The 72,089-nt window shown below is 34.0% G+C and overlaps 5 protein-coding genes across 5 annotated transcripts; 2 read left to right on the top strand and 3 right to left on the bottom strand.

Moving 5' to 3' along the window:
• Positions 1-6,696: 6,696 nt before the first annotated feature.
• On the top strand, positions 6,697-15,329 carry LOC143042264 (tubulin beta chain-like). The gene is made up of 4 exons (XM_076214527.1): positions 6,697-6,855; positions 10,871-10,979; positions 12,593-12,948; positions 14,378-15,329. Exons 1-4 carry the CDS (start codon positions 6,799-6,801, stop codon positions 15,194-15,196), a joined length of 1,341 nt encoding a protein of 446 aa, XP_076070642.1. The 5' UTR covers positions 6,697-6,798; the 3' UTR covers positions 15,197-15,329.
• A 7,308-nt stretch (positions 15,330-22,637) lies between these two features.
• On the top strand, positions 22,638-28,191 carry LOC143042262 (tubulin beta-4B chain-like). Its single transcript, XM_076214525.1, has 4 exons — positions 22,638-22,796; positions 25,366-25,474; positions 26,210-26,565; positions 27,251-28,191. The coding sequence occupies exons 1-4, from the start codon at positions 22,740-22,742 to the stop codon at positions 28,073-28,075; spliced, it is 1,347 nt and encodes a 448-aa protein (XP_076070640.1). The 5' UTR covers positions 22,638-22,739; the 3' UTR covers positions 28,076-28,191.
• A 5,094-nt stretch (positions 28,192-33,285) lies between these two features.
• On the bottom strand, positions 33,286-37,208 carry LOC143042266 (tubulin beta chain-like). The gene is made up of 4 exons (XM_076214529.1): positions 37,049-37,208; positions 35,361-35,469; positions 34,646-35,001; positions 33,286-34,252 (listed from the first exon to the last, which is right to left on the bottom strand). The coding sequence occupies exons 1-4, from the start codon at positions 37,103-37,105 to the stop codon at positions 33,437-33,439; spliced, it is 1,338 nt and encodes a 445-aa protein (XP_076070644.1). The 5' UTR covers positions 37,106-37,208; the 3' UTR covers positions 33,286-33,436.
• A 7,759-nt stretch (positions 37,209-44,967) lies between these two features.
• Positions 44,968-48,936, bottom strand: LOC143042267 (tubulin beta chain-like). Its single transcript, XM_076214530.1, has 4 exons — positions 48,779-48,936; positions 47,187-47,295; positions 46,309-46,664; positions 44,968-45,924 (listed from the first exon to the last, which is right to left on the bottom strand). The coding sequence occupies exons 1-4, from the start codon at positions 48,833-48,835 to the stop codon at positions 45,109-45,111; spliced, it is 1,338 nt and encodes a 445-aa protein (XP_076070645.1). The 5' UTR covers positions 48,836-48,936; the 3' UTR covers positions 44,968-45,108.
• Positions 48,937-56,250: 7,314 nt separating this feature from the next.
• Positions 56,251-61,433, bottom strand: LOC143042263 (tubulin beta chain-like). The gene is made up of 4 exons (XM_076214526.1): positions 61,282-61,433; positions 58,486-58,594; positions 57,793-58,148; positions 56,251-57,284 (listed from the first exon to the last, which is right to left on the bottom strand). Exons 1-4 carry the CDS (start codon positions 61,336-61,338, stop codon positions 56,463-56,465), a joined length of 1,344 nt encoding a protein of 447 aa, XP_076070641.1. The 5' UTR covers positions 61,339-61,433; the 3' UTR covers positions 56,251-56,462.
• Between the last annotated feature and the right edge of the window lie 10,656 nt (positions 61,434-72,089).

The following is a 72,089-nucleotide window of genomic DNA, read 5'->3' as shown; positions in this document are numbered from 1 at the left end:
CATAGAGATGTGGTGGTCTTTTTTATATTCCTGGTTTTACTTTTGCAGTGAACCATTCAAACGAGTCCAGTTATAACAATATATTACATACGAGTCTGTACATTCATAACAGCCAATGCATGTTTACAGAAGAAAATGTTTTGAATTTTACCAATGAGCGGAAATCTAAGACGGTCATCTATTTTTAAACTGCTGTTTTGTTGGTTACTTTTCTTATTTTTGAAGTGGGGCCCGGTTTAGTTAAGAGGTTATCAATTTAAACATTAAACTTTAGACGAATGACTAAATTCATTTTGTCAAATATTGAAATGGGGAAATCGCATTTACAATAATAAAAAATATGTATAATCAGGAGAGAAAAAAATAGTGTGTTGTAAAACATTTTGTATTATTTATGTCTGTAGATCATAGAAATAAATCATACCTTTGCACCGATCTGATTTCCACACTGACCAGCCTGAAGATGTACAATTTCCCTCATATTTCAACAGAAGATTGCGAAAAGTGAGAAACCTAACAACGCGCGTTGTTTTATATGAAGATTCCGGTGTGTAGCAACAAAGCTTGCCCTATTGTCTTACAGTCGGTAGTTAGCGAAAACTGTTTTAAAACTATGTATTTAAAGGACATAACTTTAGTATGTTTCATATGTAAGTATATAAGCATGGACAGCAATTTATATCCATGAATATTAATGCTGGTAAGTTTATAAATACCAATATAATCATTAGCCCAGAGATGAATAGGTGGCATCCGGGGAGACGGTATTCTGCCATTCAGCACGCGAGGTAATGGCGACATATAAATATTTTATCGTTGAATAAAATGAGAAGTACAGATTATTTCTATTTATGGTTGAAATATAATGCAAGATTGTGCAGGTCCTCTGGCTTTATTTAATGGTTTTATATCTCATACTTATTTTGGAAAAATAGATATGCACGTTGAAGTGAAGTCCTCTACGACACAATTAACCAAAAGATGTCTAGATACCTACATTATGCAGTCTATGTAGTATATATCTAAGCAGAACCTCATAAGTTGTCGGATTGGGGAGTTTTTTTGTTCGTCCTACACGCTGTCTGTGAGTAAAATAACTGAAAGTATTAATCTTCATTGGTAAATATGAATATAGAAATAAGGAGATGAAGTATGATAAATGTTAATAAAATAATTATCCACCAGAGACCAAAAACAAGGATGTAAGCAGCTATACTATAGATATAGGTCACGTGTAGCTTTCAATAATGAGAAAAACTCATATGGTATACGGTATTACCTACAAAAGGCCCTAAAATAGCGGCACTGATTTTCGCCTTTATCTTATCGATTGCATGATGATTTCGCTTTTACTTACATACTTCTATAGGCAACTTTGATCACTGGCATGTCAGTAACTATACAAGTAGTCCTTTGTTTATTTATGTATCATTGTCATTTTGCTTAATTTCTTTTGTTACCTATTCTGACATCGTACTCTGACTTCTTATAGACTGAGTTTACTGTGTGTATTGCTGTGCGTTTCTGTATTCTTTTAATTGGTTGAGTTCCTGTTGTTTATAGTCTTTAGTTTGTTTGTTATGTCTTGTGTACTAATATTTGCCTTTTTGTCATATAGGAGATAACTGTATTGTATTTTAAGCTCCGACGGCATCAATTGGGGATGTGATGGTCGCAAATTAAGTTTACCGGCGACGCGTTAGCGGAAACAGTAAACGGGTATTTGCGACCATCAAATCCACAATTGATGCCGTCGGAGCTTAAAATACAATATTGTTATCTCCATTCTAATGAAACTGACAGAAAACAACGTTAAAACATGTAATTAAAAGCTGCAATATGTCATCTGCGCTTGCGCGTACGTCCCAAAACATCAATTGTCAATTGATGCCATGTAAAAAAAAGTGACGTTATCCAATCAAAATGAACGTTACAAACGTTGTTGCATTAGAATTGTCAATTGATTCCATGTAAGAAAGTGAGGTTATCCAATCAAAATGAACGTTACAAACGTTGTTGCATTAGAATTTCTGTTTTAACCATGCCGTTGTCAGTTTATTTTCGGTCTATGAGTTTGAATGTCCCTCTTTTATTTTTCGCCACTCTTTTATTTTTCGCCACTCTTTTATTTTTCGCCCCTCTTTTATTCTACATTGGCTAGAGGTATAAGGGGATGAGATCTCACAAAACATGTTTAACCCGGCCGCATTTTTGCGTCCCTATCCCAAGTCAAGAGCGTCTGGCTTTTGTTAGTTATGAATGTCCTTTTTTTTGTAGTTCATTTATATGTTTTAGAGTTTAGTGTGACGTCAATTCCATTCTCAATTCTATTACAATGTGTCAAGATAATATTATAAATTATTTTTTTACATTATATAATTTCCACGTGAATCATATCCATTTCATTTCAGGAGCTACTAGAAAAAACAAACAAAAAAAACAAGTATCTTGAAAAGAACAAAATTAGTTTAAGAGAAGTTTGTTTTATTGAAAATTCGATTTCTTTTTACTTGTAAATATTTCATTGCCGGTTGGAAATATTTTTATATCAAAGTTGAAAATGTGTGTTAACGAAGAACCCATGTGTTCCACCTTCCAAAATACATACACACACATCAGAAAAAGAATACTTAAATGTACATGAGACAATATCTGAAAAAGTCTAATTTCCATGTCCCTCACTTCACCAGCTATTATTTTTTTATTCAACCATCTTTTTTGAAAATTTTAAGTTTTAGTATAAACTAAATTATATAATGCACCATGGCCTGCCAATTAAACACTCATTCTTATATTTCTTCCAATAAAATATTGTAATTTAAATGTTCAACCCCCCCTAAAATCATGTTGTCCCCTGTGTTTTTTTGAAAACTAAATCATTCAAATAATATCCAAATTAATTAAACAGGCGTCCGATTCTCACATATATGATATATTATTTAATAAACTTGCCCCTAATTTGTCTTTTTATATTATAACTATAGCATGTAATAAAATTTTGCAAATTTTAAGAGAAAAAAAATTTGTCCCCAGGGGTGATTTCCCTCCTGTTACCACTGGGTTTTTTTTACCTGTGGAAACGTTTACAAGACCAAGAGTTATTTTCCCATTATGTATTGTGAAGAGCATCATTCCCTGAATGTATTAGTACAAAGAAATAGTTGGAAAGGCGGCCAGGTTTGAAAATTTAAGCCCACCCAAGGTAAGAATTTATAGAAAAATACTTATTGGTGTTCTATCCTGTTATAGCCTTTTTTTACACTTTCTGAGAATATTTTTAAGTGTGCACCACAACATTAAGTGTGTTTTTATATCATCTTTTTAAAAGTTATATGTCACAGGAAATACACTTACATTTAATGTGATAAAAAGGACAAAAACTATCGCGTAATTCCTTTCTGTTACGTTCTGTCATGTTACCTGATCAAAAGTAACAGCATAACCATCATCAGTAACAGGAAGGATGTTCAAGACAATTTCACTGAAGAATCGAACAGTTAATCTACTATATGCCAACCATTTCATTTAATATAAGTTATCACCACCATATCAAATAAATTTCAAAATAATATACAGTATATTGAATAAAAAAATAGGTTTTTGCTTTTGATAACAGCAGAGAACATTGTGCAATTCTAGTATAGTAGATAGTAACAGAAAGGAATTTATTTTAGAATTTTTCATTACCTAGGCAGATTTTTCATCTTGCAAATACAGTTTCAAAGGATAAATGACATTGTTTGCTGTTATCTTCCAATTGTGACCAATCTAAAAATGATTTATTTTTCTTAAACTTTAAAATAAAGCAGAAAAATCCTTTCTGTTACCAACTCTGTCATGTTACCGTTGTCCTGTTACTCAAGATTCTTTCATGTTACCGACATATCTGACTATATTTAAGTATATTTCTAAACCTTTTGTATTGCAAATGCTAAAATCAATAATTGGAATTTGATAAACTATTGCAGGATATACTAGTAAACCACAAATAGTGTCTTAAACTTATTCCTTATTCCCATTAGAAACTTTTTAAAATTGATTCACTTTGGTAACAGGAAAGAACTGGATTTTTTTTGTACCATTTTTTAAATTGCCACTGTTTCCTTATTAAACAATTAGTTGAATTACAGACAACAGTTCCTAGATCTGCAATGTGTGTTCTTAGATTTGTGCTATTAAAATACCGGGTCTAAAGAATTTTTTTTGGTTTTTTCTTATTGCCAAAAACTAGACTTTTTCAGATATTGTCTCACGTATGCATAACTGGGCAAAGGGGAATAATCCAATGTTTTCCTACGATTTTCTATATGCTAGTCGATGTATAAATACATACATGTATTCTCTGTTTATATGAATTTTCAAGTGTTGTTAATGCACTTTATGGTCCTTTGGTTCCACAATAAACAAAAATATCCGGTAGTCTCAAATACATGGAACGATGAAAAAAATAGGGTATTTATTAAAAAAAAATCTTTAAAAGCAGACGTTTTCGTTAGAGAATTTTCTTCTAAGCATTGAAATCATAAATAGAGAGGCAGAGGATTTTCCTACAAGCATTGAAATCATAATTAGAGAGGCAGGGGATTTTCTTACAAGCATTGAAATCATAAATATAGAGAGGCAGATCTAGGTAGGCATAATGGGCCTGAAAATTTCTTTAGGGAGCTACATGTCGGGAAATGCAATTAATAAATGAAAATGTGGAATGAACCCTTTTTCGGTACGTCGGCATCGTCTCTTTGTTTTTGCGGGAAGTCATGATTTTCACTAATTATCGGGACACGGAAATTTGCCAGTAGGCGTATTGATTAATCATTGGAATACGGGAAAGGGTGTTAAATTTATAACACCATGAATTCGGGATTCAGCGTTTATTTTATTGGGGATTTCGGGATGACTCTCTTTTACCCCACCCTAAAAAAAACACACACAGAGAAAAACACAAAGGGAAAAAAGCTCTAAATGCCCCAGCTCTCAACTCTGAAGTTACTGTATTATAACGAAGTCAGTGTTTTTTTGACATATACTCTTGGAGACACATTTCATGCCCCCGCAGATGCAAAGTGTTATTAAACCCTACACAACATCGGAGGGTATAATGTTTTTGACCCGTCCACTCCGTCTGTTCGTCAGTCAGTCCTCATATCGACAGGAAATTAAGATTCATTTTTTTCTAGGAGTAACGCCCCTTTGAACTTATTTGGCTTAATAAACTGCTGCAAAAGTTTGTCATCGCAACTTCTCTGAAACCAAACAACAAAATTTTCATGGGAATGTTTTAAGATTTTAAGGACATACTATGTATATGTGGTCGATCACTTATTTGCCCTAATATACTGCTGCAATAGTTTGTCATAGCAACTTCTCTGAAATCACACAACAGAATTTCATGAAACTTTTTTTAAGATTTTAAGGACATACTATGTATATCATGTGGTCGACCCCTCTGCTAATGGACCATTAATCCCCAAGGGTAGCATCAGCTCAGTATAGTCCGTTTTTCGGTACTAGTGACATGATTCATAACAATCCTTTATAAAATGACCGTTTATAAATCTTGTAATTAAATATAACTTCATTGCAAAAAAAAAAATAATGTGAAAACTGTACTTCGGTTCTTATGTGTACCGTGATGTCTGTCTTAATTACAAATATTTGGATTTGTAGCTGATCATGGAAGTAAATCCAGGAAAGTGTTTCGGAGGCAAGAAATCCATACATGTTGTTCAGTTTCACTGTTTTTGTATTTTTTAAAAAGAGTGTATAAGATAAGATATAGTTTAATTCCAATTAAGGGCCCACAAGGGGCATATAGAGAATACAAGTATATTAAGGAAAAAGAACATTGATTAGCATAGATACATAGAATTTACATCATGTACACAATCACGATACAGTAGACTGTAATATGTAGACTTGCGAGGGAGTTGCAGATGCAGATCCAGGATTACGATCACAAAATGGGTGTTCACGTCCCCAAACTAGACAAAATTTCGAGTTGTTGTTTCCTGAGGTTGTTTCGGTAACTGAAAGTCTGGATTCACGAGGGATTAACCATAAAAATAGCTCCATCATGGGCCTGAATACCGTCCGAACATCCTATCTCCGCTTAGGGGACACCTTAAAAAAAAAGTTCCAGCAAATCTACATAATATGAATTTGACAAGGTCAATTTATGTTAATTAATAAATTATTTAATAAAAGGAGCATTATACCGTGTAAATACACAGACCGCCTTATCCAGTGGCCTTATCAGACAGATATACAAATTTATGAGCCGTTGTGAATTGATAATTAGAATAATAAAACATCCGTGAAATTGCACCCCTTTAACATATTTATCATGTGAAGAAAGTACCCCATTATACATAGCAGCGGCACGTCTGTGTATACCTTCAGATACGATATAGGAAGAGGCCCTTTCCCCTAATGTTATATGAAATGCAGTCGAATCACGTTAATCTAATCCTCAGTCTAATCCCTAGCTATCTCAACACATCTCTCATTAATTCATTACTTATGCATTCATCTCATGTCTCTTATTAAAATACATAGGACAAAATGATCATTGATAATCAATAACCCCGATTGTGCAAACGAAATGATGCAGAACACACTAAAGAATATCTAAATAATAGATTTTACAATAGAAGTGTGTCATGTATCTGCGTATGAAGTAAACTTGTGACGCTGCACCGAATTACTGATATAAATACGTTGACACAATCAAATCCATAGCAACGCTGTTTCAACGAAGTCTGATACAAGTTTCACTAACGGTCTGAGAAAAATTTGAAAATGAGGGAAATCGTACATATGCAAGCTGGTCAGTGTGGAAACCAAATTGGAGCTAAGGTCAGTATACAGTTCTATATTATATCGGTTTAAAGTAAATTGAATAGGTTGGTTTAATTTATTTGTTTCCTTATCGGCTTATGATTCATTCATTCAATGGCCGATTGCGGCGGGATTGATTTCTGAATGAAAATATCAAACCAGAAGTAAATTTGGTTGTTTAAACAGTAAATTGTACGACAGTTTCTCTTTAATTATGATTCAAAAGGTCTTCGATTACAGAAAATACATACATGTTTCAAGTTGAAGCGGTACAAAATTTCTGAAAAAGGGCGGTCAAAATCATGACAATCAAAATTTGGGAAGGACAGCAATAATTTGAATTATTTATAAATTTATGCCATACCACATTCAAAACAAAATCAATATGATTGACATGAATCATTTGTATTGATTCTAAAAACAAACAAATATTTTTAGAAATGATGTATTGAATTTGATAAAAAAAAAAAACAATGGTCGAAACCACGTGGCTCGAATAAGTGCAACGGGGGACAACTCGAGCCTTTCTACATTCCAGACCTACTTTTCATAATTTATATAATTTTGGCGGGATTACATCACAGTCTTATTAAAATTCTCTTTTAGGGGGTTTTAAGGTCGATATCGTTATATTTAGCATATTTTATAATAACATGTAGTAAAATTTCACCGAAAAGAACGTGGAAGTAAGGCGTCAAAGAAAAAAATTATAATAGCCTTTCAAGACGTCATAATTATTTGGACTAGGCCACTCCCAACCTTTTCAGTAATCCGGTCATCCCCCAAGTAACGTTTGAAGGTGATATCAAGACAATTAAATAAGGGGAAATTGTGCAAGCAGTGCAGAGTAGCTAAATCCTTTGCAGATTATACACTTTTGTTGTTTTTGTTGCATTTATTTTTTTAGATAAACATTTTGTGCTGGTGCCAATCTATTCACACGAGGGTGGTTGCTTGCACGAAAAACACGTGAAATAAGACATAATTTGAACGTTGAATGTGAAATAATTTCTGTAATGAACGTTGCACGAAAAATAAATTCTTTAATTTGAACCTTTTGTGACTGAGTCACTGCCTTCTTGTATATATTAACTCTTTGTTTTACTTGATATTCCCGATTTAGTATACACATTTATGATATAATTGGTTTACGGCTTTTAAAAAAGTATTTCTTGACGATCCCTGCCTAGTGTTTGAATTTTATTTGAAAATACCGAGCACGCAAAACAAGACTTTGAAAATCACGATGCACGTAAAATTAAATAAGCAGAACATGTTGAACGAGGCACCCGTCTTGCACGACTGAACGTCAAATAAAAAAGTAAAAACATGTTGAACGTCAATTAAAAAACGGCGATCACGTTGCACGAAAATAACCCATTACCACCCTCATTCACTATTGACCTGTCAACTTTTTTAAAGGTAGATCTAGACTATTTATTTTCATTGGATAAATTAAGAATGAAAGTTGTGAATGTGAAGGATGACAACCTGATCAAAGACTGGAAGAGTTTCAGTAAAAACCACAATCGAATAAACACTGTCACTGGGAGAAAATACTGCACAAGGAGGTGGATTTTCCCTTGCCCCTTAGTATAAAATGGATGTCATAAAAAGGCTCAACATAAAAATTAACTATTAGGCCATAAAAAAAAGAGTAGGTTTTTTGCCCAAACCCTACCTACCCGGAAAAAAGCTGTCTACTCAAATTCTTTTTTTGTCTTGATTCGAAGAAGTTTTTTTTTAATTAGATAGGCATGAAGACTAATAAACACCCGATACTTCAATTTCTTTTTTTGAAGAAAGAAAAAAAAGAAAATGCCTACCTACCTACCCACTTCTTTAACCTTTGGGTAGGGTTTGGGCAAACCAAAATATTTTTAATTGTGGCTTTATTTTAAAAAAAAACACTTGCAAGACTAACAAATTAAAGGGAGGGTTCCAAGTTGGGACAGATACAAACATGAAGTACGTTTGTAAGTTGTATCATAATTTGATCAAACAATTTTGTTTTTACTGTCATGTGAACTGAAAATGTGGAAAAAGACAGCAACATTCTAGACAAAAAATATAAAATTTAATGATATGGTAGATTTTATCAGAAAAGGTAGTCCTAAAATGACATCTTGAAAGTCTTAATTTAATTTTTGCTGTGATGCCTTCCAGCCATTCTGAAATGTAATAATTATTTGGACTGATGAAAATGATAATAATATAAATGCATGTATTAAACAATTGTATAACCACAATTAAAAATAAAGCCTTTAGCACTTCTGTTTCATTTAAAATATTGTACAAAGTTGGTTAAAATCCAGCTAAAATGACACAACAATAAATATTTGAAAAAAATTGTATCCAAAATTCATGTACGTGTATATAACAAAAGCTTGTAGGTAAAGAATGCTTGTAAATTGTGAGTAACATTGTACATGTCTTATATATTAAAACAAACATATTTATTAATGTTGATAAATTAAATGGCCCAAGGTTCTCAAGTTCGTTATGACAACCATAACATACAGTTGTTAAATACATGACCTTGTCGGATAAAGTGAAATTTAAATGCTTTTCTTGCTTGAAAAGACTCCTTGATAAGAAATGATGAACTTGATTGAATAGCTGTACTGTATTATCAATGTGTATCGATGTTGCTATGCAATACATATCAATCTTAACACTTGACCAGTTTCTAATTAAATTTCCTTTTGTAAATTGAGAGAATTCTTTAAAGGATAAATGAAAGTCATACATACATTTTTGTACATGTATATATATGGATTGCTGAAATTTGAATAACTTAAACGAGACAAAAATCTTGAAGCAAACCTCTCAGTCAAGTTAATCAATGGAGACTTAACACCAACTTACAGTATATTGATTTATAGAACTACATGTATTTATAGTACTTTGTAATTTAATTATAAAAATAGAACATTGTCTGGAGTATATGTAGTTGAATGTGTATTCAGTTCACTGCATATTTTGTTTTTATTATGCATATTTAATCTTTTTTCCAAAATTGATGCAAGATTGAAGAGTGTACATGTGTCATTCAATACAATATTGAATTTAATTGAAATTTGATAATTGAGTTCTATTATTATTGATTACATTCAAGTACATGTATACATAGATTTTGTACATGTAGTAAATGTAAAATTTTTGGTAAAAAAAACCACCTTCAGAAGCGGGCCCTTCAATTTAATTTCAGCATTTGTTTGGTTGAAAATTTTTGAAAAGGCATGTCTCTCAATTTCCCTTTTAACTTGCCTTCAAAAGATGGAACAATTACACAGAGACTTAATGTTTATTTTATAGATCTTTGTTGAAAATAGATAATTATTTTTCTTATAATGCTTTTAGGATCCGCTTTTTAGCCAGAATAGTACATGTATTTTATTGCATGCTGCTTCTGCAGACAACGGCAGTGATATTGTTGGCTTTCTTCAAAACTACCTCTACCCTTTTTTATTGGGAAAATATGCTCAATTTTCATCCATTTGGGAAATTTAGAATAAACGATAAATTTGACTGAAACTTCAATTTACAGATCCCCTTTCAAGAGATCAACCCTGCTTTGAAATAAGACCCCTTTTTGTCAGTGATGATACACAAATAGACCCTCAAATCTGCACATATATACTCATTTTAGGCATGAACAATGTATAAATGAGTGTCTTTCAGTTTTTATTCATGCAATTACTACTGAAACTGCACTCTTTGGGAAAGAAGTTGTCTTTTTGGGAATAATTTTAAGCCATTTTTTTTTCAAAGTGTGATTCTTCTCCAGGGGAAAAAGCCTTTATTCTCCACTAATTTATGGCAAACAATATCACTGAACGGTTAATTGCATGATAGCAGTTGATCTTGTGGGGATACAAATTTTCTTGCCAAAAATACTACCTCAGTCCTTCTCCATGTTATTGTATCTACCTGCTTTCTGGAAAAGATCCATCAGTTGGGTTCTTCATGTACATGTATTTCTTTACCTTCAATGATTCCATTCTACAGTAATAAGCTTTATTACTTCTAGTTTTGGGAAGTTATCTCAGATGAACACGGTATTGACCCCACTGGAACCTACCATGGAGATTCAGATTTACAGTTAGAAAGAATAAACGTCTACTACAATGAAGCCACCGGTAAATTTTTGTCATGAAGCTTTGACATGCAAACGCATGTTAAAGTTGTCCTGTTGTTCATATATGTCTTGAATAAAATGTAACTCAGTCATAAAATTCATTGGCTACGCATGAAAAACTATAATACTCTACATCAGATATGTGTTGAGACAGCAACTCCACCATGCAATAAACAAAAAACCACTAGATAGTGACATACACATATATACATGTATATTTATATATGGTCTTCAACAATAATGAATAGATAGGTGTCTATAAAATATGTCAAGTGAAGACTTAAGAATTTGGGATAGAATTACAATATAAACTTTTGCAGAACTGTTATCAACTGCAAATTCTAAAAAAAAAAAAGAAAAGAAAGTTATAAGAAAAAAGAACTTTTACCCGATGGTTACAAAAATGTATCAAGACCTTCATATCAAACTGGTGTATATAAACAAAATGTATGTTACCCTTGAAGACTGATGAAATCTTTGGCACGAAAATGATGAGAGCCCTACACTTGTGTATAATTAAAATGAAATCTGACCTTTAATTTTAAATCGTTAAAAGTTCAGAACCTTCCACTGCTGTGAATTATTCCTAGCACCTGATTTCTTTTGTGTTAAAAAAGCTCTAGGAGCTGATCATGGTGTAACCTTGAATATAGATCAACAAGCACCTTGACCATTTAACTCTGAAAATAATTTTGAACCCATGAAACGTGTAATATACAGAACTGTAATTGCAGGCCCGTAGCCAGGAATTTCCAGGGGGGGGGGGGTTATTTGGACTCGCAAATTTGGGGTACAAATTTGTATCGATGAACATCACCGGTGAGAAGCTAGAATTTATTTGGTTTCCTAGAATATTTTTTGTTTACCAACCCTATTTTCAGCATTTTAGTGGGAACAATTTGTTTTTTTTAGTTTCGAAGAGCCTTGTGATTTCAGAGAGGATAAATTGTTATCAGTCACATGTCATCAATACCTATGGAAATTTATAATTACTGTTTCAGATGGAACTGCTAGTGATCCCACTTTATTCAATTTTCAATTTCTGGAATCAAAACAATTTTAAGATACCAGTACATGGATCATCATGACAATCAACTTATAACCCACATGCACATTGATTATTAATGTATAAAAAATATCAGTAAACATGCACAACTGCACTGTTCTTTCCTCTCAGGACGAGTCAAAGTTGTTACCATTTTGAAGTTTGGTAAACCAGCAGTACATGTAGTGAACATGTAAACAGTATACATATCCAGGCCAAATAAAAATATATGTGTGGTTCCAGTAACCCTACCGTCCCTACTTTTTCGGCTTAAAAATAGCCAACACTAAAGATTTTATTGTCTTTTTTCATTAAGCACTGTTAAAGTCAGAATGTTGCTCCCATAGACTCAATGTAAAAAAAACCATAAAATAAAAAAAAAATCCCTACCTACCTACCCTAATTTTTCAGATGTAACTGGAACCACACATACTTTTTTTATTTGGCCATATCCAGTACTCTTTTTTTTTCCAGAGTATTATGTAGTTAGTATGATGTAGTTCTAAATATGATTTAAATGAAGGCTAACAAATTATGAACAAGAACTAACTTAACATTACTATTTACAGGTGGAAAATATGTGCCACGTGCAGTGTTGGTCGATTTGGAGCCTGGAACCATGGACTCTGTCAGATCTGGACCATTCGGTCAAATCTTCAGACCAGACAACTTTGTTTTTGGACAGAGTGGTGCAGGAAACAACTGGGCCAAGGGACATTACACAGAAGGTGCTGAACTTGTAGACTCTGTTCTTGATGTTGTCAGGAAAGAGGCTGAAAGCTGTGATTGTCTCCAGGGATTCCAACTTACACACTCACTTGGAGGTGGAACTGGATCAGGCATGGGAACACTCCTTATCTCAAAAATCCGTGAAGAATACCCAGACAGAATCATGCTCACATTCTCAGTTGTACCATCACCAAAAGTAAGTATTCTTAACAAACATAAGAGTAAGACTTGTTTATTTTCAACTTTTCTGCACTTGACAAAAATCGTCGAAAAATAAATACATTATACTGAAACTCATAGTAAGTATAGACAAATAAACTGAAGAGTAAGACTTGTTCATTTCCAACTTTTAATTCTAATCAGTTTTAGGTCATGTCATTTGAAAAACTTCTATTTAGGTATTGATTTAAGATCTTAAAAAATCAACATCAAACCTTAACGAAAATAATAACTGGAGCAGAGAAAAGGAGTTGATATAAAATTAAAAAGATGTGGTAAATTGTCAATGAGACAACTCTCCACAAGAAACTAAATGACATAGAACTTATAAATTATAGATCACCATACAGCATTCAACAATAAACAAAACTTTTACATATAATAATGACAAATACAATTGAAACAAGAAGATTTATTGTTGTATTAATGTACAAAATAATGAACAAATAAACAATTATGACATACAGCAACAAACAACAAACTCTGAACCACTTCCAACTTGGGACATGAGGTATAATGTATTTATTTACATTGTATATTGTCAATTAAAAAAGTAAATAATAATCATTCAAAAAAATAATCAAATAGAATGAAATTCAAAACAGTGTGGCTGTGGCCATTGATTGACACATTAAATTCATCCATTGACTGGGACAATTTACATGAACGCTTGTCTGTAACGACCACTGTTCACGACGTACCTACGATAGACATTTAAACTGTGGGGTCACCAAAGGTTTCTTAACGCCTTTAATTATAAAATAATTCAAAAAAATAATCAGAAATAACCTTTATGTTTTGATTTATATAATTGATATAAATCAAAACATTGTGTTATTTCTGATTAGTTTTTCAAATTACTTAATTAAGGTGTTGAGAACCTCTGGTGACCCCATAGTTTAAGTGTCTTTAAAAAGTACATAGTGAGCAGTGGTCGTTACATACAAACGTTCACCTAAATTGTCCCAGTCAATGCATGAATTTAATGTGTCAATCAATGGCCACAGCCACACTGTTTTGAATTTCATTCTAATGGGATATGAAACACTCAACTGTATGTCTATACAAAAACTTTTTTTAGGCCAAATAAAAATATATGTGTGGTTCCAGTAACCCTACCGTCCCTACTTTTTCGGCTTAAAAATAGCCTACCCTAGAGATTTTATTGTCATTTTTCATTAAGCACTGTTAAAAGTCAGAATGTTGCTCCCATAGACTTAATGTAAAAAAAAAACACCATAAAATAAAAAAGAATCTCTACCTACCTACTTGGCCTTATGACCTTGAGTTTTGGAAGAATTCTTATCTGAATTCAATGTTGATGATTGTTGTTTTTTTTAATTAAAGAAAATCTTACCAGCAGGAAAATTGTAAATAATAAAATTAAACTGACTTTATTATTTCAGGTATCAGACACAGTCGTTGAACCATACAATGCCACACTCTCTGTACATCAGCTGGTAGAAAACACAGATGAAACATACTGCATTGACAATGAAGCTCTATACGATATTTGTTTCAGAACCCTCAAACTGACCACACCAACATATGGGGATCTTAACCATCTTGTCTCTGCAACAATGTCCGGCGTTACAACATGTCTCCGATTTCCAGGTCAGTTGAACGCTGATCTCCGTAAATTGGCCGTCAATATGGTACCATTCCCACGTCTTCATTTCTTCATCCCAGGCTTTGCTCCCCTGACATCACGTGGTAGCCAACAGTACAGAGCTTTAACTGTACCAGAACTTACCCAACAGATGTTCGATGCTAAGAACATGATGGCTGCCTGTGATCCACGTCACGGCAGATACCTCACAGTTGCTTGTATGTTCAGAGGACGTATGTCAATGAAGGAAGTAGATGAACAGATGTTGAATGTACAGAACAAGAACAGCAGCTACTTCGTTGAATGGATCCCAAACAACGTCAAGACAGCTGTCTGTGACATTCCACCACGTGGTCTCAAGATGTCCGCCACATTTATTGGTAACAGCACAGCCATCCAGGAACTTTTCAAGCGTGTATCGGAACAATTCACCGCTATGTTCCGTCGTAAGGCTTTCTTGCATTGGTACACTGGTGAAGGTATGGACGAGATGGAATTCACAGAAGCCGAATCCAACATGAACGATTTGGTATCAGAATATCAACAATACCAGGATGCAACAGCAGAAGAGGAAGGAGAGTTCGAGGAGGAGGAAGGAGAAGGAGAAGAAGCTTAAATAAACATTAGAAAACAAAATTTTAATTCTACTGAAAGTGCCATGTCTAATTGATAAGATCGGAAAGAGACACTGAAAAAAAGATGTGTTCTTCATGTAGTTTTAAATATTAATTAAAGTAATAATTGCATTATTTTATCAAAACTCCTTTGTTTTTTGGATACATAAATCGATTCATTTTTATTCAGATACAGCTTTTAACGAATTCTGTAATATGGATATTATTCAAGTCAGTTTTTTTATTTATTGAATTTTTTTATTGTTACTTAAATAAATAAAGGTAAAAAGATAATGATCATATGCCAGTATATGAAATTGAAGGCCAAATTTAAATTTAAGTTGAAAGTGTCTTTGATGCTTTTATCAACCTTTGGTAGGTGACTGAGGTTAAATCCCAAGATTGAAAATGTTAGGCTTTTTATCCCTGTGATGGGTTATTGCAAAACTGAGTTTTAGATTACACAAACATAATTGTTCTGTTTCAACAGCATTAGATACAAGAAAAGTGATATGGGTGTCAATGAGAGACAACTCCATCCCAAGTCACAATTTGTGAAAAGTTCACTATTATAGTTCATGTACATGCACAAAAAAGTACATTGCACCAAGTGAAGGCAAAAAATGTGGATTCTATTTGACTTCCATTTATTTTTTTTGAAGAAGCCAGACATAGCTATCCTACATTCTGTCATCAATTGCTCAGTGTTCAGTTTCGATCTGTGATTGTCAAACCTTACTCTTTGACAGAAGATGTGTTTATGATCAAAAGACTATTTTTCTGCATGTTTTTACTATGAAAAATAATATTTCACAATTTAAACATGATTTCCAGTCTCTAGTGAGATGTGTGTCTGCAGAACACGTAACAAATTGATGCTCTTCTTCACGCCTACCAATAGTTGAAATTTCAAAGTTCCTTCTCTGGGACCAATATAGGTTTTCATGGAACTCTTATTGTGCATACAAGTAAAGCAGTCAAGTGAAAAACTCTAATGCAATTCTTGCACAAAAATGATATCTAGATTTTTGTCGATGAAGCTTTGACATGCAAACTAAAACATGTTAAAGTTGTCCCATAATTTCAGTCATAAAATTCATTGGCATATGATTAAAAGTATAGCTGGGATATATGTCAATTAGGCAGCAACCCTACCACACAAACAAACAAGCCATTTAGAGGGCAACGTGTATGATCGAAGACCAGGTTTTGCAGCAAAATATCATCTCGTATGTATACAATTTTATACACTTAAATTTATTGTGCATACAAGTAAAGCAGCCAACTCAAAATTTCTGATGTGATTCTTGCACAAAAATTATATTGATTGGTTTGTGAGACAAAAAATACAATCTGATGGGAGCAGTGACACTACTATATAAATATAAAAAAAAAAGCTTTACAATTAAGAAGGAAGTAGACTAGAAGCTATTAACTTTGCACGAAGATGCCTCAATTTTCGTCTTGAGAAAAACTTGCCTAATATGTTAACTATATTTGGTATATGGAATCCACTGAAGGTCCACATGTATGTTTGACAGGGTTCACATGACCTAATCGTCAAGAACTTGTGGTCAAGTCTATCTGAAACCATAAGCAACAGATAAACTATTTACCATAAAAGATTGCGACTTGTTCGACCTGCAGGCAACATCTGACCTTGAGCGATTTGACCTCATTTTCGTGCTTGATTGATCAGTGTTGAATTTTTATACGACCGCAAAAATTGAAATTTTGTTGTCGTTTATTGGTATCACGTTGACGTCGTCATCGTCGTCCGAAGACATTTGGTTTTCGAACTCTAATTTAAGTAAAAGTAAATAGAAATCTATGAAATTTATTAAAAACAACGTTTGTGACCATAAAAGGAAGGTTGGGATTGATTTTGGGTGTTTTGGTCCCAACTGTTTAGGAATAAGGGCCCAAATAAGCATTTTTCTTGGTTTTTATACATCCGCAAAAATTGAAAATTTTTTGGTCGTATATTGATATCACATTGGCGTTGTCGTTGTCTGAATACTTTTAGTTTTCGCACTCTTAACTTTAGTAAAAGTGAATAGAAATCTATGAAATTTTAACACAAGGTTTATGACCACAAAAGGAAGGTTGGGATTGGTTTTGGGAGTTTTGGTCCCATCATTTTAGGAATTGGGGCCCAAATAAGCATTTTCTTGGTTTTTATACGACCGCAAAAATTTTAATTTTTTGGTCGTATATTGCTATCACGTTGGTGTCGTCGTCTGCGTCGTCGTCATCGTCGTCGTCGTCGTCCGAATACTTTTAGTTTTCGCACTCTAACTTTAGTAAAAGTGAATAGAAATCAATGAAATTTTAACACAAGGTTTATGACCACAAAAGGAAGGTTGGGATTGATTTTGGGAGTTTTAGTCCCAACATTTTAGGAATTAGGGGCCAAAAAGGGCCCAAATAAGCATTTTCTTGGTTTTCGCACTATAACTTTAGTTAAAGTGAATAGAAATCTATGAAATTTTGACACAAGGTTTATGACCACAAAAGGAAGGTTGGGATTGATTTTGGGAATTTTGGTTTCAACAGTTTAGGAATTAGGGGCCAAAAAAGGGCCCAAATAAGCATTATTCTTGGTTTTCGCACAATAACTTTATTATAAGTCAATAGAAATCAATGAAACTTTAACACAAGGTTTATGACCACAAAAGGAAGGTTGGGATTGCTTTTAGGAATTGAGGTCCCAACAGTTTAGGAATTAAGGGCCAAAAAGGGGTCCAAATAAGCATATTCTTGGTTTTCGCACCATAACTTTAGTATAAATAAATAGAAATCTATGAAATTTAAACACAAGGTTTATGATCATAAAAGGAAGGTTGGGTTTGATTTTGGGAGTTTTGGTCATAACAGTTTAGGAATAAGGGAAGGGGCCCAAAGGGTCCAAAATTGAACTTTGTTTGATTTCATCAAAAATTGAATAATTGGGGTTCTTTGATATGTAGATTCTTAATTTTTGGTCCCCTTTTCAAATTGGTCTACATTAAAGTCCAAAGGGCCCAAAATTAAACTTAGTTTGATTTTAACTAAAATTGAAATCTTGGGCTTTTTTGATATGCTGAATCTAAACATGTACTTAGATTTCTGATGATGGGCCCAGTTTTCAAGTTGGTTCAAATCAGGATCCAAAATTATTATATTAAGTATTGTGCAATAGCAAGAAATTTTCAATTGCACAGTATTGCGCAATAGCAAGAAATCTTCAATTGCACAGTATTGTGCAATAGCAAATATTTTCAATTGCAAAGTATTGCGCAATAGCAAGAAATATCTAATTGCACAATATTGTGCAATAGCAAGAAATTTTTAATTGGAGTTATCTTTCTTTGTCCAGAATAGTAGTTGAATCAACTTAAATCATTGTTTCATACAATATACAATGTATATTCACTTTTACTACCAACTGATAAATTAAAACAATCTTTACCATTCAGTGATAACAAGCACTTTATTTTACATTTTAATATTTCATAAATATAAAGAAAATTTCTTCAAACATTTTTTTGAGAGGATTAATATTCAACAGCATAGTGAATTGCTCAAAGGCAAAAAAAATATTTGAAGTTCATTAGACCACATTCATTCTGTGTCAGAAACCTATGCTGTGTCAACTATTTAATCACAATCCAAATTTAGAGTTGAATGTTGTGTCCATACTTGCCCCAACCGTTCAGGGTTCAACCTCTGCGGTCGTATAAAGCTGCTCCCTGCGGAGCATCTGGTTGCACAACAACTTGAGTATAAGTTAATAGAAATCTATGAAATTTTAACACAAGGTTTATGACCACAAAAGGAAGGTTTGGATTGATTTTGGGAGTTTGGGACCCAACGAATTAGGGGCCAAAAGGGTCCAAAATTAAACTTTGTTTGATTTCATCAAAAATTGAACTATTGAGGTTCTTTGATATACCGAATCTAACCGTGTATTTAGATTCTTAATTTTTGGTCCCTTTTTCAAATTGGTCTACATTAAGGTCCAAACTTAGCTTGATTTTAACAAAAATTGAATTTTTGGGGTTCTTTGATATGCTGAATCTAGACATGTACTTAGTTTTTTTATTATGGGCCCAGTTTTCAAGTTGGTCCAAATCGGGGTCCAAAATTAAACTTTGTTTGATTTCAATAAAAATTCAATATATGGGGTTCTTCAATATGCTGCATCTAACAATGTATTTATTTTTTAATATTTAGGACCGATTATCAAATTGGTCCACATTGAGGTCTATTGGGTCCAAAATTGAACTTTATTTGATTTCATCATAAATTGAATTCTTGGGTTTCTTTGATATGATGAATCTAACCATGTATTTAGATTTTGGATATTGGAATATCTTTGGGAGTTATGGCTCAAACCGTTAAGGAATAAGACTAAGGTGGGGAAACAGTGTAAGGTTGGTAATTGAAACTCATTTTAATAGCTCACCTAAACTGCTCTTAAATTATGTATATTGGAAATTTGCCAAAAACTTTGTTATTAATAAATTCCATTGGAAATTTGCTAATATAAAATACTGCATTGGAGTTATCTTTCTTTGTCCAGAATAGTAGTCAAATCAACTTAAATCATGACTGTATGACATTTTATATTTTATGATGTATTTAAACTAGTAGTTATTGTTGAAAACTCTATTAGAAATTTGAATTGAGATCATTTTTGGAATAAGGGAAAGGGGGAGGTGAAAAAAAATTGGTGGGGTTCAATTTTTCAGATTTCAGAAATGAAAAAGAAAATTTCTTCAAACATCAAAGGATTAATATTCAACAGCATAGTGAATTGCTCAAAAGCAAAAAAAAAAAACAAAAACATTTTATGCCTCGTTCACATGTACATTTAATTCGAATTGAATTCGAATGGAATGCGAATCGAATTCGCAAATCGCGTTCACACACTCTTCTTTTTTAATTCGAATTGACTAATTCGAATTATCTAATTTCCATTAGAAATACGCTTTTGTGAATATGAATTAAAAGTTAACGTCGTTTGGACAGTAAAGCGAATTTGACGCGCATTGTAATTCCAAGTAGAATTGACGTTAGATAAGAAAGAGTTTATTTGGTGAAAGTGTACATGTCTGTTGGGCAGGGTCCACTAAAATTGACCTCATTTTCATGGTGAGCATGTCTGTTGGGCAGTGTCCACTAAAATTGACCTCATTTTCATTGTGAGCATGTCTGTTGGGCAGGGTCCACTAACATTGACATCATTTTCATAGTGAGCAGGTCTGTCGGGCTCTTCTGACCTAAGCGACAGCAACCCAATAAAAATTGTAGGTTTACACACTGAAATTGTCTGTCAACAGTCTATGTCATTTGAACTTCTGGCTAATTGCTTTAATTATATTCAACGCCATGTTTTGTTTAACTTTATAGGTCGCAGTTCAAAAGTTACTTCACATACAGTACAAAATTAACCTTCAAATACAAGCATTAATAGAAGGAAGAAGAAAAACACTAATCATTGACAAGTTTTAGCATAAAACAAGTCCGAAGTGGTACTATGACATAAAGACTCTATGACGTAGACGGTTTCAAGATCGACTAAAAGCGTCAAATTATAACGTCCTATTCAATTAAGCGCTGTGCTAATAGCTAGGGGGAAAAGAACATATTTCTTATTGGCAATCATACCACATCTTTTTTTTATATGCACCCCAGGGTGAGAGTTCCGGGGGTTGGATCCCCCTTTTTTCTTGACGATCAATGCATTTGAATGGGGACATATAGTTGGAACCCCCTTTTATCCTGGGTTGGGACCCCCTTTTTAAAATGACTGGATCCGCCCCTGCACCCTTGCATGACATTATTTTATTTCGGGATAAAACTGATGAGCAGTCGATCATCGATCTACAAATAACAATCCATAGAAAAAAAAATGAATACAAATTTTGGAATTCTTGCCCCTGAAATTTCTCGAGTTTGCAGATTTTGGCTAATTTGAATTAAAAAAAATCTATGAAATTTCTGGCTTAATTGAAACGAAACTTACCAACAATCGTCATTGATGCATCTAGGTTTACAGCTTCTTTTACAGTCGACATCGCTAAAAAAACAAAGACTGGGCGAATCGCAAGTTTTGGCTTATCTTGATAACTGATTAAGATAAATTTTGACAGGGACAGAAATGATAAAAAAATAACTTCTTGATGTCATCTTTATCAATACTTTTGGACGACCTTTTATATGAGCTTTTGTCCACAATATGAATTTTGCCTATTTTTAGCTCACCTGGTACGTAAGGTTCAAATGAGCTTTTATGATCATGGCGGTCGTCGTTATTTGTTTCACCTTCTACATGTCGCAAAACGCAAGACGAAAGGATACAAAACTAGCAACGAGTGTGTTGGGTTTTTGTTTACCACTTTACAGATGACAAAACCCTTGAAACACTCATGAAATGAACATTCCATTGAGTCCGAAAACAGTTGTACTAGCACATTAAATTTATAGAAAAGTTGTTTTCATTTGATAACTTAAACCGCAAGTCTTTTACTGGTAACACTGGCCAGGGGCGGATGCAGGAATTTTCGAAAGGGGGGGGGGTGCTAACCCAGGCCCTGGAGGGCAAAGGGGGGGGGGGGGGGGTGCAAAACATATGTCCCGATACAAATGCATTGATCGGCAAAAATAAAGGGGGGTGCGCACCCCCGGAACCCCCCCCCCCCCCTGGATCCGCCACTGCTGGCCTCATTATTTTAGAAGGTACAAAACCATGATACTTCATACATGTATCGTATATAAAGCTGTGGTTTATTCAGAACTGTATTCTGTCATATGTTTCATCATTTTTATAGTTCTACGACCGCTCAATGAAACCAAGTGAATTGTTTGTATACAAGTACTTGTGAGTAAAGGGTCTTTGTATCCATCAGATGGAGTTTATGTGACCTCATTTCATTGATCGGTTACCATGCATGGTTAAGTTTTCTTGATCAAGTCTGTATATCAGACAGTATGGCCCAAAATGTTAACTTTATAATCCTTGTATATGGTACGTTTGTAAGGTTTTCGTGTGTCCGTCTGACAGTATTCATTCATATTGACCTCATTTCATAAAATACTGATTACAGAAATGAAGGATGTAAAGAAATCATCGTATTACCGAAAATTTAAATTGTTAAATAATTTTCTTGAAACTTTTACAGAATATCCGTTATTTTAAAACTGACTTAAAACATTTAAAGAAAATAGAAATTGAGGGCATTCAATCCGTATCCTAATACATACACCCATTTCAAATCTCTGTTCATAGTCCGTACAATTAAAAACCTTCACTTTAGTTAGGTTTGCAAATCAATAACTACCCTTTGTGCAAAAGAGATGATGCAGAAAGATATTAAAGAATATGGAATTTAAATTAACATGCGTTTCGAGGCGCATCATTAAAATCATCTGTAACAAGTGACGCGGCACCGATGCTTCGATATAAATTCGTTTGCATTCGTTTGCTGAAACACTATAGCAACGGCGGAGAAAGCTGAACAAGATTACAGGTAGTTCCAAGTTCCGAAGAAAAAGACAAAAATGAGGGAAATTGTACATCTCCAAGCTGGTCAGTGCGGAAACCAAATAGGAGCTAAGGTCAGTTGATGCTGTTTGTTTTTTTTTTTACATTTTATTGACACCAAATAGTAGAATATATTTTCAATAATTTATTGATTCTTACAACTGCATTACATCGATTTTCGAAGAGAAAAAAATATCAATCAAGAAATAATTTCAAATGAGCTGACAGCTCTCCAGCTTTAAATTCTATCTCCAATCTACAAATCCACAATTTAAGAATCACGCACATCCCTCAATTTGAGATTCACAAATTCAAAACAGTTAACATGAATATAACATTGTAAAGTTAACATGAATATAACATTGTAAATTTAACATGAATATAACATTGTAAATTTAACATGAATATAACATTGTAAATTCATATCTTGTCTGACTAATAAACAGATGGAACTGCACTTTTAGAAACTCGTTTAGACAGTAAGAACTATAGAGTTTCTGTATTACGTAATTTATTGGAAATAGTCAGACGGTTATACGCTTAAAATCAATATATATATATACACGACAATCAACAAGCAGACAAAATAGAAAGACGACCAGAAGAAAAATTCGATAAGAAGACAAACAGTCCACACAATATCAGTGGTAAACAGATAATAGAATAAAATTTAGATGCAAAAAACCCAAGGACAATAAATAAAGGAAAAAAGGGGGTGGTGGTTACTCCGGGTGCTCAGAGAATAAGTTAATAATATTGGTCAATCAAATATTACCAAAGTGCGATGCATACAGATTGGTGCAATACCTGTTACTGTCCCTTACGTGAATAGAAAAAGGTTCATTGTGCTCGAATTTATAAAAGGAAACAAACGTTTTGTAAGTATAGTACCCAATAAACTATTCAAATATACCAACGTTGTTCGACAGAACGCTCAATAAAGAACTGAACGTGCTCCTTCTGGCAACAAATGCGTTCAGTATGCAATTTCTCGGGGCTTAAGGTGGCTCGGACAACCCCCTTTTATGACCTAATTTTCTTATTCATCTCTAGTTTAGACAATTAATCATTTTTTTTACGGGCCTCTTAAATTGGCTTTTTAAAAATCATTGATCAGCCACTGAAATTTCATTTTAGTCAATATGATATCCATATGATTAAATCTTTTTAATTGTTAGCATTATCAGAACTTCTGCTATAAATTATTGTACCTGCTTATTTTTTTAAGACCACGTGGAACATTTTTAGTGAAAACGAATTATCTGAAGGCGACTTCAAAAAAGGGTGTGAAAACCCCCAGTGTTTAGGGGGAGGGAGGGGTGTCATTTGCTTGCTGTCTCGTTGACATACACACCACACATTATGTTATTCATATTCTGTCTGTATTCTTCGAGTGGAAATCGCCTAATTTTTTTTTTTTTTACAGTGGATGTTTTGATATATGATTGGAAATGAGATGTTTTCAGCAGATATTACATAACAGCTAGAAACTATAGCTGGGTTTCCGTATGGCCTTCAACAATGGGTAAAACCATTACCGCATACCATGCAAAAAAAAGGACTGTTAGATGACAAATTTAAAACAATTTAAAACAATTTTACATCATGATGTATGTAAAAACAATAAACAAAAAAAAAAAAAAAAAAAACAAATACGATATACTGCAACCAACGACTACATGTACTGTATAACAGACTCTTAACTTGGAACATGCACATACATATATAGATTGGCGGGGTTATTCAAACATGTTTGCATGCGCCCAAGTCTATGGTATTTTACAATTTCTTTACATAATATATACAAATAAATTTGTTATAATTTAAATGGACCAAAATGCAGAACTTTGTTGTGACAACCTTCAAATACAATTAACAGTCAATGAATGATACGAAAGTTGACAAAGTCTCAAAAAGTAAAATTTAAATGAAATTCTTGCTTGACTGAATTTGATAAATAAATAATAAACGATGAAAGGTATTAAATAGTATTATTTTTGTGCATCCATGTTGCTAAGCAGTTATAAACATCAATAAAAAAAAACGACCATATTTCACTGCAATATAATTATTCTTTTGTCAATACTTGCATGTACTTTGCATCTCATATATATGCTTTTGTCAATGCTTTGCATTAATTTCTTTCGAAGTATTCATGACTAGAAGTAAGACTTGTATGATGTAGACATCAATGAAACAATACTTCTTTTAAATTTTCACAAATAAAAGGGAGATATGTATGTAGTATACGTCATTGCCAAAACAAACAAGTCAATGACTAAATAACCTAGGTATATAAACTTTATGACTAAATTTTATATAAACAATTAAAGACTTGTATATTTAAACCGAAAACTGAAATATCTTATTCAACGCTTAAGAATGTTGTAAAAATCCACTCAATTGAACTCCACCTTTTGCAAACGAAACTAGACTAGTATTTTAACACGGGCAGATACAGCTAGATGTTGAAAAACTTATTTTACACCACGAAAGAACTTTTTGACCACTCAGTCGCCTTCATATCTGTAATCTTGAAATCAAGGCCTATAAACATATATTTAGCAGATACAACGAGTAATTTGTCCACAACATATTACAATACTAGTATGGCATTAATGTTATAGTCAATTTTAATTACAGTTCTGGGAAGTTATCTCAGATGAGCACGGTATCGACCCCACCGGAACATACCATGGAGATTCAGATTTACAATTAGAAAGAATCAACGTATACTACAATGAGGCTACAGGTAACGAACGATCCGTAATAGTCTTTTTTCCAAAATAGCGTATTTAATTTCAATTAGACTTTTATGGTACCCCGCCCAATACACCATGTTATTTGTTTTGTTAAGGCTGTACCACAGTCTTTACTACTTAAGAATTATCTCTTTATACAAACAAATCTAATAGAAGTTCCATCAATGTCATTTTTAAGTGTTTATATCTGCATGGTAACCTGAAGTTACACTGATTATTCATATCACGTCGTATAAACTTTTGAAAATCTGTGAGTCTGCGACTGTTATTTCTGAACTTTGTTAAATGTCTAAAGTAACTTTCAACGTTACCAAATCGATTATGAAGATAAAACATACAGCCAAATTTATGAACAGTGGCAGATCTAGAAATTTTCATAAGTGGGGGACCACTGGCTGCCTAAGAGGGGGGCCGATTTCGTCAATGAGTAAAGCCCAAACCGCTTAGTAAAATACAAAAGGTTCCAAAACGACAAATGCAGATTAATTCAAACGAGAAAACTAACCGGGCATTATTTATGTGCAAATTAAGAACGAAAAATTATTATACATACAAACAATCACTAAATTGCAGGCTTCAGACTTGGGACAGGCACACATAAATGTGTCGGGGTTAAACTCGTTTGAAGGCGCGGTCATATAAAAACTAACCGAAAAGGGATTACAAGTAAGTAAATACATTATGCAAGTTTACAAAAAATAAAACCAAGTCATTTTTTTTATTAGGTGGAAAGTATGTACCACGTGCTGTCTTGGTTGATTTGGAACCCGGAACCATGGACTCTGTCCGATCTGGACCATTCGGCCAAATATTTAGACCAGACAACTTTGTTTTCGGACAGAGTGGTGCAGGAAACAACTGGGCTAAGGGACATTACACAGAGGGTGCTGAACTTGTAGACTCTGTTCTTGATGTTGTCAGGAAAGAGGCTGAAAGCTGTGATTGTCTTCAGGGATTCCAACTCACACATTCACTTGGCGGAGGAACCGGAGCCGGCATGGGAACGCTTCTCATCTCCAAAATCAGAGAGGAGTACCCAGACAGAATCATGAACACATTCTCTGTTGTTCCATCACCCAAAGTTAGTTTTTGAACATACACATTTCGCAATGATTTAAATTCATATCATATATATGTTATTCTCTTGTATGGTCGTATATGGATAAAAGGAGGTTCCTTCAATTTGAATGTCCATTAATATTGTAAACACAAAGCAGGTTAAGGTGGTACCCAACACTTTCACTAAAATTAATTTGGCTCGTTTAATTTTCATAAAATTTTGACAAAGTATTTACTTTGACCCTTTTACAAAAATATAAAATTCAAAAAATTTGAACCAAGCGTTTTATCAGAAAAATTACACTGGTTATATAGCAGTTTGACAAACACTAATTTTGATCATTAAGAAGCTTAATATTCCCGTAACAACACAATGTCATTAAAACGCTTAGGTGATTTTACAGATTTATCTCCCTGTAGTGTTAAGTACCACCTTAAATTATTTGCATATTTAATTAATTTTAACCGAAAAAATGTGATACTTTAAATTAACTTATTAATCAAAATTTTTGTTTTTACCTTCAAAATATCTCATACAGCTATACACAAAGATAATTTAAAAAGATATTTTATCGAGTTTTGCTATTTAGCTGTTAATTAAAATTCAAAATGACTGTTACTAAGCACCTTTTGAGAAGATTTTAAAAAATCATGTCTGCTTGACAAATTAAAAACTATAATATCAAACTGACAATTTATCATTCCAGGTATCAGACACAGTCGTTGAACCATACAATGCCACACTCTCTGTACATCAACTGGTAGAAAACACAGATGAAACATACTGCATTGACAACGAGGCTCTATATGATATCTGTTTCAGAACCCTCAAACTTACAACACCAACATACGGTGACCTTAACCATCTTGTCTCTGCAACAATGTCCGGTGTAACAACTTGTCTCCGATTCCCAGGTCAGTTAAATGCTGATCTCCGCAAATTAGCTGTAAACATGGTTCCATTCCCACGTCTTCATTTCTTCATCCCAGGGTTTGCTCCCCTGACATCACGTGGTAGCCAGCAATACAGGGCTCTCACTGTCCCAGAACTGACACAGCAAATGTTTGATGCCAAGAACATGATGGCAGCTTGCGATCCCCGTCACGGAAGATACCTCACAGTTGCCTGTATGTTCCGGGGTCGTATGTCCATGAAGGAAGTTGATGAACAAATGTTGAACGTTCAGAACAAAAACAGCAGCTACTTCGTTGAATGGATCCCCAACAACGTCAAGACAGCCGTCTGTGACATTCCACCACGTGGTCTTAAGATGTCTGCAACTTTTGTTGGCAACAGCACTGCCATCCAGGAACTCTTTAAGAGAATTTCAGAACAATTTACCGCTATGTTCAGGCGTAAGGCTTTCTTGCATTGGTACACTGGTGAGGGTATGGACGAGATGGAATTCACAGAAGCCGAATCCAACATGAACGATTTGGTCTCAGAATACCAACAATACCAGGATGCAACAGCCGAAGAAGAAGGTGAATTTGACGAGGAAGAAGAAGAAGACCAACAACAGCAGGCATAAAAAGATTGTGAACAATTTTTATTTCTTCTGAAAATTGATATAAGATACCGAATATTTTTACATCTACATGTAATTAAATATTTCATTGAATATCTTATTAAAATCTAATTGAATAAGTTTGACTCATTGTATGCTTTGAGAATTGTCAGTCTGTTTATATTTTTATACGACCGCAAAAATAAAAAAAAAAACAATTTGGTTGTATATTGGTATCACGTCGTCGTCGCCGTCAGCGTCGTCCGAAGACGGATGGCTTCCGGATAATAACTTTAGTATAAGTAAATAAAAATCAGTTTTCAAGTTGGTCCAAATTGGGGTTCAAAATTTAACTTTGTTTGATTTCAACAAAAACTTGAATGTGTGGGGTTCTTTGGTATGCTAAATCTAACCATGTATTTCGATTTTTAATTTTTGAGCCCTGTTATCAAATTGGTCCACATTGAGGTCAAAAGGGTCCAAAATTAATTTTTTTTTATTTCATCAATAATTGAATTCTTGGGATTCTTTGATATGCTGAATCAATCCATGGCCATATATTTAGATTTTGGATATTTGACCATAATAGGTAAATATAATTTTTTTAAGTTCATTAGATCACATTCATTTGTGTCCGAAACCTATGCTGTGTCAACTATTTAATCACTGTCAAATTCAGAGCTGTATCAAGCTTGATTGTTGTGTCCATACTTGCCCCAACTGTTCAGGGTTCGATCTCTACGGTCGTATAAAGCTGCGCCCTGTGGAGCATCTGGTTTCTGTTAATTATGTTTTGGTATGGTTCTTTAATGTCAAGGTTGTTGAAAAAAGTTTTGATTGTCTTACTTTCGCTTTTGAAATGAGTGCCAATGAGTCAACTCTCCACCAAAGTCACAATTTGTAAGAGTAAACCATTATAGGGCAAAGTGCGGTCTTCAACACGGAACCTTACACCGAATAGCAAGCTATAAAGGGCGCCAAAATGACTATCGTAAAACCATTCTAACGGGGAAAAAATTGTCTAATCTAAATAAAAACGAGAAAAAAAAAACACTTATGAACCACATCATCGTCATGAACAAACGACAACTACTGAACATCAGATTCTTGACTTAGAACATGTTCAGTTTAAACGTTTTAATATATACCAACCTTCACCCTTATCTGATACAAAAGTATAACATCACAATTTCGAAAGACACATGTATGACTCGGTCAGTTTATGTGATACCAACATGTTTATCGGTTCACCAATTCTATTACAGCACTAGGGCTCCGTCAGTGTATGCGATATCTACGCGTGTTTTTAGTTCACCAATCATATTACAGGACGTATAAGTCATTCAGCCTGCGCAGTGTCAGATTCACCTGAATTCATCGTTAAAAAAAATCTTATGTTTAACCCGATTTATTTAAAACTTTAGTATGAAATTGTTCTCTTTTTTTTTGATCGCTCCACTAGCGACAATTATTCAATTGTCTATTAAGTGCTATGGAATCACGTTAATATTAACGACAAGAGCATGCGACGGTTACACACATACAGGCAATGTGAGATAAACGCCGATGTGAAAAGAACACAATACAAAAAAAAAAACGCACATTTAAAGTCATTTTGAGGCTAAAATATTATTTTATTGTTAGACTGGAAAGACCAAACTCGATCTTGATCTGTGTTCGTATATTCCGAAAGATACCAGAGGGCATTCTAAATCATAGATCGAAAACAAACTGACCAATAATAGTACACAAGACACAACATAGAAAGCTAACGACTAAGCAACACAGACTCCACCAAAAACGAGGGTTGATCTTAGGTCAATCTCCAAAATCATATCTTTAATTCCTTAATTTCGTGACCATTTTACTCATATTATCCAATAAGTTCACGCGATTTCCTATAGTTTTCTGTTTTCTTGTTTCGTTTATATATATTCCATGTTGTCCCTCAACTTATATCGCTTGGCATTTTTAATCAACTTAAAATATTTTCAGATGACATGCTTTAATTGCAATGAAATTGTTATTCGGAACATTCCATTTCTTAGACCATTAAATCATAGCAGTATTATATTGATACTTCCATGCTTTGACTGATACCGATAATTAATTAGGCTAATTGCATCAGAACTGACATTGGTCATTTAATGTAATTAGATTTTATCGAATTATCCAAAAATCCTCCGATTGTGAAGTGTATACTTCTATTGAGAAACACGATTGAATGTAGCAATTGCTACAATCTTGTCCTTAATTGTGAACTTAAGTTTAGTATCCGTCACTCTGATTTAAAGGGGCGTACAGTGCTTTTCAATAAAGGTACCATCTAATTGGTCTTTTGCTGGTAGCATGTTCGCCACTATTGCGTAAAGTCATGGGTCGAACGAAAGATCTTAGAATGCTGTTAATTCTTTTTCTGCTAACATTGTAGGCCAGGATTTAGAATGATACATCCGCATAGGGTGGATGACGTCTGGCGGAAGGTTACCCGGTTAACTAGCACATTAAAAATCTGTCTAGTGCAAAGCAGAGTTATATTCATTTCGCATTAATTATAACATGATTTTCGTCCTCAATATGCATTTCAAAACTTACCGCTGGACGTTAAAAAAAAGTCATCTACCATCTTGTCAAGGAAGTAAATAAATAAACTAAGGGTTTGAAAGGGATTAACAGAATAGAAAACAATGACCAAATAGAGTATAGAGAATAATAGGCTGCTAAAATAAAAATAAAGAGACTTCACAAATGAAAGATTACAGAAATGAGGATCTCCTATCCGACCATCAACCTTTGGTTCAACTAAAAAAGTCATTTACAAGGATACATCAATGGACTTTTTTTCAAGGGGCATTGTTCACCGATTTGACTCAATATCCTTAGGTAGGACTCCACTGTTAGCTTTGTAGTTTCGCATTTTGGCCCCGTTGGGTTTTTCAAATAGGAAAGCTAGTGTGCAATAAAATTATTTTTTTGATAGCTGAAGATTAAAATAGCCTTCATATTGGGTTTTATGAACATCAAGCTAATGTAATGTATGTAATATAGGCTGTTTTTCTGTATGACAGTCCGTATTTGCATATCCATAGCAAATATTGGTCCGGCAATTATTGCAATGTTTTTCCCCAACTTTTTGTCGCATGAACTTTGTGATTAAATTTTACGAAAAAATGAGACGAAAAACACCCATTTTTTATTTTATCATAAGGTAGATAAATGTCAACAGTTTCTGCAAAGGTATCACTCAAAGGCATTGAAATTCTAGTTTGATCCAAATTTTTCATCCCCCTTTTTGCAATATTTTATGGTAAGTAAATGCAGAATGTTGCCATGGATACACCAAAAAATTCGTAAGGGTTCCAAGGAACCCAGTGTCTCGCCTACTTTTGCTGTTAATCACAGACTTAACACAAATGAGGAAAGACATGAATAAAAATTTTCCTCTCGATACTGTCTTTTGATTGAAAGAAGCTTTCAAGTTTGGTAAAAAATCCAGGATAGTTTATGAATCTAATAAATGTTTTATAAACTTTAACTGCTGTTAACTGGAAGAAAAACTAAGTCCATTTATAAGTAAAATATGGAAAAGTGGAAATTTATTTTTACAAAATTTTCTTCTTGATACTATCTTATGATCATAAACAAGCTTCTGTCCAAGTTTGGTACAAATCAAGGATAGTTTATGAAAGTTATTAAAATTTTAAAAACTTTAACCAGAGTGAATGTAATGTTTCCTCGCAGAAAAACTAAGTCCATTTATAAGTAAAATACGGAGAAAATGGAATTTTATTTTTACAAAACTTACTTCTGGATACTTTCTTATGATCATAAACAAGCGTCTGTCTAAGTTTGGTAGAAATTCAGTATAGTTTAAGAAAGTTATTAAAATTTCAAAAACTTTAACCAGAGTGAATATTTGTGGACGCCGCCGACGACGACGACGACGGAATGTAGGATCGCTTAGTCTCGCTTTTTCGACTAAAGTCGAAGGCTCGACAAAAAGGCCGACGCCGACGGAATGTAAGATCGCTTAGTCTCGCTTTTTCGACTAAAGTCGAAGGCTCGACAAACAGGCCTTTATTTTTACTTTTGATAATCAAATCTATGGAAGCTACTAATTACATACATATGCACATGTATAACACAAACAGTTCGTTTAATGTATTAGAAAGTCAGGAATAGATGATGATAAACATTTTGATTCAATTTTATTTTTTATTTGTTAACTGTAGAGTGCTACCTTATATTTGATTTGTAACACCAAAAAAAGGTATATCCAAATTAAAATAAAGTTTAAACTAAACAAGTAATAATGCATGGGCTCGATAATATGCATCAGCTCTTTGTGTGTATTTTAGTCTAGATGCCATCTAATTACTAGTAACAATAAAGGTGATCTCTGAAGACTGCCAACGGTCATATTACTCGATATAATTAAAACAAATATAGATGGCGAACTGTGCAATTTGATTTATCTACGTTTGTTTAATTTTATATTATAGGTTTAAAAATGTATACTGCTTTGATACGAAAGTTTTAACGTTGGTCAATGAACCATACACATGAGGTTCACTATTATATCATGTATAAACAAGCAAATAACAGAACTATGTTTTGCCAAGTCGACTTTTGCATGTGATTAACTTAGAATAATTACAAGAACCGACTAGACGAGCACCAAACTAACAATAATAAATAATGACACCTGAGAGTATGTTTATATACTTGCTTTAGGTAAACTTTCAGTTGCTGCGAGAGATTTTTGTGTCTTTTGTTTTTATGATATTTGTGCATGTAACTTTCAGTTTCAATCCCTTTACAGTCGAATTTCTAATATTGTTAATTTGTTGTTCTGTTACACCTTTCATGCGTGTTTTGGCAACGGATTGAGCTAAAAAAAATCAGTAATTGTCCTATGTTTCTGACTGTTATATTCGTTTGTCGTTACAATTAAATAAGGCCCTTGTTCTATCCAGTGTTGAACCGTTTCACATGTCAGGGACTATTATGGTTGACTATACGGTATGAGTTTTGCTCATTGTGGAAGGCCGTGTGGCTACCTTTACATTGAAGATAATTGCTTAAATCCATGTTATTTAAACGGAACCATACTGCAAAACCACTTCTAATGTGTGAAAACCGAAAACCTCATAAGTAGCTGGACTTGGAAATTCTAGCTTAAAACTGTATGCCATACATATCATTCAAATTTATGACAAAGTAATAATAATATCTTTATGTTTCAATAATTTAATATCATGATGGTGTAAAATTTCAATAGATAACTGGACGGGTGTTTGTTTGTATCCAGTATATCAGTAAATTATTCTTTAGTTTCACTTTTAAAATTATTCTTTTTTAAAGTTCATTGTTTTTAGGAAATGTTTAAGCTTCCTCTTCTCCTTCTTCCTCTTCGAATTCTCCTTCCTCTTCTGCTGTTGCATCCTGGTATTGTTGGTATTCTGAGACCAAATCGTTCATGTTGGATTCGGCTTCTGTGAATTCCATCTCGTCCATACCCTCACCAGTGTACCAATGCAAGAAAGCCTTACGCCTGAACATAGCGGTGAATTGTTCTGAGATTCTCTTGAAGAGTTCCTGGATGGCAGTGCTGTTTCCAATAAATGTTGCGGACATCTTAAGACCACGTGGTGGAATGTCACAGACGGCTGTCTTGACGTTGTTTGGGATCCATTCAACGAAGTAGCTGCTGTTCTTGTTCTGTACGTTCAACATTTGTTCATCAACCTCCTTCATTGACATACGTCCTCGGAACATACAAGCAACTGTGAGGTATCTTCCGTGACGGGGATCGCAAGCTGCCATCATGTTCTTGGCATCAAACATCTGTTGGGTAAGTTCTGGTACAGTTAAAGCTCTGTACTGTTGGCTACCACGTGATGTCAGGGGTGCGAATCCTGGCATGAAGAAATGAAGACGTGGGAATGGTACCATGTTGACGGCCAATTTACGGAGATCAGCGTTCAACTGACCTGGAAATCGGAGACATGTGGTTACACCGGACATTGTTGCGGATACAAGATGGTTAAGATCACCGTATGTTGGTGTTGTAAGTTTGAGGGTTCTGAAGCAGATATCGTAAAGAGCCTCGTTGTCGATACAGTATGTTTCATCTGTGTTTTCTACCAGTTGATGTACAGAGAGTGTGGCATTGTATGGTTCAACGACTGTGTCTGATACCTGAAACAGATACAGAATACATATAGTTTCTTCATGAAAAACATTAACGAATACAGATAAAGGAAGTTTTAAACAAAATCAATAATTAATTTGGCCTCCTGTCTAAATGGCAATGGAAGATATATGTATCCTAGTGCACTATGTATTGTTTATAATTTGAAAATGCATTTGATTTAGTTTCTCATAGCCTAGAAGTTTCTTAAATTTGGAACAATAGATGCACCCTCCTACATGTCCTATGTACCAATATTGATGGTGTTCCAAAAGAAATTTTTAAAATCTTCTTTAAAGAAAATGAAAATCTCAAAGCCAAAATCCCAGTAAATTGAAAAAACAACTTTATCTTGATGACTATTCAAGTTATCTATTGAACTCGAAACCATGTATACTTACTTTTGGTGATGGTACAACGGAGAATGTGTTCATGATTCTGTCTGGGTATTCTTCACGGATTTTGGAGATAAGGAGTGTTCCCATTCCTGATCCGGTTCCACCTCCAAGTGAGTGTGTAAGTTGGAATCCCTGAAGACAATCACAGCTTTCAGCCTCTTTCCTGACAACATCAAGAACGGAGTCTACAAGTTCAGCACCCTCGGTGTAATGTCCCTTAGCCCAGTTGTTTCCTGCACCACTCTGTCCGAAAACAAAGTTGTCTGGTCTGAAGATTTGACCGAATGGTCCAGATCGGACAGAGTCCATGGTTCCGGGCTCCAAATCAACCAAGACAGCACGTGGTACATATTTTCCACCTGTTAAAAAAGGACCGAATTTAATTTATGTTAATTGTACCAGATTTCATAATAGCATGCATGACGTAACTGCATATATCAGTCTCTTTTTTTCTAATTTTGTCTTGTTTTACTTAAACTTAGTTTTATTTTGGTAACATGCACCTTTAGTTCTAAGTTTTCAAAAAATTAAAAAAATGAAGAAAATTAAACTCAAAGTAAAGAGGATTGTATTATAAGTTTTATACGCAGCGGGTCTATCAATGAGCTATCAGTGAGCGTGTATTGCTAACGAAGATTTTTTTTTTTATACCATTTCCTTTTTTCACTTTTTGACGTTCGAGTTTTTACTTATAATTTTTTTTTATTTGGTTTCATACCTGTAGCTTCATTGTAGTAGACGTTGATTCTTTCTAATTGTAAATCTGAATCTCCATGGTAAGTTCCGGTGGGGTCGATACCGTGTTCATCTGAGATGACTTCCCAGAACTACAATAAAAAAGAGTAAACAATAGACTAAAGTACAGATAAATATTTCCTTTTTGCGTCATGTTACATGTTTTATGTATAATAATAACCAATACAAAAGATCGGAGTCGCACCAGACAAAAATCGAAATTACTGAAATATTGGTCGTAGGTAATTACACTGAACAAACGTTCGAACCGTGATCAGAATTAGTGTCTTATTTGACTTAATTCTTCAAAATTATGCGCATTTAAAAAAACTATCTATAAAACTAGTATATTTTTAATGCGGTGACCCTGTAAATAGGGTGGACTTCCGTAGAAGAAGTTTGTCAAACTGCTGTAGTTCTTTCAATTTTTTTTTTGAAATTTTATGTTTTTGTCAAAGGGTCAAAATTTTAAGAAAATTAAACGAGGCAAATTAATTTTAGTAAAGGCGTTTGATACCCCCTTATTTATCAAAGTGTGACGTATTGATTTACAGTTGAACAATTAACATCGCAATCAACACCCACCCAAACAAATTGACTTACAAAAATGTATCAGACACTTTATAAAAATATCGCAAAGTTATAAACAAATATACTAATCGAACCATTTAAAAATCGTTTCAATATTCTACACAAAACTACTGGCTAAAAAAAAAAACACAAAAAAAAAATCAATAGGGGATAGATATAAACAATCCACCAAAGTTTCTTCAAAACTGTTGAAAGCATTTTAGAGTCATACTCCGAAAAGTCGAAAATCACCCCTTTTAATGAATGAAACCCCATAACTCGGAAATGTAACATCTTAAATTTATAAACATAGGCGGATCCGGAGGGGCCTGGGGGCCCAGGCCACCCTCTCGTGGGAAAAATTTGTTTGATTTTATAGGGAATCATTGAAGCATGACTGGAGCGCCCCCCCCTTTAGGTCAGTCAGCCCCCCCTTTTAGGTCAGTCAGCGCCCCCCCCCCCCCTTTAGGAAAAGTTCTGGATCCACCACTGATAAAACTATAAAAGGAGCTTACGTCAATGGATATAAACTATTGTCCAAAGTTTCATGATCTGAGTTCATGATACCTACTGGAAGCATTTTTGAGTATAAATAGTCCAAAATCCCCCCTTTTTCTAATGCATAATACCAACTAACTCAGAAATGTAAAATTTTAAATTTTATTAAAACGAAAGGGAGCTAAGTTAAAAAGATATAGACAATTCACGGTCATCAATGTTTTATGCAAATTGGTTACAGGGTTTTTGAGTTAATGTCCGACACGTTGACCTATATTGTAGGAAAGGAAATAATCATAAAAAAATAAATTTAAATTTTGTGTATTTGTCTAATTTAACTCCTAAAACTGATTATGAAATAATGATCTAGATATTATTCAATACCTCAAATCAACATTTTCTCTTCTTAAACAAGATTTAAAATTGTGCTCTTCATATACAATTGAATACACAATTCTGATAAAAATCGATAGTGTAGTCAAGACCGCCATTTTTAACCGCCTTTCAACTTACAAATTCATGACTCAGATAATCGATTTTCAATATTTTGATAGAAATCTAAATATTTCATGCTATTTCCCTGTAAAATATTATAAGACTCACCTTGGCACCAATTTGGTTTCCGCACTGTCCGGCTTGTAAATGTACGATTTCCCTCATTTTGATTTCGTTAATAAATTTCACGTCTACTACACACGATGGTTGCGATGTTTATTGAAACTAAGAGTAGTTAACCTATTTGTATACGAGGGGTTCCGGGTGTAAGTATACTAGCAACGGTCAGACGGTCGTTTTTATTGGTTGATTTCACTTAAAGTAAGCTGTTTTCCGTTGCCGAAGGAAATATCGAACAAACAGGTTGAAACTCATAAAATTTCAACAACTGTTGTTAACGGCTCAACAATCACGTTCTAATTATTATATTAAGAAAAGAACGTTTCTGCTCAGGGGTATATACTCATTACATAATTTCTATTGATATATATGAATAGGTAACACATAATAAACAAATTATTCATTTATTTATTTACATAATAATTTTGAATACATATATACAGTTTGTTAATTTTCATTTCAATAGCTAATTAATTTATTTAATTGTGAATTAGCTAACGATAAAAAACGAAGTCTTTGTGACACTTTAATTACAAGCAGATTAAATAAGGAAACAAAAAATAGCGAACATTAAAGGCTGCTGTGATTGAGAAAACTGAAATTCAAATACATTTTGAAAATTAAAACCTTTACTGGATTTTACAGTGCACCTTTTTCCTTCCTCCAGAAGATGCAAAAATGAACTAAGTTGGGAAAGAGGTTTGAGAAATTCCCCACAGGTAATAGTTGAGTGAACTGTAGATAGATGAGGCCCCTCATGGGGGGGGGGGGGGGTCCTAGTAATCACATAATCACCATTTTTTTGCCAATATAATCACATAATCATTAAATATTTGCTTATCTTTAGTAATCAAATAATCATAAACTAAAAATATAGTCCTAGGTAATCAAATAATCATGAAATATTTGGCTTAATAATCAAATAATCATTAAAAAAACGGCCAAGTAATCACATAATCAAAAACCCCATGAGGGCCCTCATAGATACACATGGACAATAGGACAAAAGACATCCGACGGACAATAATTGGCGATTTAATAAACTGTGTAATTTCAATTCTTTATTACTTTAAGCACATTATGCTTATCAGTGCAATAAATATAAATACATTTTTATAACAAAATATGACATAATACATCAGAGAAGCAAATAAATATCAAGTATTGACCAATAACAGTTCGGTCCTATGATTAAGTGCATTACACAAGAATTTACACAAATTACGCAAATCTTTCATTGCCGGATCATTTGAATGAGGACACATAGTTGGACCCCCCTTTTTGTCCTGGGTTGGGAACCCGCCTTTTTTTAAATGGCTGGATCCGCCCCTGTCTTTTATATTTTCAGTGCTGGAAAGTTGCACTTATTTGAACTACGATGGACGTCTATAATAATAAGGTTTAATAAACGGTCTCCTTAAGTCTCTATAGCATTCACATTGTAAAACAAAATGGAATTCATCTTCAGTGATATTCAAAGTACAGAGAGTACACTTTCTATCTAACCTATTTACTCCATGATAACCGCCTACTTCAACAAACAAATTATGAGAAGACAATCTAAGGCGAGTTAAATACACTCTAAAATTCATATGTTTAGTTAGATAATTCTGTAAACAAAGTTACATACATTATTGACAATATATTTATATAAATAACACTTAGATGAAACGTTCAGTTGATCATTCAAAGTCTGTTTTTCTTGATCATATATCCTTGTTTTTACAAATAATAATAAATTTGTATCAATAATCAAATTGTTATACCAGATCTCATTTAAACCTAAGTTAAATAATAATTGTTGTAGTTGATAAATCCAACTGCTTCTAATATTACAGAAATTATACAGTTGTTCCCTGTAGCAGTTTTTAAGAATACAGTTGCTTGTGGATAACAATTTTAACCAGTACTTCACTATTTTGTACATTCTAAAATATATCAAAGGATATCTACCCAATTCAAAATAAACCATAACATTTGTTTTCACTGTTTGACACCTAATATATTTTTGCAAAATCAAGTTGTATTTTTTTTCAATATTTGGATCTTTATGGAAGCCCCATATTTCACAACCATAACATCACCGGTGTCAACGTGATGATCGTAACAGTTACGATCATCCCAATATGGCGGACACAAATATAGGGAAATTTTATAAGGCTGATTTTCCCACTTTAACAGCTTATTTTCAGATTTGTATTATGTCAAGAAACATCTTTATAAGCATTGCCATTGAAATATTTTTTCGGACCGGATGGAAAAGCAACAAGAAGAATGAAAATCGAGATACAAAAAATCACGATGATGATCGTAACTTTTATTTATTTCTATCAACGATGATCGTAACTTTTACTTAAGATGATCGTAACTGTCTGTTCCAAAGAAGCATTTTCTGACAAATAAGGACAAATAAAGCTGTCTAGTATGCGAAAAAAATGTACGTTATCAGCTGATATTGTGATAATAATGAGGAACGATCACTGAGGGGAGGGTAACGTCCTATTGGCAAGTGCACAAATGGTTATGACTTCGCGAGATTTCGTATTTATTTTTTATCTAGTTCAATATTAAAATGCATTGGGGCCGAGTTAACAACTTTAGTTTGATTTCATATGTTTTATATAAATAAGGTATTGGACAGTTCATATTAATGACCAGTTTGTTAAAATTGGATTTTTTTTTTTCATTTTTTCCCTCCTACACTTTATAGGGACAATAGTACCTTTCGAGGATCTGGTATTTTTGGGGAATTCAGACTTTATAGTTTCTTTTATTAACAGATTTACGATTTTTAAAGGAGAGGTTGAAAAAATAAAGCATTAAGAAGTGTAATCATATCTGTTGAAAGAAAAAAACCCAATGAAAACCGTCAATAAAGGGAGCTACTATTTAATTTTTATTTGGGGGAGGGGCTAGGATGAATAATTTTGTCCTGCAATTTTTATGTTAAAATCTCTATCCGGCGTTTTTATTCTTACTCTATTCGGTCCTGCTTTTTTCATCCTGATTATTTTAACATAAATTGTCATCTTGCCTTTTTGTTTGGCCAAGATGTTCATCCGGCCTTTTTTTTTACTCAAATCACCTGTCCTACCTTTTCGGCCAAATTTCATCCCCTTATTGATATGTTTGGCTTAACACAACTTATTCGACTAACTTCAATAACACATGTCATATACCGTAGAAATGCAAGGATTTGTAGCTTGAAAAATCTTATATGAACATGTATACTATCTATTCTAACTTGTCCTTCTTTACATAAATAGCCAACCCATAGTAAATATAGGCAACAGTGGTCCAGTGGCGTATTCAGAGATTTTCATAAACTTAGGGACGGGGGACTGGCTGTCTAAGAGTAGGTCCGCTACAGTAATTCTTCATTGATTCCCTATACAATCAACCAAATTTCCCCAACAAAAAGGTGATGCGAGCACCTTGACCCTCCCTCTAAGTCCGCCTCTGTAATCTACCAATGTTTAATAGACATAGTATGATTAAGAAAAAAACCAGGCGTGGCAAAAATTTAAAACCGTTAGAAAGTCATCAAAATAATGTAACTTCATGCCTTCCTTTACCCTAGGCGGATCCATGGGGGGGGGGGGGGGCTTTCATGGGAAAAATTTGGTTGATTAAATAGGGAATCATTCAAGCATGACTGGAGCCCCCCCCCCTTTAGGAAAAGTTCTGGATCCGCCACTGTTTACTTTATTCAGTGAAAGTTTTGGCCTGTATTCTTAAACTGTATCATGAGAGTGATATTTATATCAACGTAAATCCATTTTGAATATTAACTAAATTACTCATAAGAAAATAATATTGTGGACATTTGCATATAAGTCTGCTAATCCCCTTATGTCATTTCTTTTTAGAATAGCGGTTTTCATTTATTCTTTGTTTAATTCTTAAATCACAATTTTTTTTTATCGAGACTGCTTAATAGCATCATTGAGTGAAAAGAACCATTTATAAATTTTGAGCTACGATCATTTTTTTATAAAAACAAGTCAAAGTTACGATCATCTTTTGACGAAGTTACGATCATCATCGTGATATTTTGAACCTCGATTTTCGTTCTTCTGGTTGCTTTTCTATAATTTATGAAAAACACATTCAATGGCAATGCTTATAAAGATGTTTTTTGACGTAATACAAATCTGAAAATAAGCTGTTAAAGTGGAGAAATCAGCCTTATAAAATTTCCCTATATTTGTGTCCGCCATATTGGATGCAGTTACGATCATCACGTTGACGCCAGTGATAGCATAAAATACTGCTAATGTAAGTATCAAATAAATTCAAATATGTAAAAACATTAAAATACAATGACGAAACCTTCGACTTCGACCAATACAGCTTTTCTACTTTGCTCAGCTAAATGTTTTTGAGCTTTAGCAAATTTACCGTTAAAATTTAACAATACACCAAGGTAACAAAATTTATCCACTATGTCAATAGCATTGCCATCATAATACCAAACTTCTTCGTCTTTTACAAAACCTCCGTTTCTAAATACCATATTTTTTGTTTTGGCAATATTTAAAGTCAAACCCCATTTACAAGTATATAATAATAATGTGTCTAACATATCTTGCAAGCCAATAACTGAATCAGAAAATAAAATCATATCATCAGCATACATAAGTAAAAATAATAATAAGTCTTGCACTTCATATGGTATATTACTATTACGTAGAAATTCCATTTCAAAGTCATTTACATATAACGAAAAAATTATCGGAGAAAGAACTTCCCCTTGCACAGAAACCCAACTAAACAAAAAGCCCAATAAATAATTCAACGTACTGTCATGACCAGAATATAGTATCTACACCATTTGGCGACCTCTAGCTGAATCGTACGAGAATTGTATGAATAAATCTAACAGAAACTTTCAACAAAATGACAAAATAACATACTATATAAAGATGTTCCTGAATTTGAATAGGTACATATAAAAGTTGAACGGCATTTTTAGAATCTAACCAAGTGGAATATATATGTGAATGAAGAAGAACTCTCAGTTTAGAAAACAGTTTTAAACCCAATACGTATTACAGACCAAAAGAAAAACGCATCCATTCTTGCGCTAGCTAAGCTTATCCCCTATATATAAAACAAGAAGATGTTGTATGATTGTCAATGAGACAACTCTCCACAAGATACCAAATGACACCGAAATTAATAACTATAGGTCACCATACTGCCTTCAACAATGAGAAAAGCCCATACCGCATAGTCGGTCGGCTATATAAGGCCCCGAAATGGCAAATGTAAAACAATGCAAAAGAGAAAACTTAAGGCCTAATGTATGTACAAAAAAAAAAAAAAAAATGAACGAAAAACAAATAAGTATACCACATCAACAAACGACAACCAATGAATTACAGGCTCCTGACTTGGGACAGGCACATACATACAGAATCTTGCGGGGTTAAACATGTTAGCGGGATTCAAACCCTATCTAACCTGGGACAGTGGTAAAGCATAAGAACGAACTATAAAAATCAGCTGAAAAAACCTAATTCAAAAGAAGGATACAAATAGAAATACATATAACAATAAAATGCTCCGCAGGGCGCAGCTTGATACGACTGCAGAGGTCGAACTCTGAACAATTGGGGCCAGTATGGACTCAACATTCAAGCTTGATACACCTCCGAATAGGGATTGTGATTAAATATTTGACACAGCATAGGTTTCTGACACAGAATGCACGTGGGCTAATGAACTAATAAATTTAAATTTACCTATTATGGTCTAATATTCAAAATCTAAATACATAGATTGATTCGACATATCAAAGAATCCATCCCAAGAATTCAGTTTTTGATGAAATCATACAAAGTTTAATTCTGGACCCTTTTGACCTCAATGTTGACCAATTTGATAACAGGGCCAAAAAAACAAAAATCTGAATACATGGTTAGATTTAGAATATCAAAGAACCATATACATTCAATTTTTGTTGAAATCAAATAAAGTTAAATTTTTACCTCAACTTGGACAAACTTGAAAACTGGGCCAATAATCAATAATATAAATACATGTTTAGATTAAGCACTTCAAAGAACCCCTAGAGTTCATTTTTTTGTTAAAATCAAAAGTTTAATTTTGGACCCTTTGGACCTTAATGTAGACTAATTTGAAAACGGGACCAAAAATTAAAAATCTAAATACACGGTTATATTCGGCATATTAAAGAACCCCAAATAATTTGATTTTTGATAAAATCAAACAAATTTTAATTTTGAACCCTTTGGACCTCATGTGGACCAAATTCCAAAAACTTAATACACGGTTAGATTCAGCATATTAAAGAACCCCATGAATTCAAGAATAAAACCCCATTGAAATTGGTCAAGAAATAAGCAATTTATACAAAGTATATGAGAAAAGTATTGTTTTTCCCCTTTTCTGGCACCCAATTCCTAAACAGGTGAGGCCATAACCCCAAAAATCAATCCCAGCCTTATTTGTTTGGTATGGAGCCTTGTGGTACAATTTCAGAAAGATCCATACACTTATACACAAGTTATTATCTGGAAACTAGAAAAATACTCATGTTGACCCCTTTTGGGTCCCTTGTTCCTAAACGGTTGGGACCATTAACCCCGAAAATCAATCCCAACCTTCCTTATGTGGTTTCAAACCTTGTGTTTAAATTTCGTAGAGATCTAGTCAATTAAAATAAAGTTATTGTCCAGAAACTAAGTGTCTTCTGGCGACGCTTGTGACGCGATACCAATATTCGAACGCAAAATATTTTTGCGGTCGTATGAAATAGAGTATACGTGGCCGGGTAATTGTATATCCCAACTACCAAGACATCAAGTACAGATCTGAGAGATTCGCAGTAACAGACCGCTAGTTCAAAGCCACTAACAACTATCAAAAAAAATCATCCAACCAAGACTAAATTATAAATCAGAAAACATCCAACATCCAATGGATTTGGTGTAAAGACGTCATAAACAGTACATATCGAGTTAAAATAAATTGAAATACCGGCACACCGGAATTAGGTATCTGACAGACCAGTAAAGTGTTACAACTAATACTAGTAGTTGTTAAATGCTGAAAGTTTAATTAACATATCCAGAGTAGTGTCTAAGCTGACCAGAGTTAATTTGGGTATAGTTTTGTGCCCATGTAATGTATATAGTGAAGGCCTTTAGTTGTCCTGTTGGAATTATTTTACATTTTAATATGCCCAAGCATTTTAAAGTGGTCTGCGAGATGTTTTTTCTTTTGTGTGTCGTTTCGATGACCTTTAATACAGCATTTATCTTCGTTATTTTTACTATGGTTGAAAGTGGTCTCATTGGCACTGAATCATACCAAAATGTCCTTTTTTTCAAATGTGCAAATTTCGAGCCAAATTATCTCAAAAAGTAAGTCATGAAGGTATATTTTTCTTTGCACATTTCAAACGTTAACATTAAAATAGACAATCTACCAACATTTCAGGAACAAATCATCGACGGATCACTTCTGTTAATTCTGTCAGACTAATTTCATACTGCCGACTTTTGACTCCGTAATTTATATTTTGTCAACAGGTTACATGATCTGTGGTAGGACATCCGGGTACTCGGTCAAGTAAGAGCAACTTAAAAAGGTAAAATAAATCTTCAAATCTGTACAAATTAGAGGGCATCTCATCTGCAAGTCGAGTACCATGACAACTTAACCTGAAGAACCATATTGCCAAACCATTTCTAATGTGTGAACATCAAAAACCTCAAAAATATCTGAACAGATTCTATGTGTGAAAACCATAAAACCTCAAAAGTATCTGAACCAGAAAATTCTGTGAAAACCAAAAACTGCAAAAGTATCTGAACCAGAAAATTCAATTAAAAGTTTATGCTAAACGTTAAAATTTATGATCAAGTAATAATAATAACTTTGTTGTTTCAACAAATAATTTAATATCATTATGGTGTAAAGTTTTCAATAGATAAACAAGTTTAACAAGTGTTTGTTTGTATCTAAACATTTTGTAATGACTATTTTTTTTTCAAAGTTCATTGAGCTGGACGAAATGTTTAAGCTTCCTCTTCTCCTTCTTCCTCTTCGAATTCTCCTTCCTCTTCGGCTGTTGCATCCTGGTATTGTTGGTATTCTGAGACTAAATCGTTCATGTTGGATTCGGCTTCTGTGAATTCCATCTCGTCCATACCTTCACCAGTGTACCAATGCAAGAAAGCCTTACGCCTGAACATAGCGGTGAATTGTTCTGAGATTCTCTTAAAGAGTTCCTGGATGGCTGTGCTGTTACCAATAAATGTGGCAGACATCTTAAGACCACGTGGTGGAATGTCACAGACGGCTGTCTTGACGTTATTTGGGATCCATTCAACGAAGTAGCTGCTGTTTTTGTTTTGTACGTTCAACATTTGTTCATCAACTTCCTTCATTGACATACGTCCTCTGAACATACAAGCAACTGTGAGGTATCTGCCGTGACGGGGATCGCAAGCTGCCATCATGTTCTTGGCATCGAACATCTGTTGGGTAAGTTCTGGTACAGTTAAAGCTCTGTACTGTTGGCTTCCACGTGATGTCAGGGGAGCGAATCCTGGCATGAAGAAATGGAGACGTGGGAATGGTACCATGTTGACAGCCAATTTACGGAGATCAGCATTCAACTGACCTGGAAATCGGAGACATGTGGTGACACCGGACATTGTTGCAGAGACAAGATGGTTAAGATCACCGTATGTTGGTGTTGTAAGTTTAAGGGTTCTGAAGCAGATATCGTAAAGAGCCTCGTTGTCGATACAGTATGTTTCATCTGTGTTTTCTACGAGCTGATGTACTGAGAGTGTGGCATTGTATGGTTCAACTACTGTGTCTGATACCTGAAAAAGAATGGAGTAAACAATATAAATCATAGGTATAGTCATTATGGTACTGTTTGGTTTTTATCCTTCATTATTTATTTAACCAAATTTAAAGAACACAAGGAATAAATTTGCTATATGAAATCGCTACAAATTTCATACATATTTTTGTTTTATTCTAATTAACTTGTCACATAGATATAAGAAGATGTTGTATGAGTGCCAATGAGAAAACTCCATCCAATTACAATTTTTTAAAGAAAAACCCTTATAGTTCAAAGTACGGTCTTCAACATCGAGCCTCGACTCACACTGAAAGTCAGCTATAAAGGCCCCAAAAATGACTAGAGCAAAACAAAAATTTAAAACAAAGAATTTGTATTTATGTTAACGAAAACTTACTTTTGGTGATGGTACAACTGAGAATGTGTTCATGATTCGGTCTGGGTATTCTTCACGGATTTTGGAGATAAGGAGTGTTCCCATTCCTGATCCGGTTCCACCTCCAAGTGAGTGTGTAAGTTGGAATCCCTGAAGACAATCACAGCTTTCAGCCTCTTTCCTGACAACATCAAGAACGGAATCTACAAGTTCAGCACCCTCTGTGTAATGTCCCTTGGCCCAGTTGTTTCCTGCACCACTCTGTCCGAAAACAAAGTTGTCTGGTCTGAAGATTTGACCGAATGGTCCAGATCGGACAGAGTCCATGGTTCCGGGCTCCAAATCAACCAAGACAGCACGTGGTACATATTTGCCACCTGTAAAAAGAGGACAGAAATTAATTTATGTTAATTGTACCAGATTTCTGATGGCATGCATGACGTGACTTTATATATATCTCTCTTTTTCTAATTTTGTATAGTTTTTAGTTGTATTGACTTTATAACTTAAAGGTTTTATTTTAGTAACATGCACCTTTTCAAATTTTTTAACAATTCAAAAAGGAAACTTAAACACAAAGTAGGAGGATGGTATTAAAAGATTTATAGGCAGAACACATCTCAAGAACATTAAACGCACTTTAAGCAGGTCTATCAATGAGCGAGTATTGGGCCATAAAAAAGATTACAAGTGTTTGCCCTATCCCTACCTTCCCAGTTAAAAGCTATCTACTCAAAGTCTTCTTATTGTCCTTATGTGAAAAAAGTTTTTTGAATTAGATTTGGCTAAGGTTTGGGCAAACCAATATAATTTTAAGTGTAGCCTTGCTAAAGAAGCTTTTTTTAAATACATTTCCTTTTTCACGAGTTTTTCCTATATTTTTTTATTTGGTTTCATACCTGTAGCTTCATTGTAGTAGACGTTGATTCTTTCTAATTGTAAATCTGAATCTCCATGGTATGTTCCGGTGGGGTCGATACCGTGCTCATCTGAGATGACTTCCCAAAACTGTAATAAAAAAGAGTAAAAAATACAATAAATAGTACTGATAAATATTTCCTTCTAGTGAAAAGGTTACATGTTTAATGACACCAATACAAAAGATCGGAGTCTTCGTTCCAAGAATCTTATTTCCAAAATTGTTTCCCTCTTGTGTTGCTTTTTGATGACATGTCCATATTAAGGTGCATAATACAGGGAGATAACTCTTTATAGAATCAGCGAAACGTTTCAATCACGTTCTTTTGTTAAGGAAATATTAAGCTTCTCAATCATCTAAAATAGTGTTTGCCAAACTGCTGTATTTACAATGATTTTTTCCGATAAAGTGCGTGATTCGTTAGAGGTGTTTGATTTTTTAATTTTTTTTGGGAGCTACCATTTGATTTTATGGGGGAGTGTTGGGGGGGGGGGGGGGGGGGTCGGCGGCCAGGATGAAATTTGAAAAAAAGGCAAGATGAGCAACTTGGCAAAAAAAAAAAAGTCAGGATGACAATTTATGTAAAAAAAAAAGCAGGACAGAGATTACAACTAAAAAAATGCAAGACAAAATTTTTCATCCTCATTAAACCTATTTATAACTGTGTATCATTCAGGATTACTATTTCCGGTTTCATTCACTATCATGGTTGACATATCTTAAAAATCGCTGTTAACGATCAATAATTTTGTCACACCGACAGATGATCTTGTTAAATGAATTTGAAAGAATGCATTTTATTTCTCATTAACTACAAATTACAGTCTTGGCAGTTACAGAGAATATGTGTATTACCAATTACAATTAATATTAAAGAACATAGGCGGGATTTAAATAAAAAAAAATGGATTTTATCCAACGCAATCATAGATTTGAACTTGACTTGGTTATTAACTTAAAATACACACTTGGAAGACTATGACAACTTCGATGACGTAATCTTAATCTACATACAATTTTTATACATATGTATATATGTGTATATATATATATATATATATATATATATATATATATTAAGTTCTCACAATTCGGAATAAATGATAAAATCATCTGTACACATGTAATCCTTAACTTAATAGGTAAAATATAATGTATATATCTCAATGTCATGAAAATCACGTGCTATTATACACTACTGTACTCTATTGATATAATATATGTATATTTTATAATGCTTTGACCTCTTGTACACGTTTATGTCTGAGGAAATAAAATATTTATCTGGTCTTGTCTATATTATACGAAATCATCCATAAAAATTAAAATTTTATGAATTTGGCTAGTTTTATTCCTAAAACCGATTAGTAAATAATGCTCTCGACATTAATAGACTCAAAAATATTCACATACAAAACACAATAATGTTAAAAATGTCGATTGTGTAGTCAGGGCGCCATTTTGAAAAATAGAACCGCCATTTCATATCTAAAACTCAGATAATGGATTTTAAATTTTTAAAAGAAATCTACTTATTTCATGCTATTTCCCTGTCAAATAACTTAGACTCACCTTGGCACCAATTTGGTTTCCGCATTGTCCGGCTTGTAAATGTACGATTTCCCTCATTTTCGTTTATAAATTTCACGTCTACTACACACGGTGGTTGAGATTTTAAATGTTGATAATGAAAACCAAGAGTGATTAACCTATTTGTATGATACGTGGGGTTCCGGGTGTTAGCAACGGGCAGACGATCGTTTTTTATTGGTTGATTTCATTCAAAGATGTTTACCGTTGCCGAAGGTAATATCGAACAAACAAACAAACAAGTTAAAACTCATAAACTTTCAATAACTGTTATTAACGGCTCAAAAGTTTACGTTCTAATTGTCAAATTATAAAAAGAAAATTTCTGCTCGGGGGAATAATACTAATTTTATAATTTCCATTGATATAGTATAATACGAATAGGTAAAACATAATAATAAGGATTAAATATACAATTTGCCGTTAATTTTCCTTTCAACAGGTAATTATTCAACTGTGAATTAGCTAACTGTAAAAAACGAATGTAACACTTTGATTTAAAGCAGATTGAATAATGATACAAGAAAATAAGAAATATATTTTCTGCATATCCCTTAGATCATAACTTTTAAAAATTTGATTTTTTTGCAAAATTTAAATTTAAAGAGACCTATAATTTAATTATAGATGATATAGATAAATATTTTTTTTAATTTAATAATTGGTTTTATGAGCCTGTTATTCAGTTGTTGTCGTTTGTTTTATATATGTTGTATTTTTTTTTCGTTCATTTTTTTTTTATATATATAAGGCCGTTAGTTTTCTCGTTTGAATTGTTTACATTGTCATTTCGGAGCCTTTTATAGCTGACTATGCGGTATTGGCTTTGCTCATTTTTGAAGGCCGTACGGTGACCTATATTTAATTTCTGTGTCATTTTGGTCTCTTGTGGAGAGTTGTCTCATTGGCAATCATACCACATCTTCTTTTTTTATATTTATGTTCAGTATGCTGCCATTCATTCGAAGGTCATGGTCACTGAAAAGAGGACTCTAACAACTGCACAAGTAACAGCTGTCATAAAAAGCTTGCCGTTTAACAGCTTATTAAATTGATTGTTTTTATTTGCAGTTTCATTCATTTATACAATTGGGAATGGAATGATCCTCTGCATATAAATTGTAAGTGGGTAAAAAAAAAGTTGAACTTTGGAAAGGCCAATATTGTAAGGTTTACATTTTTTTCTTTCTTTTTTGTGCATGGTGATTGTTAGTCCAAGGATACAGTAGTCCATAGTGTAAACAGTGTATAACTTTCTATTTTTTGATACACTTTCCCAATTTATTTCCATGCATGAAATATTAAGCAAGGGGATGAAACGAGATATAAAAAAAAAAAAATGGGTGCTGAATCTTTATCTGTTAATGTTAAGTAGTGATTTGGTCTAGTTAAAAAAGGTAAAAAAAAATAGTATGCTTGAAACTGTCAAAACTGAATTTTAGACCCCTTAACATAGAATTTTCAATATTTTGAGTTTTTGCTGGTAGACTTTTCTATAATTTTTGATATTATTTGTCCCAATAGTAGTCACTACACTGTAAAAATCTTTTTGAGATAGATCAGGTGCTATTTTTTTTTTTAATTTGAACTTAATTGTCCAATAGAAATGCACTTCTAAATAACTTGCGTTTTTTGCCTGTACTAGTTTAGGTCGGCGTGGGACGTTTGCGCTTTTTCATAGGACATTTGCACTTTAAAAAAAAAAGACATTTGCGCTTTTAACATAGGACATTTGCGCTTTTTACATAGGACATTTGCGCTTTAGCAATATTTGGTTTTCATTACTATCCTCCCCTTTTATCTGGGCTTTGGACCAGCAGGGGGTTTGACCTTGAAGAGTTAAATTCATATTTTTCTCTTTATGAATAAAAGTTTAAAAATCTTTTCATAGCACATTGATATATGTTTGAAATTTTATATACAGTTACAAGTAAACATTAAAAAGTCATAAACACACTTAAAGTCATCACATGTCAGTTTTCGCTTGATACATGTAACTGAAGCACAAGGAGTGGACAAATTTAGCTCTTGTTATCTGTTCTGACTGGTATTTATCCCAGATTTCAAATAAATAATCAAGTTTATCTTTCTTAATTCTTGGCTGGAGTGCCTGTTCATGAGGGCCCTCATGGGGTTTTTGATTATGTGATTACTTGGCCGTTTTTTTAATGATTATTTGATTATTAAGCCAAATATTTCATGATTATTTGATTACCTAGGACTGTATTTTTAGTTTATGATTATTTGATTACTAAAGATAAGCAAATATTTAATGATTATGTGATTATATTGGCAAAAAAATGGTGATTATGTGATTACTAGGACCCCCCATGAGGGGCCTCGTTCATCAATGTTACAAATCTTAACGTAATACACAGATTGTTGTTCTTCTTCAAAAGATAATGATATAACAGGATGAGTCGAGTAGAACTGTTAATTATATAGTGGGCATGGAAGGATTCAAAGTCTTTTATGAACTGGCATTTATTGTACCGGAACTCAGACAAAAAAAAAAAAAAACAGGAATGTGTCCCCAGTACACGTATGCCACACTCGCACTATCATTTTCAATGTTAAGTGAACCGTGAAATTGGGGTAAAAACTCTAATTTGGCATTAGAAAGATCATATCATTGGGAACATGTGTACTAAAATTCGTTCATAGTGTGTAAATTTACGTTTTTTGATTGAGTTAATTTAAGCCTTCCAATTGATATTTTATCGTTTGTTTTTCTATATTGTGATGTTATGCTATTGTTTCGAAAAAAGGGAGAAGGTTTGGTACCATTAAAACGTTAAATCCCGCTGCAAATGTTTGCACCTGTTCTAAGTCAGGAATCTGATGTACAGTAGTTGTCGTTTGTTTATGTAATTTATACGTATTTCTCGTTTCTCGTTTTTTATTTAGATTAGACCGTTGGTTTTCCCGTTTGAAAGTTGCACTAGTAATTTTGGGGCCCTTTATAGCTTGTTGTTCGGTGTGAGCCAAGGCTCCGTGTTGAAGGCCGTACATTGACCTATACTGGTTTACTTTTATAAATTGTTATTTGGATGGAGAGTTGTTTCATTGGCACTCACACCACATCTTCCTATATCTATAAGTTTCAAGTTGATTGGACTTCAATTTCACCAAAACCTACCTTGACCAAAAACTTTAACCTGAAGCGGGATAGACGGACGGGCGGATGGATGCACGGACGAACGAACGAACGCACAGTCCAGAAAAACATATAGTGGACATGGAAGGATTCTAGACCATTTGTCGTACTTAAATGACAAATAAAAGTCAAATTTATCACCGTAACAATAACTTCTCATTTAAATTACAGGTAGACAACTATAGGTAAAGAGCGCAAATGTCCGGTCAATTTAATACAGGCGATAAAAATTTAAAGCGCAAATGTCCATAGTATTTGAAGCGCAAATGTCCTATCGTTTTACAGGCAAAAAAGCGCAAACGTCCTGTGCCCGTTAGCCTTTTTTACGACTGTGTCAGCAGGCATGGCACTTATTTACTCTGTACTATATTATCGTAGGTGGGGCATAAAAAACAGTCGTTCATACGATCGTTCAGATATTGACTACTATATATATGTAGAAGCTAGAAGCTACATAAGAAGTCCTTTTTCCTTTATAAACAGGACTACTATTAATAGACAATTTTCATGTTACCAATCGCGGAAGTACTTTTTCGACAGGTTACCTACTCTGTGGTCGGACATCCTGGTACCATGTCTAGTGAGAGCAACGTAAAGAAGTAAAATCAAGCTACTAATTGGTAAAATTTGGGGGGTAAATTAACTAATTTATATTTTCTTTACACGACAAAATCCTAGGAAAACAGTAAACTTACCCCTCAAAAAGCACCGATTACAAGCTTGATTATACTTATTTTGGTTGTTCTTACTTGTCTGAGTACCAGGATGCCTGACCACAGAAAAGGTAACCTGTCGAAAAATTGTATTATCCCGAGTTAAAAGTTGGTATAATATGAAATTAATCTGACTGAAAAACGTTATATTTGAAATGCAGATACTTCTTGATTAGTCAGAACGAAACAAAATGAGCGAAATATCTTAACGGCTGCGGTGAATGAGAACAAGACATGATATAGATCACTCGGTAGATGGTTTTTATTGCAACCAGTGGACAACATATTGAATGTTTGGTATTACACCTGTTTCTTTGCCTCGTACAAATAAAGCTGATATTTAAAGACACTCCCGGAAAAGCTGATATTTGATGATGCAACAACTTAACGTTAAGGATATAACCAACATGCAGTAATGGTTAGACAATGCATGGGTGAGGTACGATAGAGCACATTTTATTTGGCCTTTTTAACATTTTTTTTATTCGGGCGTCACTGATGAGTCTTTTGTAAACGAAAAGCAAGTCTGGCGTAAATATGAAAATTCAATCCTGGTATCTATGATGATATAAAAAAAGAAGATGTGGTATGATTGCCAATGAGACAACTGTCCACAAGAGACCAAAAATGACACATACATTAACAACTATAGGTCACCGTACGGCCTTCAACAATGAGCTAAGCCCATACCGCATAGTCAGCTATAAAAGGCCCCGATATGACAATGTAAAACAATTCAAACGAGAAAACTAACGGCCTTATTTATAAAAAAAAAAAATGAACGAAAAACAAATATGTAACACATAAACAAACGACAACTTCTGAATTACAGGCTCCTGACTTGGGACAGGCACATACACAAATAATGTGGCGGGGTTAAACAGTTTATTTACAACCATTGGGTCGATGCCACTGCTGGTGGAGATTATTTCCCCGAGGGTATCACCAGCCCAGTAGTCAGCACTTCTGTGTTGACTTGAGTTATCATTGATATGTTCCTAATTATAAATTTACTGTTTACAAAATTTTGAATTTTTGAAATACTAAGGCTTTTCTAACTCAGGAATATATTACCTTAGCTGTATTTGGCAAAACTTTTAGGAATTTTGGTCATCAATGCTCTCCAACTTCGTACTTTATTTGAACTTTTTAATATTTTTTGATTCGAGCGTCACTGATGAGTCTTTTGTAGACGAAACGCGCGTCTGGCGTATAATTATGAAATTTCAAGCCTGGTATCTATGATGAGGTTATTTACCCTCATGATTAAAATTATAAATGGCTAGCTAGAATGTAATCTTCTTTTTCATATGATTCTTTCATTGTTTCATAATAATAGTATTTGGGCACCATAAGAGTTGTTAGCCATATCATCTCTCGGGTATCTTTTGGTAAAAATAGGAGTCGATTCGATGATCTTTTGGCAGCGTATATGTCTTGTGTGTCTGAGGTCAGGGATTACACTGATGTTTTAAAAAGTCAATGCCTTCCTTTTCTCGTTTGAATTTTTTCACATCTGTCATTTGGGGGCATTTTATATAGCTTACTATACAGTATGGGTTTTGCTCATTGTTAAAGGCCATATATTGACCTATAGTTGTTTTAACTTCTACGCCATTTGGTCTCTGGTGGAGAGTTGTTTCATTGGCAAGCATACTGCATCTTCCTATTTTTCTATTAAAAATGAAAATTAAATTGCTGTTTTTCCGTCCATCTATTTCATTTAATGTCAAACTACAAATATTTTGTTACCTAGTATGTCATTTGCTTCCGGATTGAAAGTCTATATCCTATTTAGGTAGTTCAAAAATTTGCTTCACGACATTTCCATAAATTAGGCCTAAGGACCTTTGTGGTGGGGGATGGGAGGGGACCTTCATTTTCTTATCAATCAATTGCTTACATCCTTTTGATGTAGTCCTCATGTTTTGGCCCTTTAATCTCTTTCTTTGTATCTTATATAGACATCACTTAAAATTGTATTGCAAAAAATCATGGGTTCTATTTATGATGTGGCTATACTAATTGGCTTGTGTTTTCTCCAGGTACGGAGATGGACCATACTCTCAGGGGCATTGCCTCGAAATAGTCATCAAACTGATCTGTACTAATAGTAATGCAAGTTTACTCAACCGTCATCAGACTGGCATCTCCACCAGAGACTAAAGTTTACCATGTAACCTTCCACAATGAGCAAAACACATACCACATGGTAATTTTTAATGTTTTGCCTTCTGCTACATGTGTCTCCGTAGAAACAATAAAACCTAAATCCACTGGGAAACATGCATGAAATCAAAGTCTAATATATACTTGCGAGTCCATTATTACATGTATACTCAAGCAAATGACAGAATCATTTTTTGCCAAGCGATTTCATTTTTTTTTTATATAAATGAGGCCGGTAGTTTTCTCGTTTGAGTTGTTTTACATTGCCATTTCGGGGCCTTTTATAGCTGACTATGCGGTATGTACTTTGCTCATTGTTGAAGGCCGTACGGTGACTTATAGTTGTTAATTTCTGTGTCATTTTGGTCTCTTGTGGAGAGTTGTCTCATTGGTAATTATACCACATCTTCTTTTTTATATTACTAGTAACAAAATATAATAAACTATCCCAATATATTAAACTATCACTTTTGCATGTATTAAACTAAGAAGAAAGACTAGCCATTGAAAAATTACAAGAACAGACTAGAGGAGCACCAAACTAACAATAAAATGTAGTTATTTATAGGAATGTTTCTGTACTTTCTTTGGATTAGCTTTCAGTAACTATGGGAAGGTTTTGATCGGTGCTTTGTGTCTTTTGTATTTATGATAGTTGCGTTTGGGCTTGTGTGTGCTATCTTCTGAATAAATCCCTTTACAACTGAATTTTATCTATCGTTCTTATTTTGTGCTGTTAGACAACTATTGCAGGTTTTGACAACGAGTTGAGCTCTATAAATCATTGAATGTCCTGAGTTGCTGTCTGTTATATTTGTTTTTCGTTTACTGATTTGTCCCAAATTAGGCCCTCAATTGTTTTAATGTTTTTGTTGAACTGCTTCACATGTCGGGACCTTATATATAGTTGACTATACGATATGGGTTTTGCTCATTGTTGAAGGCCGTTTGGTAACATTAGTACATTTACAATGTAGATAGTTACTGAAATCGACGTTATTTCAACTCTGATGGATAGTGGTCGCAATAATATATGATCATATATATCACATTATTTTGTATTTCACTTTAAAATTTCAAGATCATGGTAACTCAACCTGAAGAAATGTATTATATTATAAAAAAGAAGATGTGGTATGTTTGCCAATGAGACAACTCTCAACAAGAGACCAAATGACACAGACACTAACAACTATAGACCCCCATAGGGCCTTTAACAATGAGTAAAGCCCATACTACATAGTCAGCTATAAAAGAAAAGACCATGTAAAACAATTCAAACGAGTAAACTGACGGCCTAAGACCACCTCTTATAAGGCCCCATCTAATTGTTCAAAACCAAAAACCTCAAATATATCTGAACCTGAAAATTATAAGTTAAATGTTTATGCTATACATATCGTTTAACATTAATGTTTAAATTTATGCTTTAATAAGTAATAATAACAACTTAATTTTTTCAACAAATAATTTAATATCATTATGGTGTAAAGTTTTCATTAGGTAACTGTGAAGTTTAACAAGTGTTTATTTGCATCCAAACGATCTGACCGATTTTTCATTTTGCGCATTTTAAAACAAATGATGATTTGAATATTGTTCAGTAAAGTATTCTTTAGTATCCCTCTTAAACTTGTTCTTGTTCTCCATCTTCTTCCTCTTCAAATTCTCCTTCCTCTTCGGCTGTTGCATCCTGGTATTGTTGGTATTCTGAGACCAAATCGTTCATGTTGGATTCGGCTTCTGTGAATTCCATCTCGTCCATACCCTCACCAGTGTACCAATGCAAGAAAGCCTTACGACGGAACATAGCAGTGAATTGTTCCGATACACGCTTGAAAAGTTCCTGGATGGCTGTGCTGTTACCAATAAATGTGGCAGACATCTTGAGACCACGTGGTGGAATGTCACAGACAGCTGTCTTGACGTTGTTTGGGATCCATTCAACGAAGTAGCTGCTGTTCTTGTTTTGTACATTCAACATTTGTTCGTCGACCTCTTTCATGGACATACGTCCTCTGAACATGGCAGCAACTGTGAGGTATCTGCCGTGACGGGGATCGCAGGCTGCCATCATGTTCTTAGCATCGAACATCTGTTGGGTAAGTTCTGGAACAGTGAGAGCTCTGTACTGTTGGCTTCCACGTGATGTCAAGGGAGCAAATCCTGGCATGAAGAAATGGAGACGTGGGAATGGTACCATGTTGACGGCCAATTTACGGAGATCGGCATTCAACTGACCTGGGAATCGGAGACAGGTTGTGACACCTGACATTGTTGCAGACACAAGATGGTTAAGATCCCCATATGTTGGTGTTGTAAGTTTCAGGGTTCTGAAACATATATCGTATAGAGCCTCGTTGTCGATACAGTATGTTTCATCTGTGTTCTCTACCAATTGATGTACAGAGAGTGTGGCATTGTATGGTTCAACGACTGTGTCTGATACCTGAAAATAATGGAGTTAACAATTAAATCCTAGTTTCATAATAGTATTACATATATTTTATCACTATTTTTTTTTTAAATCTGCAATCTTAAATAAATGTATACATACTACTGTCAGTGAATTTTTATATGTTTTTTTTTTTGAAAGCATGACTATTAAGATCTAGTAATAAATGTTTATCTAATAACATACAAAAATAAATATGATCACCTAGTTAAAAAAAATAATGACTTTTTTCCACAAGATATTTGAAAGCAGAATGCTCTTTTGATTACGTAATTACTGCAGCAACAAAGTATCAAATAAATTACCGAAAACAACGAACAACATTAGAAATAAATGGTATAAATAAACTTCAAGAATAGATTTGTCATCTTACTGCTACGTTTTTCTGACAGGTTTTGCTTGTCTATCCTTACTTATCAAAAACAGAACTATCAGAACTCTACAGATCGGGTTTCAAACCTAAGGCAAAACGAAATTGTGTTTTTGGTATATGAAAACTTACTTTTGGTGATGGTACAACTGAAAATGTGTTCATGATTCGGTCTGGGTATTCTTCACGGATTTTTGAGATGAGGAGTGTTCCCATGCCTGATCCGGTTCCACCTCCAAGTGAGTGTGTAAGTTGGAATCCCTGAAGACAATCACAGCTTTCAGCCTCTTTCCTGACTACGTCAAGAACGGAGTCTACAAGTTCAGCACCTTCTGTGTAATGTCCCTTGGCCCAGTTGTTTCCTGCACCACTCTGTCCGAAAACAAAGTTGTCTGGTCTGAAGATTTGGCCAAATGGTCCAGATCGGACAGAGTCCATGGTACCAGGTTCCAAATCAACCAAGACAGCACGTGGTACATATTTTCCACCTGTGAAAAAGTAACGAAGAAATCAGTTCATTTTAATGTTCAATGTTTTACAATGGCATATCGCAACTGTCTTTATACTTTTTCCGATTTTACTCTGTTTTGCTTAAATAATGAATTTCTTTTCTAATCTTTTCTAATAAAAAGGGGAAAATTATATGCAAGTTTCATACCCATTTCTTGCGAAAATTAAACTCTCAGTTAGTGGATCTATCAATGAGCGAGCATAGCTAAAGACGAAACGTCTAAAATTAAAAAAAAAAAAATCTCATTTTCCGCGATTCTTCACGTACAAGTTTTGGACAATTTTATTATTGTGTCTTTATTTCTCATTTTATACCTGTAGCTTCATTGTAGTAGACGTTTATTCTTTCTAACTGTAAATCTGAATCTCCATGGTATGTTCCGGTGGGGTCGATACCGTGTTCATCTGAGATAACTTCCCAAAACTATAATGAAAAAAAGAAAATAAAAAAAACATAAGAATAAAACAAAGAAAGTATAAATATTTGCTTCTTTCGCGCCATGTCACATGTTTTAATGACGAAAAATAAAAAAAAAAAGGATTAAAGTCGCACACATTAAAAATTACTAGTACTGAACTATTGGTTTGAAAATTTTACACTGAACAACGTTCCAACAATCACAGCTTCAAAGTGTTCCCCCCCTTTCTGTGGCTTCAAAACGTGTCCCCACCTTTTGGTTGCTTCAACGCATTTACACCTCCGTATGATTGCTTTCATATTTGCATATTAAGCTACTTTCATACATTTCAAACTATGTTTACGCGTGTCATACAAGTATAAAAAAGAAGATGTGGTATGATTGCCAATGAGACAACTATCCACAAAAGACCAAAATGACACAGACATTAACAACTATATGTCACCGTACGGCCTTCAACAATGAGCAAAGCACACATCGCATAGTCAGCTATAAAAGACCCCGATAAGACAATGTAAAACAATTCAAACGAAAAAACTAAAGGCCTCATTTATGTAAAAAAATGAACGAAAAACAAATATGTAACACATAAACAGACGACAACCACTGAATTACAGGCTCCTAACTTGGGACAGGCACATACATAAATAAAGTGGAGGGGTTAAACATGTTAGGGTTATTATATATGGTTTAATTTAACTTCTGTATTCTAGATATGAATTATATATGAATCTGTATAAAACAGACTTCTATCAAAGGATTTTAAAATCCTAGTTGATCAAGTAGTTTAAAGCGATGGGCACAATGCATTGATGTGCCAAAATCCTGCGTTCTACTGTTTCCATGATCGATTGATAGATTGTTGGTTGCTTAACGTCCAATGGTGGTTTCAATGAATGAAACATAGATTGCAAGTGCTAAAAAGAATGAAAAAATCAATCAAGTTTTTTCGGGCAAATATATAGTAAATCATAAAGAAAATTTACTACTTCGTGTGTTTGTCATGTGTGTGTGTATCATAATGTTTAAGTTGTAAATGTAGATTTATATTGATGTCGTGTTTCAAACTTCACGCGTCTTAAGTTAAATTTATTGGATCACTTTCTTGTTTTTCTTAAGTATTTATCAATGACAAGGGAGAATTTAATTTAAATACTTTAACTCTAAGGTGGTCATTAAAATCCAATATTGAGTTGCATGATATGGGATATTTTATAAGTAATCCGGGTGATATTTGTTTGTTAAAGTATTCGATTTGAGATTCAAGGTAAAAGTTAAATCCGGATATTAATTCTAGTCTACAAGTTACTACATGCAATGTTCTCCTGTAGTGAGATACATTTGTTTACTTGGTAACCATGACCCAAACATAATTTAAAAATCAAAATGACAGTCATGTTCGATTAATTTCAACATATACATGTTAACCTAATAAGGTATCAATATTTATAAGTATTATTGATTTCTGAATTTATTATTTATGGCAATAATTGAAGAAAAAAAAACCCAACAATTGATCCCAATCCTATTTGATTTATTTTTTTTGGTTATCTTGTAGTCATTTATATGCTACGCTAGTTTCCATTTTGTAACAACCCCTATCAGATCGTATTAGTAGATTTACACGACAATGGGGTTTTAAATTGAATTGTATTGAACTTTAATCTAAAGCCCTGTAGAATGATATGTATTTTAATGACATTTCAACACGCTATATTGATTTGAAAGCACTTTCTGCAGAATTCTGCAGAAAAACTCGGTCAATTGTTAATGAATTTCTGTTGAATTAGTCATGACTCTTGAGAATCATGATTATTGACTTTATCTTGTAATTTCTCGCAGACGATCAATAAGTTGTCATACCGACAGAATAACTCGTTAAATGCAGCTCATTGAATTACTTCAAGAAAATATTTTGATTCTAACCCTGAAGTTTCTTGAAGTCTTAAACCTTACAGGGGAGGATCCAGCCATTTTAAAAAAGGTGGTTCCTACCTAACCCAGGGAAAATAGGGGAGGGTTCCAACTTCATGTACCCATTCAAATGCATTGATCGTTCAAAACAAAGAGGGTCCACCCCCACCCCCCCCCCTTTTCTGGATCCGCTACTGCCTTACAGCATTGTTATTTACTTTAAATACATCTTTTGAATAACTCTATGACGATACCATGAAGTTTTCTTTTTCTTTTTTGAAAGAAATATAATTCCTAAATATTTTAATGTTAAGTGGTGCATTTTACTATATATATACATATTTACACCAAAACATTATGAAATAATAATCTAGATATTTATAACATCAAGTTAAGGTTTTTACTTCTTTAAAAACATTTAAGAATTTGTCGATTCCAGAAATTTATTATTTTTTGAAAGAAATATAATTTCTAAATATTTTAATGCTAAGTGGTGCATTTTACTTTACACCAAAACATTATGAAATAATAATCTAGATATTTATAACATCAAGTTAAGGTTTTTACTTCTTAAAAACATTTAAGAATTTGTCGATTCCAGAAATTTATTATTCTATACAGTGCATCTGTTAAGATCAATATGATACTAGGAGTTAGAAGCGCCATATTATAAATATATATAAATGTAAAACCGTCTAGTCTTAACTGCTTAAAACCAGATAATCGATTTTGTTAGAAATCTACATGTTCTGCGTTTTGCTGTCAAAAGAAAACTCACCTTGGCACCAATTTGGTTTCCGCATTGTCCGGCTTGTAAATGTACGATTTCCCTCATTTTCGTTTATAAATTTCACGTCTACTACACACGGTGGTTGAGATTTTAAATGTTGATGCTTTATTGAAAACGAAAACCTAATTTTATATGATAGCAAGGGGTCCCGGGTGTTAGTTTACTAGCAACGGACAGACGACCGTTTTTATTGGTTGATTACATTTAAAGATGTTTTCCGTTGCCGAGTGAAATATCGTACAAACAAGTTAAAACTCATAAAATTTCAATAACTGTTATTAACGGCTCAAAAAGTCACCTTATTATCATATTATGAAAAAGAACATTTCTGCTGGGGGATAAATACTCATTAAAATTCTATTGACGGATAAATATGTAAAACTTGTGTTGAATTATACTATTTTTGGGATATTTTTTCAATACTTAATTACTAATTGTGAAATTGCTAACGGTAAAAACGAAGTATTTGTTACACTTTAATTGCTGTTTGAAACATTTTTAGTTATTTTATTCAATTAAAAAACCCAATCCAAAACACGTTGAAATACAAATATAAATATATTTGAATATACTATAATAAGTTAAGTAGAATGATCAAAATAGAACTTTTATATCAGATTGAAAATGCACTTCGACATTTTATTTTAAAGGACGGCAGATTGAAAAGAGGAGAAAACCAACAAAAAAAAAAAAAACAAAAAAAAAAAAACAAAAAGAAGAAAGTCAGCTTATATAACTATTTATTTATACCTCTTTACTTTTGCAAAACAATAAAGATACCAAAAAATGTGTCTTCCGTGTCCATCATGCAGTATGCTACCATTTATCAAAAAGCCGTGGTCACTGAAAAGAGTGGACTAACAACTGTATGCCATGTATATTATGTCTTGCACTTTTATGATTTTTGTGATGAATTATATACTTTGTTATTTTATCAATTTCATGTAAGCCCTCACCCCAATTTGGGCATAAAATGTAACTACGTTAATTTGAAGAAAGTAAAAGGAACGATATGGGGTATCTATCCATGACAAAAAATCGTACATGCACGGAAAGAATACACAAAAGCAAAAGAATGCAAATAGCTCATATGCCAACAAAGAGAATAATATATGGCTATCTAGAAATAATCTTCTTTTCAATTTGCGTATTTCATTGTTTCATCAAGATATTTTAGGCACCATGAGTGCGAGGGTTAGGTGGAAAAAAAGGGGGGGGGGCACCTTTCGGGTATCGTTTTATGGTTATTAAGAGTGTTTGTCTCGAGTGCCTGTGGTTCGTGATTACACTGATGTTTTAAAAAAAGTCAATGCTTCAGTGTTTTGTTTTGTGTTTTGATTTGGGGCGGGGGTATATAACATTGATGCCTTTATTTGTGAAAAAGACAAATAATATAATTTATTAATCTGTGCAAAGTTATCCTCCTTGGTACATTCGTGATTGTACATTTTTTGGCGAGCTTTTGTCATTTTGAAGTGTCAAGTATGCTAATCAAACCAATGTCAAACTACATATTTTTAAACAGTATGACATTTGCTGTAGAATTGAAAAGCTATATAGATAGTTCAAACATTTGGGTCACAGATTTAATGTTAATTCACAAGACGTAATTTGCTATGCATTCCACTCACTAAAATTTTAAACTTAAATACAACACCCTGTACAAAATGTATAATTGTTTGTTTACCTAACAACATTATAAAAACATACATCTATCATGTCTATATTTTATACAATATATTACCCTTGTGAAAGACCAAAAATTAAGATAAAAGGCTTATTGAAATTTCAAACTGTTCGTATATGTATCAATTAAATTTACATTTTAAATCTTAGTCTTTTCAGAATGTCAATCGAAAAAAGTAATAAAAACGTAGTGGAGAACGATAAGATGTTTATTTCCGCTAGCTTGCGTTTTTGCATATAATTTACCATAATTTAACTTCATACAAGGATAAAGGCGGGATTCAAGTTTGAAACTTGTGTAAAATTTGGCGGTTTAAATTTGTAATTTATTTTGAAAATGACTTCTCTTTGCCATATTAAGTTTGTACAAAGTAAATGTAAATAAAAATGTGTTTATTATACACATTTCACATTTACAAAGCGATAACTGAAATGGACAGTTATGAAATATTTCTATACGCTGGTACTTAACTTTACAAGAGGCTTTACAATTGGATAATTTATTGTCCTCAGAGAATATTGAACTTTAGACATCATCTAAAATAAGTATTGTGAAAACTTCATCTCAGTTTGTGTTCTATTCATGATGTTGCTTAATCACTTTTAGCTTTTTAGCATGACGTGACCCAAACAGCGAACTTGTAAATTAACATTTTTTTTTATTTTCAGGTGCGGATCCAGGATGTTTTAGAACAAGGGCGTAATTCTATAATTTGCAAATGTTTGGAGAACTTTAGTCACACAAAATACAGCTCTTCTCGTTTAGTATTATGGATACTAGGTTCGGTACCTTCTTTGGTTCATATTCCACAGAAGTGATGTTATAGTTCAAGTCTCTTATTAAAGTTCTCCAAAAATCGAACTTAATTAATCAGTATATACATATAAAAAATGAAGATGTGGTATGATTGCCAATCAGACAACTGTCCACAAGAGACCAAAATGACACAGACATCAACAACTATAGATCACCGTACGGCCTTCAACAATGAGCAAAGCCCATACCGCATAGTTAGCTATAAAAGGCCCCGTACATTTGTACTAATCTGTTTCACCAAACTAGTATAGTGTGGTTTCCTAAATTTCCCTCATTAAGTTGAACCTATTTTTGGGTACATTATTGAAAAGAACGTGATTTTCTAGTTTTCTTCCTGTTCTCAGATTCGGATATGATTCAGCTTCCGTTTCTCATTTTATAGTTTGAAATTAATCTACATGTTTTTTTTTAATTGTTTTCAAATTATTTTTAAATCATAATAATTTTATTAATTGTCATTTAACATTTACAATGTTTGTGGCAATACAAATTTAAACAAACAATAAATCATAGAATAAAAACGAAATAATATACGAAAGTTAATCCATGGACACAAAACCATAAGTGGTATAAGTTTATATTATTACATAATTCAATATCCAAGTAACAATAAGACCTCTGTCCTCAGTTCTAATACAATGACCTTTGAATAAAGAAGCCAATAATTCTAACATGTCTAAAGGAAGCGGGGTTTAATATATAAAATATTTTTTGATTATCAGGTAAATGAATAAAATGTCGATTTATCAATATATAATCATTACGCCAAACTGTGGTTTTTTTTTCTTTACATCGCGTTTTAAGAGGGTATGGTTCAGTATCCTTCATTTCTTTATTCTTTTATATTTTAGTTAAGTTTTCTATTTATTTCGGTCATTTTTCTCTATTTTTTTATATTTAAGCACCCCATTATTCCGTACTGTTTTTTTTAGTCTATTTACCCCTTTTTGGGGGGTCGGGTCACTCTTGCCCATTATTCTCTATCCCGTTACTCCACGCCCCAGTCCAGACCCTCTTATATGGCAGTATTTGCCAAACACAGGAAAATACACGTATACATTTAATTAAGATAAAGTTCACGATAAAACATATCATTTAATATAAATCACTACTAAAGAATATCTTAAACTATTTGAAATATGACCATTTCTTTAAATGTTATCGATATATAATTTGATTCTATTCTATACTGAAATTTGTCAAAGCAAATATATATTTCAAAATAAAATTAATGTCGAAACAAAATTTTATCACGTCTTAAATTTTAATAACTTTTCAGAAGTTAAGAACAGCACGCATTCACGACTATAAGTAAAATATTAAATTTCGTTTATTGATCATTATTCAAATATATATGAGTAGACGTTCTTGACTGAGATTCAACAAATAGTGAATATCTATGTACTAGATAAAAATGTACTCGAGATTTGAAAGAAAGTAAAATGAAGAATACAATGTACATAAACGATTGTCGATGACGAATTGGGGTTGAAATAAAAAAAAAAATTCTTTACTTATTTGTTTAACTATATAAGTAACAGTACCAAAAGTATTACAGCTAATTTCCTAATGCTTGTAGAGTAAAACTTTTGCTGGCTGGCTTGCTTGGTTTGCATAAACATTAGCTCAAGCATTGTATTTAACATGAACATCTGTAAACAATATAGACAGGCAGTATTAAGCCAGTATATATTATATTTAAATTTGATTGAAAGTTATCCAAATTACAAATGTGAATACAAAAACAAAGCAAGCAAACTAAATAAAGTATTATCCTACATGCAGTAGGAAATTAGCTGTAAAAAAGGGACGAAACATACAGTCTCATATATTGAAAATAATCAGACAACGCCATGGCTAAAAGGAAAAAAAATATAAAATAGACAATCAATAGTATACAAAATACAACATAGAAACAAAAGACTGAGCAACACGAACTCCCCCGGAAAACAGAGGGTGATCTAAGGTGTTCTGGAAAGGTAAGAAGATATTGCTCCGCATGTCGTGGCACCCGCCGTGTTGCCCATGCTATTACATTTTAGGCTTATTGACAAACATATACATTGTAGGCTTAGGGACATAAGATAGATGTATAGATATCTGATAGGCTTATCGACACATATTAGACGTTTGAAGATAGTTATAGGCTTATAGACATTGAATAAGCTTATATTTATAGGATAGACATGGTGACATTGGACAGACTTACAGACATCAGATAGGCTTATAGGCATATAATAGTCTTATCGCCATCGGAAAGGGTTATAGAGACATTGGATAGGCTTATAGCCATCCGATAGGCTTAAAGACATATTATATGCCTATATCCATCGCATAGGCTTATAGGAAAAGATTAAAGACACAGGAAAGGCTTAAAGATAGGATAAGACTCATTGATATTTGATGATAGACTCATATAGACATCGGAAAGGCTTAAAGACATAGGATAGATTTGTTAGCAACTATTAGGCTTATAGCCACCCAATAGGGTTTTAGACATTGAATATGCTTATAGACATCGGATAGGCTTATATAGACAAAACATATGCTAATATACATCTGATAGGCTTATAGACATAGGATGTTCTTATAGACATAGGATAAGCTTGTGAACATAGAATCTACTAATCAACATTCGAATAGGCTTACAGACATCTGGATAGGCTTACGGACATTGGATAGACTTAAGACATTGGATAGATTTACAGACATTGGATAAACTTACAGACATTGGATAGGCTCATAGACATTGGAAAGGCTTTCAGACATTGGATAGGCTTATAGACATCGTATAGGCTTACATACATCAGATGGACTTACAGACATTGGATAGGCTAACAGACAACAGATAGGCTTACAGACATTGGATAGGCTTACAGACAACAGATAGGCTTACAGACATTGGATAGGCTTATAGACATTGGATAGGCTTTAAGACATTGGATAGGCTCATTGACAGAGGATAGGCTTTCAGACATTGGATAGGCTTATAGACATTGGATAGGCTTATAAACATTGGATATGCTTATAGACATTGGATAGGCTTATAGCCATTGGATAGGCTTATAGACATCGGATAGGCTTACACACATCGGATAGGCTAACAAACATTGGATAAACTTACATACATCGGATAGGCTTACGGACATCGGATAGGCTTACAAACATTGGATAGACTTACATACATCGGATAGGCTTACGGACATTGGACAGGCTTACAGAACTCAGATAGGCTTACATACATCGGATAGGTTTACAGACATCGGATATGCTTACGGACATAGGATAGGCTTACGGACATTGGATAGGCTTACGGACATTGCATAGGCTGACGGAAATTTGATAGGTTTACAGACATTAGATAGGCTTACAGACATCGGATAGGTTTATGGATATTGGATAGGCTTACATACCTTGGATAGGCTTACAGACATCAGATATGCTTACGGACATTGGATAGACTTACGGACATTTGATAGGCTTACAGACATCGGATAGGCGTACGGACATCGGATAGGCCTATATTGACGGATAGGTTTACAGACATCGGATAGACTTACAGACATTAGATAGACTTACAGACATCAGATATACCTACAGACATTGGATAGGCTTACAGACATCGTATAGGCTTACATACATCGGATAGACTTACATACATTGGATAGGCTTAAAGACATTGGATAGGCTTTCAGACATTGAATAGGCTTATAGACATAGGATAGGCTTATAGACATTGTATAGGCTTATAGATATTGGATAGGCTTATAGACATAGGATAGGCTTATAGACATAGAATAGGCTTATAGACATTGGATAGGCTTACAAACATCGGATAGGCTTACAGACATCGGATAGGTTTACAGACATCGGATATGCTTACGGACAATGGATAGGCTTACGGACATTGGATAGGCTTACAAACATTTGATAGGCTTACGGACATTGGATAGGCTTACGGAAATTGGATAGGTTTAGACATTGGATAGGCTTACAGACATCGGTTAGGCTTACATACCTTGGATAGACTTACATACGTCAGATAGGCTCACGGACATTTGATAGGCTTACAGACATCGGATAGGCCTATATTCACGGATAGGTTTACAGATATCGGATAGATTTACAGACATTAGATAGACTTACGGACATCGGACATACTTACAGACATAGGATAGCCTTACAGACATTGTATAGGCTTACATACATCGGATGGACTTACAGACATTTGATAGGCTTTCAGACATTGGATAGGCTTACAGATATCGGATAGGCTGACGGACATTGGACAGGCTTACAGACATCAGATAGGCTGACATACATCGGATAGGTTTACAGACATCGGATATGCTTACGGACATTGGATAGGCTTACGGACATTGGATAGGCTTACGGACATTTGATAGACTTACATACATCGGAAAGGCTTACGGACATTGAATAGGCTTACGGAAATTGGATAGGTTTACAGACATTGGATAGGCTTACAGACATCGGATAGGTTTATGGATATTGGATAGGCTTACATACCTTGGATAGGCTTACAGACCTCAGATATGCTTACGGACATTGGATACACTTACGGACATTTGATAGGCTTACAGATATCGGATAGGCGTACGGACATCGGATAGGCCTATATTGACGGATAGGTTTACAGACATCGGATAAACTTACAGACATTAGATAGACTTACAGACATCAAATATACCTACAGACATTGGATAGGCTTACAGACATCGTATAGGCTTACATACATCGGATAGACTTACAGACATTGGATAGGCTTACAGACATCAGATATACTTACAGACATTGGATAGACTTACAGACATTGGATAGGCTTAAAGACATTGGATAGGCTTTCAGACATTGGATAGGCTTATAGGCATAGGATAGGCTTATAGACATTGTATAGGCTTATATATTTTGGATAGGCTGATAGACATAGGATAGGCTTATAGACATCGGATAGGCTTACAGACATAGGATAGGCTTACAGACATCGGATAGGTTAATCTACAAACATCGGATATGCTTATGGACAATGGATAGGCTTACGGACATTGGATGGGCTTACGGACATTTGATAGACTTACAGACATCGGATAGGCTTACGGACATTTGATAGGCTTTCAGACATCGGATAGGCTTACGGACATTGGATAGGCTTACGGAAATTGGATAGGTTTACAGACATTGGATAAGCTTACAGAAATCGGATAGGTTTACATACCTTGGACAGGCTTACATACATCAGATAGGCTTACGGACATTTGATAGGCTTACAGACATCGGATAGGTTTACGGACATAGGATAGGCCTACATTCACGGATAGGTTTACAGACATCGGATAGATTTACAGACATTAGATAGACTTACAGACATCGGATATACTTACAGACATTGGATAGCCTTACAGACATTGGATAGGCTTACATACATCGGATGGACTTACAGACTTCGGATGGACTTACATACATCGGATAGGCTTTCATACATTGGATAGGCTTACAGACATTGAATAGGCTTACGGAAATTGGATAGGTTTACAGACATTGGATAGGCTTACAGACATCGGATATGTTTTTAGACATTGGATAGGCTTACAGATATTGGATAGGCTTACAGACATCGGATAGACTTATGGACATTGGATAGGCTTACAGACATCGTATAGGCTTACATACATCGGATGGACTTAGACATTTGACAGACTTACAGAATTTTGATAGGCTTTCAGACATTGGATACGCTTACAGATATCGGATAGGCTGACGGACATTGGACAGGCTTACAGACATCAGATAGGCTGACATACATCGGATAGGTTTACAGACATCGGATATGCTTACGGACATTGGATAGGCTTACGGACATTGGATAGGCTTACAGACATCGTATAGGCTTACATACATCGGATAGACTTACACATTTGATAGACTTAAAGACATTGGATAGGCTTACAGACATTGGATAGGCTTACAGACATTGGATAGGCTAACAGACATCATATATACTTACATACATTGGATAGACTTACATACATTGGATAGGTTTAAAGACATTGGATAGGCTTTCAGACATTGAATAGGCTTATAGACATAGGATAGGCTGATAGACATTGTATAGGCTGATAGATATTGGAAAGGCTTATAGACATAGGATAGGCTTATAGACATCGGATAGGCTTACAGACATCGGATAGGCTTACAGACGTCGGATAGGTTTACAGACATCGGATATGCTTACGGACAATGGATAGGCTTACGGACATTGGATAGGCTTACGGACATTTGATAGGCTTACAAACATTTGATAGGCTTACGGACATTGGATAGGCTTACGGAAATTGGATAGGTTTAGACATTGGATAGGCTTACAGACATCGGTTAGGCTTACATACCTTGGATAGGCTTACATACGTCAGATAGGCTTACGGACATTTGATAGGCTTACAGACATCGGATAGGTTTACGGACATCGGATAGGCCTACATTCACAGATAGGTTTACAGACATCGGATAGATTTACAGACATTAGATAGACTTACGGACATCGGATATACTTACAGACATTGGATAGCCTTACATACATCGGATGGACTTACAGACATTTGATAGACTTTCGGAAATTTGATAGGCTTTCAGACATTGTATAGGCTTACAGACATTTGATAGGCGTACATACATCGGATAGGCTTACAGACAACGGATAGGTTTTTAGACGACGGATAGGTTTGCAGACATTGGATAGACTTAAAGACATCGGAAAGGCTTACAGACTTCGGATAGACTTACATACATCGGATAGGCTTTCATACATTGGATAGGCTTACAGACATTGAATAGGCTTACGGAAATTACATAGGTTTACAGACATTGGATAGGCTTACAGACATCGGATATTGTTATAGACATTGGATAGGCTTACAGATATTGGATAGGCTTACAGACATCGGATAGACTTGTGGACATTGGATAGGCTTACAGACATCGGATATGTTTATATACATTGGATAGGCTTACATATATCGGACGGACTTACAGACATTGGATAGGCTTACAAACATTGCAAAGGCTTATAGACATTGGATAGGCTTACAGACATCGGATAGACTGATAGACATTTGGATAGGCTTACAGACATTGGATAGGCTTACAGACATCGGATATGTTGATGTACAGTAGCTGTCGTTTGTTTTTGTAATTTATACGTGTTTCTCGTTTCTCGTTTTTTATATAGATTAGACCGCGTTGGTTTTCCCGTTTGAATGGTTTTACACTTTAATGGTTTACTTTTATAAATTGTTATTTGGATGGAGAGTTGTCTCATTGGCACTCACACCACATCTTCCTATATATATCGGATAGGCTTATAGACATCTCGCTACATTGAAGACCTGTTGGTGACCTTCTGCTGTTGTTGGGCAAACGCAGGACTTCGGGAAAGTTCGGAGAGCCGACAACCTTGCTTCGGAAGTTGTGACGCCGGAAGCATACCTATGACGTCACCTAGTGTACGGACCAAAGAAGATAACATCTTTTCGCGGAATTTTCTTTAATGAAGATTTTTAACTCAAATAATGATTGAAATTTAATTATGAACTTGTTTTGCATTAGAATAGAGATAACTGTATTGTATTTGAAGCTTTGCAGACGTCCATCGGTAGTTTTACTATCGCAAATACCCGTTTACCTGTCTCCGCTTCGCGTCGCCAGGTAAACTAAATTTCGGACAGTAAAACTACCGATGGACGTCCTTAAAGCTTCAAATACAATACAGTTATCTCTTGATTGCAATGTTTTTAAAAATGAAAACCTGGAACGTCGGTTTATTAATACCAATACAAAACAGCAACAGTGAACAATTCAAAACAAAATCACACCAACAGATTAAACATAAACATGAGTATTAAGCTATTATAACAACTATAACGAAGTCCTATTGGTTAACCAACTTATTTCACTAATCAGATTAAGTGAATCACTGCTTCATTTTGTTTACTAGACACTTTATCGGTCAGGCTAAAAGTCCAATCCATTACTTGTGTGCAAATTATACCAAGTTGACACATTTTCAGCCAGTTGTATTCAATTTCGATGCCAGTTTAAATTACAGTTTCTATCGAAGCATTCCAGTGGCGGATCCAGGGGGGGGGGGGTTCCGGGGGTGCGCACCCCCCCTTTATTTTTGCCGATCAATGCATTTGTATCGGGACATATGTTTTGCACCCCCTGCACCCCCCCCCCCCCTTTGCCCTGGGTTAGCACCCCCCTTTCGAAAATTCCT

The sequence above is a fragment of the Mytilus galloprovincialis genome, chromosome 8 (assembly GCF_965363235.1).
Source record: "Mytilus galloprovincialis chromosome 8, xbMytGall1.hap1.1, whole genome shotgun sequence".
NCBI classification, from domain to species: Eukaryota; Metazoa; Mollusca; class Bivalvia; order Mytilida; family Mytilidae; genus Mytilus; species Mytilus galloprovincialis.
The sequence above is the reverse complement of the archived record's forward strand: the minus strand, read 5'-3'. Positions and strand labels throughout refer to the sequence as shown.

What these genes read in the sequence shown, in the direction of transcription:
- LOC143042264 (XM_076214527.1), top strand. Translation starts at nt 6,799, where the DNA reads ATGAGGGAAATCGTACATATGCAAGCTGGTCAGTGTGGAAACCAAATT. An exon ending in GAAACCAAATTGGAGCTAAG is followed by an intron (nt 6,856 to 10,870) that starts GTCAGTATACAG and finishes TATTACTTCTAG; the next exon opens with TTTTGGGAAGTTATCTCAGA. An exon ending in CTACTACAATGAAGCCACCG is followed by an intron (nt 10,980 to 12,592) that starts GTAAATTTTTGT and finishes TACTATTTACAG; the next exon opens with GTGGAAAATATGTGCCACGT.
- LOC143042262 (XM_076214525.1), top strand. Translation starts at nt 22,740, where the DNA reads ATGAGGGAAATTGTACATCTCCAAGCTGGTCAGTGCGGAAACCAAATA. An exon ending in ATACTACAATGAGGCTACAG is followed by an intron (nt 25,475 to 26,209) that starts GTAACGAACGAT and finishes TTTTTTTATTAG; the next exon opens with GTGGAAAGTATGTACCACGT. An exon ending in CTGTTGTTCCATCACCCAAA is followed by an intron (nt 26,566 to 27,250) that starts GTTAGTTTTTGA and finishes TTATCATTCCAG; the next exon opens with GTATCAGACACAGTCGTTGA.
- LOC143042266 (XM_076214529.1), bottom strand. Translation starts at nt 37,105, where the DNA reads ATGAGGGAAATCGTACATTTACAAGCCGGACAGTGCGGAAACCAAATT. An exon ending in CTACTACAATGAAGCTACAG is followed by an intron (nt 35,002 to 35,360) that starts GTATGAAACCAA and finishes CTTTTTTAACAG; the next exon opens with GTGGAAAATATGTACCACGT. An exon ending in CCGTTGTACCATCACCAAAA is followed by an intron (nt 34,253 to 34,645) that starts GTAAGTATACAT and finishes TATCTGTTTCAG; the next exon opens with GTATCAGACACAGTCGTTGA.
- LOC143042267 (XM_076214530.1), bottom strand. Translation starts at nt 48,835, where the DNA reads ATGAGGGAAATCGTACATTTACAAGCCGGACAATGCGGAAACCAAATT. An exon ending in CTACTACAATGAAGCTACAG is followed by an intron (nt 46,665 to 47,186) that starts GTATGAAACCAA and finishes CTCTTTTTACAG; the next exon opens with GTGGCAAATATGTACCACGT. An exon ending in CAGTTGTACCATCACCAAAA is followed by an intron (nt 45,925 to 46,308) that starts GTAAGTTTTCGT and finishes ATTCTTTTTCAG; the next exon opens with GTATCAGACACAGTAGTTGA.
- LOC143042263 (XM_076214526.1), bottom strand. Translation starts at nt 61,338, where the DNA reads ATGAGGGAAATCGTACATTTACAAGCCGGACAATGCGGAAACCAAATT. An exon ending in GAAACCAAATTGGTGCCAAG is followed by an intron (nt 58,595 to 61,281) that starts GTGAGTTTTCTT and finishes TTTTCATTATAG; the next exon opens with TTTTGGGAAGTTATCTCAGA. An exon ending in CTACTACAATGAAGCTACAG is followed by an intron (nt 58,149 to 58,485) that starts GTATAAAATGAG and finishes ACTTTTTCACAG; the next exon opens with GTGGAAAATATGTACCACGT.